At 45.8% G+C, this 72,089-nt stretch overlaps 1 protein-coding gene across 3 annotated transcripts; it reads right to left on the bottom strand.

Moving 5' to 3' along the window:
* Positions 1 to 28,994: 28,994 nt before the first annotated feature.
* On the bottom strand, positions 28,995 to 39,347 carry LOC134929408 (uncharacterized). Of its 3 annotated transcripts, none has more exons than XM_063925050.1 (5): positions 39,281 to 39,347; positions 32,305 to 32,837; positions 31,509 to 31,649; positions 30,273 to 30,930; positions 28,995 to 29,368 (listed from the first exon to the last, which is right to left on the bottom strand). In XM_063925050.1, exons 2-4 carry the CDS (start codon positions 32,822 to 32,824, stop codon positions 30,284 to 30,286), a joined length of 1,308 nt encoding a protein of 435 aa, XP_063781120.1. In that variant the 5' UTR covers positions 32,825 to 32,837; positions 39,281 to 39,347; the 3' UTR covers positions 28,995 to 29,368; positions 30,273 to 30,283. The 3 variants fall into 3 exon arrangements, with proteins under 3 accessions (XP_063781120.1, XP_063781118.1, XP_063781119.1); XM_063925048.1 differs by lacking the exon at positions 39,281 to 39,347 and adding an exon at positions 38,901 to 39,271; XM_063925049.1 differs by lacking the exon at positions 39,281 to 39,347 and adding an exon at positions 38,961 to 39,271.
* Between the last annotated feature and the right edge of the window lie 32,742 nt (positions 39,348 to 72,089).

Here is a 72,089-nt window from a genome sequence, read left to right as displayed (position 1 = left end):
TGGATTTATACGGCAGTACCACTGGACATATACGCCAGTATCACTGGAATTATATGGCAGTACAACTACACATATACGGCAGTATCATTGGATTTATACGACAGTACCACTGGACTTATACGGCAATACCACTGGACTGGTTTTTTTACGGCAGTACCTCTGCACATATACGGCAGTATCACTGGACTTATACGGCAATATCACTGGACTGGATTTATACGGCAGTACCACTGGATTTATACGGCAGTACCACTGGACATATATGGCAGTATCACTGGAATTATATGGCAGTTCCACTGTACATATACGGCAGTATCACTGGATTTATAGGGCAGTACCACTGGACATATAGGGCAGTTCCATTGGACTTTAACGGCAGTACCACTGGACATATATGGCAGCACCACTGGATTTATACAGCAGTATCACCTGACTGGATTTATACAGCAGTACCACTCTATTTATATGGCAGTACCACTGGACATATATGGCAGTACCACTGGAATTATATGGCAGTGCAACTGGACATATACGGCAGTATCACTGGACTTATATGGCAATATCACTGGACTGGATTTATACGGCAGTACCACTAGACTTATACGGCAGTACCACTGGACATATATGGCAGTATCACTGGAATCATATGGCAGTACCACTGGACATATACGGCAGTATCACTGGATTTATACAGCAGTACCACTGGACATATATGGCAGTACCACTGGACTTATACGGCAGTACCACGGGACTGGATTTATACGGCAGTATCACTGGAATTATATGGCAGTATCACTGGACATATACGGCAGTATCACTGGAATTATATGGCAGTACAACTACACATATACGGCAGTATCATTGGATTTATACAACAGTACCACTGGACTTATACGGCAGTACCACTGGACTGGTTTTTTGTACGGCAGTACCACTGCACATATACGGCAGTATCACTGGACTTATACGGCAATATCACTGGACTGGATTTATACGGTAGTACCACTGGATTTATACGGCAGTACCACTGGACATATATGGCAGCCAGTATCACTGGAATTATAAGGCAGTTCCACTGTACATATACGGCAGTATCACTGGATTTATAGGGCAGTACCACTGGACATATAGGGCAGTACCATTGGACTTTAACGGCAGTACCACTGGACATATATGGCAGCACCACTGGATTTATACGGCAGTATCACTGGACTGGATTTATACGGCAGTACCACTAGACTTATACGGCAGTACCACTGGACATATATGGCAGTATCACTGGAATCATATGGCAGTACCACTGGACATATACGGCAGTATCACTGGATTTATACAGCAGTACCACTGGACATATATGGTAGTACCACTGGACTTATACGGCAGTACCACTAGACTGGATTTATACGGCAGTATCACTGGAATTATATGGCAGTATCACTGGATTTATACGGCAGAACCACTGGATTTATACGGCAGTACTACTGGAAATATATGGCAGTATCACTGGAATTATATGGCAGTACCACTGGACATATATGGCAGTATCACTGGACTGGATTTATACAGCAGTATCACTGGACATATACAGCAGTATCACTGGATTTATATGGCAGTAATACTGGACATATACAGCAGTAATCACTGGACTTATGCGGCAGTATCACTGGACTGGATTTATACGGCAGTACCATTGGATTCATACGGCAGTACCACTGGACATATACAGCAGTATCACTGGAATTATATGGCAGTACCACTGGACATATACAGCAGTATCACTGGACTAATGTATACGGCATAACCACTGGACATATACGGCAGTATCACTGGAATTATACAGCAGTACCACTGGACATATATGGCAGTATGACTGGACTAATACGGCAGTATAACTTTACTGGATTTATACGGCAGTACCACTGGATTTATACAGCAGTGCCACTGGACATATACGGCAGTATCACTGGAATTATGTGTCAGTACCTCTGGACATATATGGCAGTATCAATGGATTTATACGGCAGTATCACTGGACTGGATTTATATGGCTGTACCACTGGACATATAGGGCAGTATGACTGGACTTATACGGCAGTATCACTGGACTGGATTTATACGGCAGTACCACTGGAATTATGTGTCAGTACCTCTGGACATATATGGCAGTATCAATGGATTTATACGGCAGTATCACTGGACTGGATTTATATGGCTGTACCACTGGACATATAGGGCAGTACCACTGGATTTATACGGCAGTGCCACTGGACATATACGGCAGTATCACTGGAATTATGTGTCAGTACCTCTGGACATATATGGCAGTATCAATGGATTTATACGGCAGTATCACTGGACTGGATTTATATGGCTGTACCACTGGACATATAGGGCAGTATCACTGGAATTATGTGGCAGTACAACTGGACATATACAGCAGTATCACTGGATTTAAATGGCAGTACCACTGGACATACACGGCAGTATCACTGGACTTATACTGCAGTATCACTGGACTGGATTTATACGGCAGTACCACTGGATTTATACGGCAGTACCACTGGACATATACGCCAGTATCACTGGAATTATATGGCAGTACAACTACACATATACGGCAGTATCATTGGATTTATACGACAGTACCACTGGACTTATACGGCAATACCACTGGACTGGTTTTTTTACGGCAGTACCTCTGCACATATACGGCAGTATCACTGGACTTATACGGCAATATCACTGGACTGGATTTATACGGCAGTACCACTGGATTTATACGGCAGTACCACTGGACATATATGGCAGTATCACTGGAATTATATGGCAGTTCCACTGTACATATACGGCAGTATCACTGGATTTATAGGGCAGTACCACTGGACATATAGGGCAGTTCCATTGGACTTTAACGGCAGTACCACTGGACATATATGGCAGCACCACTGGATTTATACAGCAGTATCACCTGACTGGATTTATACAGCAGTACCACTCTATTTATATGGCAGTACCACTGGACATATATGGCAGTACCACTGGAATTATATGGCAGTGCAACTGGACATATACGGCAGTATCACTGGACTTATATGGCAATATCACTGGACTGGATTTATACGGCAGTACCACTAGACTTATACGGCAGTACCACTGGACATATATGGCAGTATCACTGGAATCATATGGCAGTACCACTGGACATATACGGCAGTATCACTGGATTTATACAGCAGTACCACTGGACATATATGGCAGTACCACTGGACTTATACGGCAGTACCACGGGACTGGATTTATACGGCAGTATCACTGGAATTATATGGCAGTATCACTGGACATATACGGCAGTATCACTGGAATTATATGGCAGTACAACTACACATATACGGCAGTATCATTGGATTTATACAACAGTACCACTGGACTTATACGGCAGTACCACTGGACTGGTTTTTTGTACGGCAGTACCACTGCACATATACGGCAGTATCACTGGACTTATACGGCAATATCACTGGACTGGATTTATACGGTAGTACCACTGGATTTATACGGCAGTACCACTGGACATATATGGCAGCCAGTATCACTGGAATTATAAGGCAGTTCCACTGTACATATACGGCAGTATCACTGGATTTATAGGGCAGTACCACTGGACATATAGGGCAGTACCATTGGACTTTAACGGCAGTACCACTGGACATATATGGCAGCACCACTGGATTTATACGGCAGTATCACTGGACTGGATTTATACGGCAGTACCACTAGACTTATACGGCAGTACCACTGGACATATATGGCAGTATCACTGGAATCATATGGCAGTACCACTGGACATATACGGCAGTATCACTGGATTTATACAGCAGTACCACTGGACATATATGGTAGTACCACTGGACTTATACGGCAGTACCACTAGACTGGATTTATACGGCAGTATCACTGGAATTATATGGCAGTATCACTGGATTTATACGGCAGAACCACTGGATTTATACGGCAGTACTACTGGAAATATATGGCAGTATCACTGGAATTATATGGCAGTACCACTGGACATATATGGCAGTATCACTGGACTGGATTTATACAGCAGTATCACTGGACATATACAGCAGTATCACTGGATTTATATGGCAGTAATACTGGACATATACAGCAGTAATCACTGGACTTATGCGGCAGTATCACTGGACTGGATTTATACGGCAGTACCATTGGATTCATACGGCAGTACCACTGGACATATACAGCAGTATCACTGGAATTATATGGCAGTACCACTGGACATATACAGCAGTATCACTGGACTAATGTATACGGCATAACCACTGGACATATACGGCAGTATCACTGGAATTATACAGCAGTACCACTGGACATATATGGCAGTATGACTGGACTAATACGGCAGTATAACTTTACTGGATTTATACGGCAGTACCACTGGATTTATACAGCAGTGCCACTGGACATATACGGCAGTATCACTGGAATTATGTGTCAGTACCTCTGGACATATATGGCAGTATCAATGGATTTATACGGCAGTATCACTGGACTGGATTTATATGGCTGTACCACTGGACATATAGGGCAGTATGACTGGAATTATGTGGCAGTACAACTGGACATATACAGCAGTATCACTGGATTTAAATGGCAGTACCAGTGGACATATACGGCAGTGTCACTGGACTTATATGGCAGTATCACTGGACTGGATTTATACAGCAGTACCACTGGATTTATATGGCAGTACTACTGGACATATATACGGCAGTATCACTGGAATTATATGGCAGTACAACTAGACAGATACAGCAGTATCACTGGATTTATACGGCAGTATCACTGGACTTATACGGCAGTACCACTAGACATATATGGCAGTATCACTGGACTTATATGGCAATATCACTGGACTGGATTTATACGGCAGTACCACTGGATTTATACAGCAGTATCACTGGACATATACAGCAGTATCACTGGATTTATACGGCAGTAATACTGGACATATACAGCAGTATCACTGGACTTATGCAGCAGTATAACTGGACTGGATTTATACGGCAGTACCATTGGTTTTAAATGGCAGTACCACTGGACATATACAGCAGTATCACTGGAATTATATGGCAGTACAACTAGACATATACAGCAGTATCACTGGATTTATATGGCAGTATCACTGGACTTAAACGGCAGTACTACTGGACTGGATTTATACGGCAGTACCACTGGACATATATGGCAGTATCACTGGACTTATATGGCAATATCACTGGACTGGATTTATACGGCAGTACCACTGGAATTATACAGCAGTACCACTGGACATATATGGCAGTATGACTGGACTTATACGGCAGTATCACTGGACTGGATTTATACGGCAGTACCACTGGACATATATGGCAGTATCACTGGACTTATACGGCAATATCACTGGACTGGATTTATACGGCAGTACCACTGGATTTATACAGCAGTATCACTGGACATATACAGCAGTATCACTGGATTTATACGGCAGTAATACTGGACATATACAGCAGTATCACTGAACTTATGCAGCAGTATCACTGGACTGGATTTATACGGCAGTACCATTGGTTTTAAATGGCAGTACCACTGGACATATACAGCAGTATCACTGGACTTATATGGCAGTACCACTGGACATATACAGTGGTATCACTGGACTAATGTATACGGCATAACCACTGGACATATATGGCAGTATCACTGGTATTATACAGCAGTACCACTGGACATATATGGCAGTATGACTGGACTTATACGGCAGTATCACTGGACTGGATTTATACGGCAGTACCACTGGATTTATACGGCAGTATCACTGGAATTATGTGGCAGTACCTCTGGACATATATGGCAGTATCAATGGATTTATACGGCAGTATCACTGGACATATATGGTAGTACCACTGGACTTATACGGCAGTACCACTGGACTGGATTTATACGGCAGTATCACTGGAATTATATGGCAGTGTCACTGGATTTATACGGCAGAACCACTGGATTTATACGGCAGTACTACTGGAAATATATGGCAGTATCACTGGAATTATGTGGCAGGTCAACTGGACATATACAGCAGTATCACTGGATTTAAATGGCAGTACCAGTGGACATATACGGCAGTATCACTGGACTTATATGGCAGTATCACTGGACTGGATTTATACAGCAGTACCACTGGATTTATATGGCAGTACCACTGGACATATACGGCAGTATCACTGGAATTATATGGCAGTACAACTAGACATATACAGCAGTATCACTGGATTTATACGGCAGTACCACTGGCAGTGGACTTATACGGCAGTACTACTGGACTTGATTTATACGGCAGTACCACTGGACATATATGGCAGTATCACTGGATTTATAGGGTAGTACCACTGGACATTTATGACAGTACCACTGGACTTATACGGCAGTACCACTGGACATATACGGCAGTATCACTGGTCTTATACGACAACATCACTGGACTGGATTTATACGGCAGTACCACTGGATTTATACTGCAGTACCACTGGATATATATGGCAGTATCGCTGGAATTATATGGCAGTACCACTGGACATATGCGTCAGTATCACTGGATTTATAGGGCAGTACCACTGCACATATATGGCAGTACCACTGGACTTATACGGCAGTACCACTGGACATATATGACAGTAGCACTGGACTTATACGGCAGTATCACTGGACTGGATTTATACGGACATATCACTGGAATTATATGGCAGTTCCACTGGGCATATACGGCAGTATCACTAGATTTATACAGCAGTATCACTGGACTTATATGGCAGTATCACTGGACTTATACGGCAGTATCATTGGACATATATGGCAGTATCCCTGGACTTATACAACAGTATCACTGGACTGGATTTATACGGCAGTACCACTGGAATGGATTTATAAGGCAGTACCACTAGACATATATGGCAGTACCACTGGAATTATATGGCAGTACAACTGGACATATACGGCAGTGTCACTGGATTTATACGGCAGAACCACTGGACTGGATTTATACGGCAGTACCACTGGACATATACTGCAGTATCACTGGACTTATACGCCAATATCACTTGACTGGATTTATACGGCAGTACCACTAGATTTATACGGCAGTTCCAGTGGACATATACGGCAGTATCACTGGACTTATACGGCAATACCACTGGACTGGATTTATACGGCGGTATCACTGGACTTATTAGGCAATATCACTGGACTGGATTTATACGGCAGTACCACTAGACTTATACGGCAGTACCAGAGGACATATACAGCAGTATCACTGGATTTATACAGCAGTACCACTGGACATATACGGCAGTACCACTGGACTTATACGGTAGTACCACTGGACTGGATTTATACGGCAGTATCACTGGACATATACGATAGTATCACTGGATTTATACAGCAGTACCACTGGATTTATACGACAGTACCACTGGAAATATATTACAGTATCACTGGAATTATATGGAAGTACCATTGGACATAGATGGCAGTATCACTGGGTTGGATTTATACGACAGTACCACTGGACATATACGGCAGTATGACTGGACTTATACGGCAGTATTACTGTACTGGATTTATATGGCAGTATCACTGGATTTATATGGCAGTGCCACTGGACATATACGGCAGTATCACTGGAATTATATGGCAGTACCTCTGGACATATATGGCAGTAACACTGGATTTATACGGCAGTACCACTGGACATATACGGCAGTATCACTGGACTTATACTGCAGTATCACTGGACTGGATTTATACGGCAGTACCACTGGACATATACGGCAGTATCACTGGACTGGATTTATACGGCAGTACCACTGGATTTATACGGCACTACCACTGGACATATAGGGCAGTATCAATGGAATTATAAGGCAGTACAACTAGACATACACGGCAGTATCACTGGATTTATACGGCAGTACCACTGGACTGGATTTATATGGCAGTACCACTGGACATATATGGCAATATCACTGGACTGGATTTATACGTCATTACCACTGGACATATATGGCAGTATCACTGGAATTATATGGCAGTACCACTGCACATATACTGCATTATCACTGGATTTATAGGGCAGTACCACTGGACATATATGGCAGTACCACTGGACTTATACCGCACTACCACTGGACATATACGGCAGTATCAATGGATTTATACGGCAGTACCACTGGACATATATGGCAGTACCACTGGACTGGATTTATACGGCAGTATCACTGGAATTATATGGCAGTTCCACTGGGCATATATGGCAGTATCACTGGATTTATACAGCTGTTTAACTGGATATATATGGCAGTATCACTGGATTTATACGGCAGTATCACTGGACTGGATTTATACAGCAGTACCACTGGATTTATACAGCAGTACCACTGGAAATATACAGCAGTATCACTGGAATTATATGGCAGTACCACTGGACATAGACAGCAGTATCACTGGACTGGATTTATATGGCAGTTTCACTGGACATATACGGCAGTTTCACTGGATTTATATGGCAGTACTACCGGACATATACGGCAGTATCACTGGACTTATGCGGCAGTATCTCTGGACTGGATTTATACGGCAGTACCACTGGATTTATACGGCAGTACCACTGGACATATACGGCAGTATCACTGGAATTATATGGCAGTACCACTGGACATATACAGCAGTATCACTGGACTAATGTATACGGCATTACCACTGTACATATATGGCAGTATCACTGGATTTATACGGCAGTACCACTGGACATACAGTATACGGCAGTATGACTGGACTTATACGGCAGTATCACTGGACTGGATTTATACGGCAGTACCACTTGATTTATACAACAGTTCCACTGGACATATACGGCAGCGCAGCATCACTGGAATTATATGGCAGTACCTCTGGACATTTATGGCAGTATCACTGGACTAATACTGCAGTATCACTGGACTGGATTTATACGGCAGTCCCACTGGACATATATGGCAGTATCACTGGAATTATATGGCAGTACCACTGGACACATACTATAGTATCACTGGACTGTATTAATATGGCAGTACCACTGAACATATACGGCAGTATCACCGGACTTATACTGCAGTACCACTCGACATATACGGCAGTTTCACTGGAATTATATGGCAGTACCACTGGACATATATGGCAGTATCACTGGATTTATATGGCAGTACCACTGGACTTATACGGTAGTATCACTGGACTGGATTTATACAGCAGTACCACCGGATTCATACAGCAGTACCACTGGACATATACGGCAGTATCACTGGATTGGATTTATACGCAAGTACTCAGAGAATTGAACCCGCTCATCTCCAGTGCTGGCAAATACCCATCTGAGATTGGAGCACTGCAACTGGAGACTAGCGCCGCCAGACCTTATAAGTAAGCACTGTACTCTGGTGGGCTGTGACATATAGATAGGATCCTGTCTATAGCTCAGTAATGGACATATACGGCAATATCACTGGACTGGATTTATATGGCAGTACCACTGGACATATACGGCAGTATCACTGGACTTATACGGCAATAACACTGGACTGGATTTATACGGCAGTACCACTGGACATATACGGCAGTATCTGTGGACTTATACGGCAATATCAGTGGACTGGATTTATACGGCAGTACCACTGGACATATATGGCAGTATCACTGGAATTATATGGCAGTACCACTGCACATATACGGCAGTATCACTGGATTTATAGGGCAGTACCACTGGACATATATGGCAGTACCACTGGACTTATACGGCAGTACCACTGGACTTATACGGCAGTACCACTGGACATATACGGCAGTATCACTGGATTTATATGGCAGTACCACTGGACATATATGTCAGTACCACTGGACTTATATGGCAGTACCACTGGACTGGATTTATACGGCAGTATCACTGGAATTATATGGCAGTTCCACTGGGCATATATGGCAGTATCACTGGATTTATACAGCAGTATCACTGGATATATATGGCAGTATCACTGGACTTATACGGCAGTATCACTGGACTGAATTTATACGGCAGTACCACCGGAAATATACGGCAGTATCACTGGAATTATATGGCAGTACCACTGGACATATATGGCAGGTTCACTGGACTGGATTTATATGGCGGTATCACTGGACATATACGGCAGTATCACTGGATTTATATGGCAGTACTACTGGACATATACGGCAGTATCACTCGACTTATGCGGCAGTATCTCTGGACATATACGGCTGTATCACTGGAATTATATGGCAGTACCACTGGACATATACAGCAGTATCACTGGACTAATGTATACGGCATTACCACTGTACATATATGGCAGTATCACTGGATTTATATGGCAGTACCACTGGACATACAGTATACGGAAGCATGGCTGGACTTATACGGCAGTATCACTGGACTGGATTTATACGGCAGTACCACTGGACATATACGGCAGTATCACTGGAATTATATGGCAGTACCACTGGACATATACAGCAGTATCACTGGACTAATGTATACGGCATTACCACTGTACATATATGGGAGTATCACTGGATTTATACGGCAGTACCACTGGACATACAGTATACGGCAGTATGACTGGACTTATACGGCAGTATCACTGGACTGGATTTATACGGCAGTACCACTTGATTTATACAACAGTTCCACTGGACATATACGGCAGCGCAGCATCACTGGAATTATATGGCAGTACCTCTGGGCATTTATGGCAGTATCACTGGACTAATACTGCAGTATCACTGGACTGGATTTATACGGCAGTCCCACTGGACATATATGGCAGTATCACTGGAATTATATGGCAGTACCACTGGACACATACTATAGTATCACTGGACTGTATTAATATGGCAGTACCACTGAACATATACGGCAGTATCACCGGACTTATACTGCAGTACCACTCGACATATACGGCAGTTTCACTGGAATTATATGGCAGTACCACTGGACATATATGGCAGTATCACTGGATTTATATGGCAGTACCACTGGACTTATACGGTAGTATCACTGGACTGGATTTATACAGCAGTACCACCGGATTCATACAGCAGTACCACTGGACATATACGGCAGTATCACTGGATTGGATTTATACGCAAGTACTCAGAGAATTGAACCCGCTCATCTCCAGTGCTGGCAAATACCCATCTGAGATTGGAGCACTGCAACTGGAGACTAGCGCCGCCAGACCTTATAAGTAAGCACTGTACTCTGGTGGGCTGTGACATATAGATAGGATCCTGTCTATAGCTCAGTAATGGACATATACGGCAATATCACTGGACTGGATTTATATGGCAGTACCACTGGACATATACGGCAGTATCACTGGACTTATACGGCAATAACACTGGACTGGATTTATACGGCAGTACCACTAGACATATACGGCAGTATCTGTGGACTTATACGGCAATATCAGTGGACTGGATTTATACGGCAGTACCACTGGACATATATGGCAGTATCACTGGAATTATATGTCAGTACCACTGCACATATACGGCAGTATCACTGGATTTATAGGGCAGTACCACTGGACATATATGGCAGTACCACTGGACTTATACGGCAGTACCACTGGACTTATACGGCAGTACCACTGGACATATACGGCAGTATCACTGGATTTATATGGCAGTACCACTGGACATATATGTCAGTACCACTGGACTTATATGGCAGTACCACTGGACTGGATTTATACGGCAGTATCACTGGAATTATATGGCAGTTCCACTGGGCATATATGGCAGTATCACTGGATTTATACAGCAGTATCACTGGATATATATGGCAGTATCACTGGACTTATACGGCAGTATCACTGGACTGAATTTATACGGCAGTACCACCGGAAATATATGGCAGTATCACTGGAATTATATGGCAGTACCACTGAACATATATGGCAGGTTCACTGGACTGGATTTATATGGCGGTATCACTGGACATATACGGCAGTATCACTGGATTTATATGGCAGTACTACTGGACATATACGGCAGTATCACTCGACTTATGCGGCAGTATCTCTGGACATATACGGCTGTATCACTGGAATTATATGGCAGTACCACTGGACATATACAGCAGTATCACTGGACTAATGTATACGGCATTACCACTGTACATATATGGCAGTATCACTGGATTTATATGGCAGTACCACTGGACATACAGTATACGGAAGCATGGCTGGACTTATACGGCAGTATCACTGGACTGGATTTATACGGCAGTACCGCTTGATTTATACAACAGTGCCACTGGACATATACGGCAGTTTCACTGGAATTATATGGCAGTACCTCTGGACATATATTGCAGTATCACTGGACTTATACTGCAGTATCACTGGACTGGATTTATACGGCAGTCCCACTGGACATATATGGCAGTATCACTGGTATTATATGACAGTACCACTGGACACATACTGCAGTATCACTGGACTGTATTAATATGGCAGTACCACTGGACATATACGGCAGTTTCACTGGACTTATACTGCAGTACCACTCGACATATACGGCAGTTTCACTGGAATTATATGGCAGTACCACTGGACATATACGGCAGTATCACTGGATTTATATGGCTGTATCACTGGACTTATACGTCAGTATCACTGGACTGGATTTATACAGCAGTACCACTGGACATATACGGCAGTATCACTGGATTGGATTTATACGCAAGATCTCTGAGAACTGAACCCGCTCATCTCCAGTGCTGGCAAATACCCATCTGAGATTGGAGCAGTGCAACTGGAGACAAGTGCCGCCAGACCTTATAAGTAAGCACTGCACTCTGGGGGTCATTCCGAGTTGTTCGCTCGGTAAAAATCTTCGCATCGCAGCGATTTTCCGCTTAATGCGCACGCGCGATGTCCGCACTGCGACTGCGCCAAGTAAATTTGCTATGCACTTAGGAATTTTACTCACGGCATTTTCATCGTTCTGGCGATCGTAATGTGATTGACAGGAAATGGGTGTTACTGGGCGGAAACAGGCCGTTTTATGGGCGTGTGGGAAAAACGCTACCGTTTCCGGAAAAAACGCAGGAGTGGCTGGAGAAACGGGGGAGTGTCTGGGCGAACGCTGGGTGTGTTTGTGACGTCAAACCAGGAACGACAAGCACTGAAATGATCGCAGATGCCGAGTAAGTCTGAAGCTACTCAGAAACTGCTACGAGGTGTGTAATCGCAATATTGCGAATACATCGTTCGCAATTTTAAGATGGTAAGATTCACTCCCAGTAGGCGGCGGCTTAGCATGAGCAAATCTGCTAAAATTCACTTGCGAGCGAACAACTCGGAATGACCCCCTCTGGTCGGCTGTGACATATAGATAGGATCCTGTCTATAGCTCAGTAATGGACTTCAGTATACGTCCATGCTATGAGGAGGTTGCAATGGTGATGCTGCAAAACCTTATGGCAGAGTATGATTTTCTAGTAGTGGCTTTGGAGTTATTTGCTGCCAAGCTATCAAAGGAGATTGTAGGTATGGGCCAAACTACTATAGTTTCATGACTGTGTACCTGTTGAGACCAACAGTGAGATTTTCATTATGTTGTCATTGGGCATGAAACCCAAAAAGCCCAAGTACAAGTGCTTCACATGACACAAAAGAGACATAAGGCCTCAAAATGTTAAGCAAGTGAACAAAGTATGATAGAGAGAAAGAATGAGTCAGCATTAAATGCAAGCAACAGTCACGGCAAAGATTGCTGGTACATGGACTAAGGAGCCACAAGACACTTCAGCTGTAATGAAAACTAGTTCGTCAGTAAGTGATATGATCCTCTAGATACAAAGCAGTCTATGGAGTTATGGTATAGAAGACTGGGTCTCCTATGGTTTGACAATGTAGAGAAGCTTCTAGAAGCCTTGGTGATGGGGATATTAGTGAACAACACAGAAAGATCAGAAAGACTGCGTAGGTCATGAATGTGGCCGAAAGCAGCATAAACTCGCCGTCTGCGCTTGCGGCACGCCTCTTAATGCAACACGCTGGCACGGAAGGGGTTACCTTTTTTATGGGAGGAACTGAAGAAAAGCTGCCTGGATTGTGATTGGCTGGATTCTGTATAGGGGCTGGTCTGACATACATATAGTCTTCAGACCTAGGACACCCTGTCTCTTCCTGGTTTTCCGTGAGACTGATAAGTACAGCTACTTTATTATTACTTCATTATTCTTATTATCCTTTTATTTCCTAACTATCTCTCTCTGGTCTTTCCCTATTCTTCCTTCTATTCTCTCCCTGCTTTCTCCTATATATTATAGTAACGTGGCTCGCCTTTCCTACTTGTGCCCCCTCCCCACTCTCCTTTTTACACGGCCCGTACCTTTGAGCAGTACGGCCTTCCTCCGCCCGGGTCACGGACTCTGCTGTGGTCCGCGAGGCCCGGGGTAGACCCGCTTCAGCTAATGTAGGGGACTCTGTGCGCACGCGGCCGGGCTCGGACGCCCGCCCGTGCTCCCCTGCATCCGCACTCTCCGTCTCTGTCCTCGCCGCCGGCCGCGGCGGAGGATGGAGCGGCGGGGTCCGGGAGCATCTTAGGCGGCCTGACAGGGACGGTGTTCTCCCGTCCCTGAACCCGCCGCACGTGGAGCTGGCGGCCGCGCTAATCGCGCGCGGGGGGGGGTGCGCTGGGCGCTCCCTCCATGGTGCAGGCACAGTGGCCTAGTGGAAAAGTTCCCTGCACAGTTATGGTGAGGTCACTGGTTTGAATCCCAGGACTGATGTTTTAAAAATGGCTCCCTCCCGCCAGGGGGGGCAGACTTCTTTTTATTTGTTGCGGGGCTCAATACCCCGTCCCTGAACTCGCCGCACGTAAAGCTGGCGGCCGCGCTGGCCGCGCGCGGGGGGGACGGGATAGCGCCCCCTCCATGCGGCTCCCTCCCGCCAGGGGGGGCAGCCTCTATTTATTTGTTACGTGGCTCAATAATCCCATCCCTGAACCCGCCGCGCGATTCACGCGCGGGAGGGGGACGTGACAGCGCTCCCTCCATGCGGCTCAGCGGCTCCCTCCCGCCAGGAGGGGCAGCCCCCATTTTTGCATGGCTCAGCACACTAATCCCCTGAGCCTCAGGTACTAAAAAGTGCACTGCTTCGAATTAAAGGGGGCTTTTGTCACGCACTCTCCAGCTTGCGGGAGGTCGCGCGGCCGCCGGACGTGAGGGGTCTGGCCGGCACGCGCGTGGCGGCACTCATTCAATCACCAGGGGGGCCCATATGAGGCCTACTCTCTCTGGTGCTGCTAACTACGTTCCCCTCCCGGTCAGCACCCTCCCGTGACAGGGCGGGGCGACACGCTCGCTCTGCGGCTGCGTATGGGCTGTTGCCGATGGTCAACATTGCTGGGACCGTCAGGTGGGGGCGTGCCGCGTCCGCCTGCGGTGGTACGGGCCACCTGGCATCTCCTGCCGTGGTTTGGGACCCGCGGCACCAGCCCCCTCTTTCCGGTTTGGCTCATGTGTCGCCTCTGCCGGTCTCAGGCTGGGGTCTCAGCTGCCGGTCACTCGCCCCATCCGGGGGCGGCATGCGCAGGCGGGTGGTGAGCGATCTGGACCCTCCCTGCATTCAGACGTCTCCTTCCGACACTGCAGTGGATGGCACTCAGTCCGACATTCCTGCACAACGGATGGTGTAATGGTTAGCATTACTGCCTCACAGCTGTGAGGTCATGGGTTCTCTACCACCATGGCTCTAAATGTGTGGAGTTTGTATATTCTCCCTGTACTTGCGTGGGTTTCCTCTGGGTACTCCGGTTTCCTCCCACAATCCGAAAATATAATGGTAGATTAATTGGCTCCCTACAAAATTAACCTCTCTCTAGCAGTTATGACTCGGACGTCACCGTCTTGTCCGCCATTTGTGCCGCTATCGTGTCGGCGGTGGCTCCATTGTTATCCCCCGCAACCGGGGGACGGGGGCGGCCCACTGCTTCTTTGGTGGATGGCATTGCGCGAACTCTTACCCCGCTCCTGTCCTCTGGTGCGATGGTCGCCCCGCCAGCACCGCTCCCGGCGGCTGTGGGATCAGTGGGGGAGCAGGGGCACAATGTCTTTTTGTCTCCCCAGCAGTCGTCGTCGGATCGGGAATGGCGTCGGTCGGTGAATCTACAAGTCGTCTGGAGGCTGCTGGATCGGATGGAGTTCCCTCTCGTGCAGGCGAGTCTCCATCGGACCCTGCCGGGTCCGAGGGGAGCGCGGTTACCCCCGTAGCGGCTTGGGATCAAGTACTCAGTCCTGCTCCTCTAGCGAGGGTAACAATGCGCGTAGGTTTTGCCAGCATGCACATTAGGCGCAGGCGTCGGGTCACGGACTCCTTCCTTGCCTACACGTCCTCGGTGGTTGTGTCCTCCGACCACGGTGGTTTGCACGGTCAGGTGTCGCAAACGGCGCGAGCGCCGGTGTTCAACCTCTTCAGCCTCGCAAGGTGGAGTCGGGCACCTTTCGCAGCGCTAACTCGGCAGTGCAACGTGGGCTCGGGCCCCGGGTACGGGACTGGGTCCGTAAGGGCCAATACGTCAATATTTTGCTCTTACTAAGCGATGCTCATAAAGCCTTGCTTTCAGCTACGTGAACGGCCAGGGTAGCGAGGACGCTTCGTGCTCCTACCCAAATTGGGTTATATGCATATTTAGCGACGCAGCATGTTACTTGGCTATGTGCCTGGACTAACACATACCTTCGTGCGCTATCAGTTCCTTATACACGTTCTGTACCATCAGTACATAGGGTCGGCTTGGCGACATGCCCAATAAAGTCTTCCAGCGCAAACAGCATGGGCGGCGGATCTTTACCTTCGGTAAGTAGGTGGAATTCTGCGCGGAGCTGACGCAGGGTTCTGCCGGCGCTTAGGTAGGCGGTATAGCGAGACGATGGGCTCAACGACCTGCCCCTCGTTCTGCCGGCTTTCTGCGCGCGGGGCATGGCATATGCTTCGTTTTCAATACTGCCCAATGCGACTTGGGGCGGCGGGGTCGTTTTTCATCACTCCTGCATTCAGCTGTGGCGGAGGCCACGGGATCGAGGACTGCCCCAGTACAGGGCACGGGGGTAATTCCGGCCCGCAGACCTGTCCCCAGGCGCTGGCCACGGCCCCCACCCCACTTAGACTCCGGGCGCTCATGCCCTGGCTGCGACAGTACCCACGGCTGGTGGATTCTTACGCTCGGGAGTTTCCGGACGTGCTCCGGCAGAAGGTTGAGGCTGAAGTGTCGTTGGCCAGGATGATAGGCCCTTTCCGGGAACCTCCCCCGTACCAGGTCTTGTCCCCCGTAGGCATTGGGCCCAAGAAGACCGCAGGAAAATTTTGGCTCATCCAACATCTTTCCTGTCCTCTCGGGTCATCGGTTCCTGATGCTATCCCTTATTATCCGTGTATGGTCGTTTACCTATCTTTTTACTCGGCCATAGACACCATTCGGTCATTTGGTCCGGGGGGCAGTGATGTGTCAATTGGACATTGAGTCAGGGTTTCGACTCCTCCCGCTACACCCTTTCGCCTTTCGATTTATGGGCTTCGAACTGGTCGATGGCTACTACATCGCTCTATGACTCCCTAGGGGTTGTTCTCTTTCTTGCGCATACTTCCGAAGAATCAGTTCTTTCCTCCACTGGTGTCTGGAGCTGGCTTTGGGCGAGTGGGAAATTTCTCACTACTGGGACGGTTTTCTTTTATCTGCCCACCGGCCTCCGATCGCTACGCCGGCATTTGCCCCCCCCCCCCCCTTTCGCACACTTCGGGGTTACGTTTGCTCCAGGGAAGGCAGAAGCTCATTTAGCCTCCTTGGTTTACCTCGGGATACAGATTGATACGGTCGGTGGTCTCTGTAGGCTCCCTGTGAACAAGGTGTTGCGTCTCCCCGGTGGTATCCTTCCATTGTCCCTCTGCGGGCAACCTTACTCTGCCCGAGGCTCCATCCTTATTGGGCCTGTTTAATTTTGCTGGAAAGGTTATCCTCATGATTATGTTTTACTGTAGACATTTGGGACAGGTGACGGTTGGGATTAGACGCCCGCCTCATTTTCTTAAATTGTCACTCGACATCCGCCGGGATTTACCTATTTGGGACGAATTTCTAGTTCGTTTCACAGGCGTCAGTATTTGCCAAGAGGCGGTCGTGTCCAGCGCCTCCCTGGATGCTTTTCACGTACGTCTCTGATGCCTTTGGTTTCGGGGCTTAATTTCATGGCTGCTGGTATGAGTCTCCTTGGCCGCATGCCTGGTTTAGCGAGCACCTCACGACAAACATGCTGTTGCTGGTATTTTTCCCATTCTGGTTGCATGCCCTGCGTAACTAACAGGTTATCTTGTGGTGCGACGGCTTGGGCGTTGTTTTTGCCATAATCCAACAGAAGCCACGCCCTTGCCTGTCCTGCGGCTCCTTGCGCAGATAGTCTTGCTGTGCTTGGTGACCAACATGATGTTGCGAGCCAAGCCTGTCGCGGGAGTGCGTAACGGAATTGCTGATGCCCTTTCTCGGGCGACGGCCAGCATTTTAGGCGCTTGGCACCTGCAGCTCTAATCCATGGGGACTCATGTCTGCCTTATGTGTGGCAGGTTATGATTGGAGGATTTAGCACACAGGTTGTTGGCCCCTGCAACCTTCGCGGCTTATCGGGCCGCCTGGCAGCGATCGAGTCGCTACCTTCTGGTGAGAGGCCATTGTGGTACGACCCCTCACGACTTCCTTTCAACTGACATCTGGGGGTTTTCGTACACCGACGGGATTTCGCAGGCGTATGTTGGGTAAGGTTCTTGCGAGCATACCTTCCTTTCTGCAGCTTTTGGGGGAGGAGGACTTTACTAAGTCCTTTTTCCTTCGGAGGCTGTTGAGGGAATGGGCTGGGCGATCTCGCCCCGGCCGGACACTCGCCGACCGCTCACTGAGTCTTTGCTGAGGCGAATTTTGGGATCCCTACGGAGTCTTTGCTCTTTGGGGGTACGAGGTTCGCCTCTTCATGACGGCCTTTCCGGTGACCTTTCACGGTGCGTTCAGGGTGGGTGAGCTGGTGTCCGTTTCTCGGACTTCTGCCTCGCCCATGCTGGCGGCCCGCGTCGTCATGCTCCCCGATGGTTTGTGGTGTAGGATTCAGCGCTCCAAGACTGACGTAGTCGGCGGGGGGCTGTGAGTTCGAATGGGTCGGGCTCGTGTGCGGGGCATTTGTCCAGTTATCGCGGCCCGGTCTTATTCGCTCGTACGGCCTCCGACACCTTTCCGGGTGGCTCGTCCTTTTGACGGTTCCCCGTTTACCGCATTTCAATTTCGGACGGTTTTGGGACGTTGTATTTTATACCTGGGTCTACCTCCGGACGACCATGGGGCTCACTCTTTCCGCATCGGCGCTGCTTCAGCTGCTGCTGCGGCGGGTGGGTCCGAAGTCAACGTCCGGGCACTGGGTAGGTGGAGGTCTGGTGCAGTCAGGCGCTATATCGGGCCTTTGTCCTCCCAGTGCACCCATTTGAGGATTAGCTGCTCGTCGCAGTTGCGTTTTGCGACTGCGGGGGCCTTGAGGTATTTTTGTTTTATCGTTGGTTTTAATTGCGGCTTTTGCCGGCTGACGAAGTTTTGTTTTTGCCTCAAGTCAAATTGGGCGACCCCCCCCCCCCCCCCTGTTAGGGACGCCGGTTAGGTTACCCATTTTCTCCATACTAGGTTTTGTTTATTACCCTCAGTCACACCCTTCTTTTGCAGGCAGGCGGCTAGATCCGCACTATATATGGCTTGTCGGCCGTGGGTGGCAATGATCTGGTACGCCGGGTCTTGAGGTCTTTTTAGCTTCATGTTCTGTTCTTTCTTCAAGTTGGAGTTTAGTTTCGTTTTCTTGGTTCAGGTGGCGGTGGCAGGTTGGTAACCTGGCAGTTGGCCGGTTTCTGAACGGTTATTTTAGCGTAACTGAAGGAGTTTATTGTTAGTAAGTTCGGGTGAACTTTTAGGTATTTTATAGTCTTAGTATTAATTGATGGGCACCACCGTACCTGGTGGGCCCATATGATAGACCATAAACATGTGTGGATATCGGGGCCGGAGGCCCAATTTTTGACCCTATAGGGGCGTACCTCCGTCCCTACAACTGTTGGTGGGCAGGGGTAGTGGCAGAAGGTCGACCCCTGGCCTTGGATTTCCGATGTCTGGGATGGAGGCAGGAGGCCGATCCCGGAACATCTGGGGCAGAAGGCCCCCTCACACATATGTTTTTTATTGCTCGGGATGGAGGCAGCAGGCCGATCCCGGAACATCTTGGGCAGAAGGCCCCCTCATACACATATGTTTATTGCTCTATTTTGTCATATAATGTGGATCACCCTTATTAAGTTGTTTATCATGCTTAACCGTTCTTCTCCCCGCCACCTTAGTTAGAGAGGGAAGTCAGCATTTTTAGTTTTAGTATTAATAGGCCTTCCTCTCGGTCAAAATAAAAAGCTGACCCCTTTCACGCCAATTACGGTTGTTGTGTCTTTATTTACTAAGATAAGTGTGCTTGAGTGGCGTGCGGATGCATCTGACGTGTGAAGTTTAAGACTGCGTAGGTCATGAATGTGGCCGAAAGCAGCATAAACTCGCCGTCTGCGCTTGCGGCACACCTCTTAATGCAACACGCTGGCACGGAAGGGGTTACCTTTTTTATGGGAGGAACTGAAGAAAAGCTGCCTGGATTGTGATTGGCTGGATTCTGTATAGGGGCTGGTCTGACATACATATAGTCTTCAGACCTAGGACACCCTGTCTCTTCCTGGTTTTCCGTGACCCACCCTCCCGCCCTGGGGAGTTGGTTTTTTGGTTGCTCCAATGGAGTTATTTGTGTCGGCTTTTGGTGGCCGGTTTCTGAACGGTTATTTTAGCGTAACTGAAGGAGTTTATTGTTAGTAAGTTCGGGTGAACTTTTAGGTATTTTATAGTCTTAGTATTAATTGATGGGCACCACCGTACCTGGTGGGCCCATATGATAGACCATAAACATGTGTGGATATCGGGGCCAGAGGCCCAATTTTTGACCCTATAGGGGCGGGGCGTACCTCCGTCCCTTCAACTGTTGGTGGGCAGGGGTAGTGGCAGAAGGTCGACCCCTGGCCTTGGATTTTGGATTTCCGATGTCTGGGATGGAGGCAGGAGGCCGATCCCTGAACATCTGGGGCAGAAGGCCCCCTCACACATGTTTTTTATTGCTCGGGATGGAGGCAGCAGGCCGATCCCGGAACATCTTGGGCAGAAGGCCCCCTCACACACATATGTTTATTGCTCTATTTTGTCATATAATGTGGATCACCCTTATTAAGTTGTTTATCATGCTTAACCGTTCTTCTCCCCGCCACCTTAGTTAGAGAGGGAAGTCTGCATTTTTAGTTTTAGTATTAATAGGCCTTCCTCTCGGTCAAAATAAAAAGCTGACCCCTTTCACGCCAATTACGGTTGTTGTGTCTTTATTTACTAAGATAAGTGTGCTTGAGTAGCGTGCGGATGCATCTGACGTGTGAAGTTTATGTGAAAATTGCTCCTTTCCAAAGTTGACATCCAGAGCTATAGCACCAATGGAACTAGTGCACACAGACAGGGCCAGAACTAGGGTTTCTGTCACCCGGGGCAAGGCAGTCATTTGGCGCCCCCCTCCCAATATACAGAAATACTTCCTACTGTATATCAATACACAGTACGGTACATATATACACACACTCTGTAAATGGATTTAAAAAAGGAATGGATACATTTCTGAATAAAAATTATATCCAAGGTTATAATATTTAAAATCTCAACATGGTTAATCCAGGGGTTATATGAGTTATAGTAGTTAACTAGTCATAAAACATTATTCAGCGGGTATGTAGATTCATCACAACGTAATATAGGTTGAACATGATGGGCAAATTGCCTCTTTTCAACCTCAATTAGGGCGGGATGTATCATTGCTTACCGTCCCGTTTTCATCCCGTTTTCGCATTTGTTCCGCATTCTCGGATGTATCAATAAAGTTTTATTTTTCAATTTTCGCGTCACTTCCGCATTGCGCCCTTATCGCGGGCGGGCCGCGCCGTAACCCCTCCCCATTGGCAGCAACAGAGCTTTCGCACTGGCCAATGTATCAACAGTTGGCTCGGTGCTTACCGATATATTTAGATTCGCCTCATTGGAGTGGCGGAGTGTAATACATTTTTATTAAAGGTACACTAATGTGTTTGTTTTGGGAGGGTAAGAGGCACAGCAGGAGGATAGGAAAGGTGGATGGAGGCTGGAGGTACAGCAGTGGACAAACATGCTGGAGGGAGGCAGGAGGCACAGCAAGGAGGGACACATCCTGGAGGGAGGCACAGCAAGGGGGAACAAATCCTGCAGGGAGGCATGAGGCACAGCAAGGGGCAGAACACAACCTGGAGGGAGTCAGGAGGCACAGCAAAGGGGAACACATCCTGGAAGGAGGCATGAGGCACAGCAAGGGGCACAACACATCCTGGATGGAGGCAGGAGGCACAGCAAGGGGGAACACATCCTGCAGGGAGGCATGAGGCACAGCAAAGGGGAACACATCTTGGAAGGAGGCATGAGGCACAGCAAGGGGCACAACACATCCTGGATGGAGGCAGGAGGCACAGCAAGGGGGAACACATCCTGCAGGGAGGCATGAGGCACAGCAAAGGGGAACACATCCTGGATGGAGGCAGGAGGCACAGCAAGGGGGAACACATCCTGCAGGGAGACATGAGGCACAGTAAGGGGCAGAACACATCCTGGATGGAGGCAGGAGGCACAGCAAAGGGGAACACATCCTGGAAGGAGGCAGGAGGCACAGCAAGGGGCACAACACATCCTGGATGGAGGCAGGAGGCACAGCAAGGGGCAGAACACATCCTGCAGGGAGGCATGAGGCACAGCAAAGGGGAACACATCCTGGATGGAGGCAGGGGCACAGCAAGGGGGAACACATCCTGCAGGGAGGCATGAGGCACAGTAAGGGGCAGAACACATCCTGGAGGGAGGCAGGAGGCACAGCAAAGGGGAACACATCCTGGAAGGAGGCAGGAGGCACAGCAAGGGGCACAACACATCCTGGATGGAGGCAGGAGGCACAGCAAGGGGCAGAACACAACCTGGAGGGAGGCAGGAGGCACAGCAAAGGGGAACACATCCTGGATGGAGGCAGGGGCACAGCAAGGGGGAACACATCCTGCAGGGAGGCATGAGGCACAGTAAGGGGCAGAACACATCCTGGAGGGAGGCAGGAGGCACAGCAAAGGGGAACACATCCTGGAAGGAGGCAGGAGGCACAGCAAGGGGCACAACACATCCTGGATGGAGGCAGGAGGCACAGCAAGGGGCAGAACACAAACTGGAGGGAGGCAGGAGGCACAGCAAAGGGGAACACATCCTGGAAGGAGGCAGGAGGCACAGTAAGGGGCACAACACATCCTGGAGGGAGGCAGGAGGCACAGCAAGGGGCAGAACACATCCTGGAGGGAGGCAGGAGGCACAGCAAAGGGGAACACATCCTGGAAGGAGGCAGGAGGCACAGCAAGGGGCACAACACATCCTGGAGGGAGGCAGGAGGCACAGCAAGGGGCAGAACACATCCTGGATGGAGGCAGGAGGCACAGCAAAGGGGAACACATTCTGGAAGGAGGCAGGAGGCACAGCAAGGGGCACAACACATCCTGGAGGGAGGCAGGAGGGACAGCAGGTGAAATATGTTTATGATAGACTTACCATAGTTAAATATGTGAGGTACACTGGGTTCCACAGGGAATAACAGATTGGAATGTAGCCCAGAGCTTATAACCTGATCAATATGATATAAGCAAATGATCCTCTGAACAAGTACGAGGATTTATCTCTGGACCATGGATGAGGTGAGTATATTTATCTTTTATTTTCAGGTATCCGTGGATTCTACTTGGAGAAGAGGACCGATGTCGGCGTGTGAACATAGGTAAGTATGTGTGTGTCGGCAGTGTGTAATAAAGTTGTACTTGTCACGGTGTGTGTCTCCTGTTTTTATTTGGGTATTTTTTCCCCAGTAGTACTACAGGTACCAGCAGGCCAGGTTTTCTCCCGCATGCTGGTACTTGTGGTTCTCCAAGTACCAGCTTGCGGGGGAGGCTTGCTGGGACTTGTAGTACTATTGGAAAAAACAATATTCTGTCATTTTACTCAAGGCTATCAGCCTCCCATCCGCAGCCAATGGATGGGGGGGACAGCCTCGGGCTTCACCCCTGGCCCTTGGGTGGCTGGGGGGGGGGGACCCCTTGATTGAAGGGGTCCCCACTCCCCCAGGGTACCCCGGCCAGGGGTGACTAGTTGGATATTTAATGCCACGTCCGCAGGGCACTGTATAAAAGTGACCCCCGGCTGTGGCATTATCTGTCCAGCTAGTGGAGCCCGATGCTGGTGTAAAAAATACGGGGGACCCCTACTCTTTTTGTCCCCCGTATTTTTTGCACCAGCACCAGGCGCAGAGCCCGGTGCTGGTTTTAAAAATACGGGGGATCCCCTGTCCATTTTTCCCCCGCATTTTTAGAACCAGGACCAGCTCGAAGAGCCCGAGGCTGGTTATGCTTTGGAAGGGGGACCCCACGCCATTTTTCCCCGGAAATTTACCATTCAATCTAAAAAAAAAAAAATTTATTTAAAAAAATATATAAATAATACTTGTGCCTCCAAAAAAGACTAACCAAGTACCTAATCCCATCTAATATAAATAGATATGCTTCAAGCTGCTGGGTTCCATCGTACGACTATCCAAATTATTAATAATGAATTAATTAATAATAAGAATTTACTTACCGATAATTCTATTTCTCGTAGTCCGTAGTGGATGCTGGGGACTCCGTAAGGACCATGGGGAATAGCGGCTCCGCAGGAGACTGGGCACAAAAGTAAAGCTTTAGGACTACCTGGTGTGCACTGGCTCCTCCCCCTATGACCCTCCTCCAAGCCTCAGTTAGGATACTGTGCCCGGACGAGCGTACACAATAAGGAAGGATTTTGAATCCCGGGTAAGACTCATACCAGCCACACCAATCACACCGTATAACTTGTGATCTAAACCCAGTTAACAGCATGATAACAGAGGAGCCTCTAGAAAAGATGGCTCACTACAGCAATAACCCGATTTTTGGTAACAATAACTATGTACAAGTATTGCAGACAATCCGCACTTGGGATGGGCGCCCAGCATCCACTACGGACTACGAGAAATAGAATTATCGGTAAGTAAATTCTTATTTTCTCTGACGTCCTAGTGGATGCTGGGGACTCCGTAAGGACCATGGGGATTATACCAAAGCTCCCAAACGGGCGGGAGAGTGCGGATGACTCTGCAGCACCGAATGAGAGAACTCCAGGTCCTCCTCAGCCAGGGTATCAAATTTGTAGAATTTTACAAACGTATTTGCTCCTGACCAAGTAGCTGCTCGGCAAAGTTGTAAAGCCGAGACCCCTCGGGCAGCCGCCCAAGATGAGCCCACCTTCCTTGTGGAGTGGGCATTTACAGATTTTTGGCTGTGTGCATTGATGCACTGAGACTTGGCTCGGTTTTAGGAGGTTCCTGACTAGCTCGGATAACTCCCTGGCTTTCTCCTCCGGGAGAAACACCTTTTTCTGGACTGTGTCCAGGATCATCCCTAGGAACAGAAGACGAGTCGTCGGAATCAACTGCGATTTTGGAATAATGAGAATCCAACCGTGCTGCTGCAACACTAGCTGAGATAGTGCTACACCGACCTCCAACTGTTCTCTGGATCTTACCCTTATCAGGAGATCGTCCAAGTAAGGGATAACTAAAACTCCCTTCCTTCGAAGGAGTATCATCATTTCGGCCATTACCTTGGTAAAGACCCGGGGTGCCATGGACCATCCAAACGGCAGCGTCTGAAACTGATAGTGACAGTTCTGTACCACAAACCTGAGGTACCCTTGGTGAGAAGGGTAAATTGGGACATGAAGGTAAGCATCCTTGATGTCCAGAGACACCATGTAGTCCCCTTCTTCCAGGCTCGCAATCACTGCTCTGAGTGACTCCATCTTGAATTTGAACTTCTGTATGTAAGTGTTCAAAGATTTTAGATTTAAAATCGGTCTCACCGAGCCGTCCGGCTTCGTTACCACAACAGTGTGGAATAATACCCCTTTCCCTGTTGCAGGAGGGGTACCTTGATTATCACCTGCTGGGAATACAGCTTGTGAATGGCTTCCAAAACTGCCTCCCTGTCGGAGGGAGACGTCGGTAAAGCCGACTTTAGGAAATGGCGAGTGTGCACCCTTCTCGTTCGGGCACAAAAATCTAACTGAGGCTTGGAGGAGGGTCATAGGGGGAGGAGCCAGTGCACACCAGGTAGTCCTAAAGCTTTACTTTTGTGCCCAGTCTCCTGCGGAGCCGCTATTCCCCATGGTCCTTACGGAGTCCCCAGCATCCACTAGGACGTCAGAGAAAATTATTAATAATGTGTGGGCCAGAAAAGTCCATTTATAATGACAACCACTGTTTTCTATGGGTGAAACGGGTTCAGTGTGAAAGGTACCAAAACGGTAATGAAATGGTAATTTACTGGTTACAACATGAGATGTGAAAGGGGTTTAACTGCTCAGACCCGTTTTAATAACCGTTTCAAATACCATTTCAAAAGCAGGTTTTGCGATGTTAAAGCAGCATAACTGAACAGCTAAACTTTAGCCAGTTAGTGCTTTGGATCAAGAACCATCTCTACACCCCTGATGTTCCCTGTGGAACCCCAGTGTACCCTGCAGCAGATTGTATTAATATTATTTTCACAATTTTTTTTAACATTTAATTTGCAGATGGATTTCAGCCTAAATTTCCTGAGGATAGTTCTGTCGATTGTAATGAGCAGGACAGGGACAGCAACTTCATCTACAAATGCAGGATGTAGATTCACTGATCGAAGGAGGAGGAGGAGGAGGAGGAGGAGGAGGAGATTGTTTAACCATAGGAAAAATTTGTTCAGAATTCCTGAAACCAAAGTACGAAAACGGTACAGATTATCTAGTGATGCAATACTTGAGCTATACAATAAAATCAAGGAAGACATCACACCACGCACAAAGAGAAGTAAGGCTATCAGTGGTCTCACTAAACTTTTGGTAACTTTACATTATCTTGCTTCTGGCACGTTTCAAAGTACAGTGTCATCAGTTGGCGGTGTGAGTCAATCCTCTTTTAGCCGATTTTTTGAGAAGGTGTTAGATGCCATCCTTAAGCACACCTCAGATTACATTCATTTCCCAAAAACAACTTCAGAGTGGATAAACCTAAAAAGAGGTTTTTTTGAAATGGCAAAGTTCCCAAATGTGGTTGGGGCCATCGATTGTACCCACATTCCAATTTCGCCCTCACACGAGTTAGATGAGGTTTGCAGGAACAGGAAAAACTTTCACTCGATGAACATTCAGGCCATCTGTGACCACAATTATAAATTTTTAAACATCTTTGCAGCTTTTCCTGGGAGTACACATGACGCCTACATTTTAAGGCATTCAAATGTGTACCAAAAGTTTGAAAACGGTGACTATCCAGACTGCTGGTTACTAGGTGAGTTTCAGCATAATTTACAAAATACATATTTTCAATAGGGTGTTGCAGAGATGGGAAATGAGAAGACGGTAGTGTTGGTAGAAGAAAGATTGCCAAGATAAAATGGGGTGCTAATTATCAATTAAATATTATTAAACAAAGTATTGAGTGTTAGCTAATTTAAATCAGATTTTTGACTTTGGGAAATTTGTTAGAACATACCCCAAACAAATGTTACTCTGTCTGCACATGTCACATCTGCCCCACCTGCATTGCACAGTTTTGCCTATTAGTTAACCAAATTTCATCTGCGACCAGTTATGAATTTTGTCATGTGTTGCTATCCTACCCACACAGCTACTCTTTCTCCTATGCCTTAATCCTTTGTGACCATTGAATACTTACTGTTGTTTCACCAAGTCATGGCATTAAATTTATTTCCTCAGCTAGCAGGCCTGCTGTAATTTGTAGTTTGAGATGCTAATGTTCTATGGTGTTCAATTCCTTTTTTTTTTATGAGATCCTCTGGATTTTGAAAAATGTCATCAAAATGTTTAGCTTAATTCCAAAATAAGTATCTAAACGTTTGAAAAATTCACTTATAGGTGTAGATGAGTTATTGAAAAATAAACTATAACAAAATTCATTTTATTCAAATGTTAATACAAATAATTTAGTTATATTTGTCTTCTTGTAGGGGATTCAGGATATGGCTGCAGGCCCTGGCTATTGACTCCTGTTCCAAGACCCAGGCATAGAAATGAAAAAAAATATAATAGAGCTCATATTACAACTCGTGGAATAATTGAGCGAGCTTTTGGCATCCTAAAAAGTCGCTTCCGGTGTATTTCCCATTCAGGTGGCACTTTACTATATTCTGCTGCAAAAGTCTGTAAAATCTTCACCGTATGCTGCATTCTTCACAACATGTGTATTGCCTATAGCATTGAATGGGAGCGAAAAGTAAGGGTCACTGAGGTAAATGCCTCAAATCGCTCTGATGAATATCATGGTAGTACCTTACATGGTGCTGGTGTTCGCTCCCAATTGATTCAAAGTTATTTTAGTTAATGTGGGCAATAAACCTCAACCTTTATGAATGTTTTTCTGATTTATGTGTTAATACAGTTGCTCAGAATAGGTTACCCATTGGTTCACTTGGCAGTGTTTATTATATTTCTGTTGTTTAAAAAAAAAAATTTTTTAAAATAAAAATAAAAAGAATATGGACTTAAAAAAAATACAGTGAAATGAGTAAATGATAATAAATGTATATAAAAAATATACCAAGGTCTTCTGGTTCTTTCAAATATGAGTTTTAATAAATGCAACATTTTAACACACACCACTGTTCTATTAGACCCTCCTTAGGTTTTTTTTTTTCACCAAGGTCACAGGTGACAGGCTTCATCACTAGGATGAGAGTAAGTTTTTATTTTTATTCAAATGAACATCTGAGTTGCTGAAACATATGTCAAACTAAAACAGAATATAAACTTCTCGAACAATAATTGAAAAAGATACATAAATTTGGGATTCTAAATTTGACACTTTAACAGTCGCTGTATTTTCCAAAAAATATGTATCCCAAGCGTAGACGATTCTAACTGAATATTTGAATGTTAAATGAAAAATAAATCTTCTTGCAATACAGATCTCAAAGATAACCGTCACCTGTAGGAATAAAAAATAAAATAATTCAACAATACAACAGCTTTTTAAATCATGGTTTTAGAGACAACTGTTACATGAATACAAAATACAATAAATGAACATACACAGGTTGGAGTAATCATTTTAAAAATAATAAAAATTTAAGAACAATAGTCTTTCTAGTGGCAACCAGTGGCATAAGTTTTTCACAACAGGTCAATCGGGTATTTTCTGCGAATGCATGACAGTCGCTTTGCGCAGGTGGCTGCAACACTGCTAATGAAGAAAGTGGTTACAGCAGCGGCCGCAAGCAGATTGACAGGACTTTGCATCTGCAGACCATTGCCATAGCCAAAGTTCCCTGCATGCTGATAACGACATGTAAGATTCTGCGCAGTCAGCATACTCAAGACCTTAATGGATTCCACCCTGATGGATTCCACCCTTGTGCCGCCACAACTCACCACCTTATCTTCTGGATCTGTCAGGGAGTGGCAGCATGCTGTGGGGCTTCTCGTACACTATCGGTTGATAAATTGTGAATAAAGTTGTACTACTGTGAGCCATAATTTGAACTGGGGGTGCTATTGTGTGGTCATGCCCCTTGACCGCAAAACACAAACCTTTTTGAGCTGTGCGACGAATGTGCACACTGTTCTTATTTTAATTACAGGTGGTGTTAAAAAAAAAAAGGACTGCTATGGGTGGGGGGTGATGGTGGTGGGAAAGGGGTGCAGGGTCAGAGGTAGAACTAGCGGTGGTGTTAAGGGGCAACAGCAAAATTTTATCCTAGGGCATAATATTGGTTAGGGCCATCTCTGTATGCATACACCTCAAAATATGTTGAAGTTTAATACGTAAAGATGTATTAAAATTTCCAAATATGCACAGTCATTGATACACATCCACTCTAACAGACACTTACCTCAAAAACTTTTAATCCTCGTTATCAAAAAAATTTCTTGGTCTTTTGAACAAGCGTTTTGGACGAACTATTTGTGCCATATCCCCAATCTCCTGCTGTTTCAAATGACCAGACTCTGGAATCTCTGAATTCAGATAATTGGAGTCCTCATCCTGTCCTGTCGGAAATTGATCATTCTCATCTTCATTCTCCATTTGTTCTTGATAGGATGGGACGTGTTCTACATCAGGATTTTTTGTTGCCTTTAATTTTTCTGAAATCGTTTCAAGATAATATATCATGGTTTCTTGATTTTTGCAGATTTCTTTGCCAAGCTCAGATATCACTCTTATTATTTCAGTTGAATCTTTGTGTAAAATTTCAAATTCTTGATTGACCACATTCTTATTTACGTTAAGGGCAGACTCTATTAGATTATTAATATTATCATTGATGGGAAATACTCCTGTTGCCTTTATCTGAGATTTACTCGTCATGTTTTTCAAACCTTCGTATCTTCTTCCTTTATTTATTGAAGTTGAACACTCAGGTTTGCCTTCTTGACTGTTTTCAGAATCACATGCCGAAGAGTCTCGAATCTCCAAAGTCTCCGTTAGTAGATTACTTGCATTTTCTGATTTATCCAAATCATACCTAATATTTGTGGAGGAGGTCTTCACTTTAAAATGAAAAAAATAAAAAATGATTAAAAATAAATTTAACTTAAAATTAAAAATAAACACCATTTAAAAAATTACATTTACAGTATAAAAGACATACAAAGTTAGCTTTAAAATTTTAACCATATGCATCTCAACATGGAGATTCCATGTGATATAACTTCAACCATCTTGCATTGCAAGAATATAGGAAAACAAATGAATGTTAGAATTTGTAGATGGGACAGGGCTTGAGAGCATACTCTTTAACTGGGATGAGTCTCTGCAGTATCATTTGAAAATCACTCTCTTGACAAAGGGCCCCACCACCCACTCCAGTGTCCACTGCTAGTCTGATGTCCGCTGCTTGAGAAAACGCTGGATGGCTGGGCCTTCATTAATGCTGTGACCCAAGGTGCAGTAAAATGAGCTGCCAATTTGCATCATCACTAAGCTGCACCATGATCATAGGGCAGAACAGGGGGGAGACAGTGCCCATCAGTGCTTAACCGGATCACCAGAGACTAACTGATGTGGCTAGTAAGGATAGTTATTGTGGTTTATCATTATCATTTCATACATTAGGAAAATATTTTACCTTTGGAGGAGTGGCTGACATCCATATTTTGATTCTTGTGGACAATTTTCTTGGCTTTTAACAGAGATTTTGCAGAATAAGATTTCATAGATTCGGTAGTTTTAACAAATTTCTTGCTTTGTTTCTGTGTTTTTTTTTTACCTGTATACATAAACAGAGGATTTAAAAAAATAAAACCAATACAATGTTAAATTCATATGCATTTAAACTAAAATGATAAACACAACTAATACAAAAACAAACCTAAAATTGCACAAGTTTATAATACTTACCTCTCCTGAGTCAATCGGCGGTGAAATCCTTTCTCCACAACGACAATAGAGTCTCAGCACATACTCTATTGCACATACACATACCTCTGTGAAAACGGCACAGTGGCCATATTCCTAAAAAAAATTCTTATGTGCATGTAGGAAAATCCTGAGAAATGTCCACTGTGCCATGTTTTCAGAGTTTACTGTAGGCACAATAGGCATTTGTTTCCCATACTGTTCAGAATATATTGCACTGGCAAAAAGTGATGTATCCGACGAGGGACTACATAAAGTTAAGTATTAAAAAAATGGTTGCATTGTGTGCAGTGGGCCCCCCTGAACCCTGGGGCCTATGTGCATCACACACACTGCACCTATTATAGATATGCCAATGGTCATATCTTTTTCCGCTCTACGTTGAAATTTAATTACTTCCAACTGGGCATTATATATTACATGTTTTTTTTGAGTGCCTGCCTTTTTTTTCCTTGAACAAATTATTCTATCTATCTATCTATTCATATTTATGTAAAATCAATTACCGAATGCTTTTGGTGGAGATACTGGCGCTTCCGTATCAATAGATTCTTCAATCCCCCTTACAGCGTTTAAAGACAACTTTTCAGATAACCTTTGCTCCCATGGGCACATGTCGATTTTTAAGCACGAACCTCCTCCAGTTTTCTTGGCATGAAGATGCATCATTGACATTTTTTTTTTCACCGCAATTTTGCAATCAGAATAACGTTTCTTGCAAACATATGCAGAACGAGGAACCTTTCCAACAGAGGAAACTAATTGGGCAATTTTTTTCCAAATTTTTTCTTTCCTTTCAAAACAATATTGCTGGCCACCGAGTTTCCCAAAAAGAGTTTTATAATTTGTCAGAACGCCATCAATAAGTGCCTCGTTTTCGATATATGTGAAACGTGGAGCCCTTTTTGGAGTTGCTTTCTTTTTATCCAATTCAGACTCCTCATCCTCCTGTGTAGATGGGTCATATTCAGTGGATTCATTGGAAATTTCTTCATCATTACTCGGAGTATCTGTCATTTTTAACATAAAGTTAAATTTTCTAAAAATTAGAAAATATAAAATAAAATCACTGCAACAACACAATAACAATGTTTGTAATAAAGACACAGAAAACAAAATACACATAAAAAAAAACTAATAAAAAAACATTATAACATATTAAAATATGTCACAGCAGCACTTGTTGGGCTTTTCAGATGCAGGAGATTGGAGTGCAGAACCATATTCTAACTTAACAGCTGATACCGGATTCCTAAGAAACTTTTTAACATTGGTTTGCACTACAGAGGTAAATATATATAAAGATATATATAAAGATATATATATATATATATATATATATATATATATATACACAAGTGGATGATGGCACGGCACTCCAAGGCGACTTGTTAAATCATGACACAAACGGCAGAAGTTCAGCAACGTTTCAAGTCTGAGGACAATGTATATTACATTGAAACGTTGCTGAACTTCTGCCGTTTGTGTCATGATTTAACAAGTCGCCTTGGAGTGCCGTGCCATCATCCACTTGTGTATACGTTCATTTGCACAGGCACCCGGCGCACAATTGCAGTTGGCTTATGGGAGAGCCGGTACCCTCTACTTGTATATATATATATATATATATATATATAAAGATGAGTCATGAATAATTGGGTGCAAACAAATTTCTAAATATTTAAATTTATTAATATGTAGAAAGTCCACATGAACCAACACAGTATTACTATGTATGTATTACTATGCTCATGATTTTAGATGATATAAAACAGGGCCGGCTCTAGGCATGTTCGAATAGAGCCGCCGCGCGGGGCGCCGCGTGCTGGCGCCGCCATATTTGAAGCTGGAGCCAGCCCTGCTCTGCAGCATTGATAGGCCCTGCCGCCCGGCCGTGTGTGCGCTATGCGCGCTGCGCCGGAGTCTGACGTCAGACGCCGGCACCACGCAGCGCGCACAAGTGGCCGACCGGCCGCCCGCACAGGCTCAGCAGTACTCCTCACACACTCAGCGCCGCAGGTATTGGGTGGGAGGGGCCCACATTTATGGATGGCACTGTGGGGGCATTTTTGGCACACTGGGGGCATTTATGGCACTGTGGGGGCTTTTCTGTCTCTGTACCTGTATAAAAAAAACAAAAAAAAACCATACACATACTTGAGAAATAAAAAACACACACACCACATACATATGGCAAAAATAAACAATAACTGTGGGGGCATTTTTGGCTCACTGGGGACATTTCTGGCACTGTGGGGGCATTTATCTGGCACACTGGGGGCATTTATCTGGCACACTGGGGGCATTTCTGGCTCTGTACCTGTATAAAAAATAAAAAATAAAAACATACACACATATTTAAGAAAAAAAACAACACACACGCCACACACATACATATGGCAAAAATAAACAATAAAATAGATAAACAATGTGGACTAGGCAGAAGGTACAACAACAAGCAGAAAGTCAGCTAATTTAGTAAATTTACCAGACCACCCGTCCCATAAGCTATAACAACTGGGGCGTCATTATGAAACGCTGAACCGTACTCCTGCATCCCATAACACACTGTCGGCATTACGATGCTATTGGCAGCCCTGAAAGAAAAATTTAGACCAGACTCACCTGTCCGCGCAGTACTCTCCATGGAATGGCGCCAAGACCCTCGGCGTCCAGGAAAAATGACTGCGCATGTCCGGAAAGCACTGCATCCCGGAAACACAACAGCGCATGTCAGAAAGCTCGTGCAGCCTTGCACATGCGCAGTACGCATTACCGGGACACCGCATCTGTATCGCAGGGAGGGTGAGTTTTCGCAATGACTGATTGCGATTCAAAAAAATTATACATGGGACGGAATTATCGGGATTTGTGCAGCGGAACAAACCCGAAAAAATATAGATAATTCACTACTTTGGCCACGAATATTAGTACATCCCGCCCTTACTATGTTACTATTTTACAGCCCCTGAATATACACATACCACCCAAATAAACCTATATACATGCCCCTATATATACACATACCCCAATATACTGTGATTAAATAAACCCCTCCTATACTGTACATTCAAATTAAGTACCCATCCCGGGTACTCCAGCATACACACACAACACCGGGTTACGCTGCACTGCTTCAGTACACACACACTGGGTTGCACTGCACTTCTCCAGCACACACACCGGGTTACACTGAACTGCTCCAACACAAACACACAGGGTTACACTGCAATGCTCAAGCACACACCCACCCACCCACAGGGTTACACTGCATTGCTCCAGCACACACATGCTGGGTTACACTGCACTGCTCTAGCACACACATGCTGGGTTACACTGCACTGCTCCAGCACACACGCACACATGGTTACTCTGCACTGCTCCAGCAGACACACAAAGTAGGTTACACTGCACTGCTCCAGTACACACACATGCGCCATGTTACACTGGACTGCTCCAGCACACACACATGGGTACACTGCACTGCTCCAGTACACACACATGGTTACACTGCTCTGCTCCAGCAGACACACACACTGGGATACACTAAACTGCTCCAGCACACAGCACACATACACGGTTACACTGCACTGCTCCAGTACAAACACAGGGTTACACTGCACTGCTCCAACAGACACACACTGGGTTACACTAAACTGCTCCAGCACGAACACACACACACACACACACACACACACACACACACACACACACACACAGTTACACTGCAATGCTCCAGCAGACACACACTAAGTAACACTGAACTGCTCCAGCACATGCACACACACAGGATTACACTTCCACTCCAACACACATACACACAGGGTTACACTGCACTGCTCCAACACACATACACACAGGGTTACACTGCACTGCTCTAACACACACAAACAGGGTTACACTGAGGCTCCAGCGCGCGTGCACACACACACACACACACGCACGCACGCACGCACGCACGCACACACACACACACACACAGGGTTACACTGCACTGCTCCAACACACATACACACAGGGTTACACTGCACTGCTCCAACATACACACAGCTGGGGGGACGCCCAGCACAGGGCTAGTCCGCCCCGCATGTCAGGGCCAACCCCCCACACAAGTACAAAAGAATTGCACAGCGGCGATACTTTTGTACTGTAGGAGTAGCTCCCAGCCAGCGCAGCTCCTGTGTGCTGGCAGGGAGCTACTCGTTGCAGCCCGGGTCGCAGTGGCTGCGTGTGACGTCACGCAGCTGCCGCGGCCCACCCCCCAACGGTCTGGGCACGCCTGCATTGCCCGGACCGCGCCCCCTAAACGGCGGCTAAATGCAGCCGGCCCGCCCCCTCCCGCCCAGCGACCGCCTCTGCCTGTCAATCAGTCAAAGGTGATCACTGGGCTACAACAGCTGTCGGCTGTCTGCCATGCGCTGGCGCACTGCAACACCGGCGCATGTGCAATTCAGGCTTTCTCGCTGCTGTGCGAACACGCACAGCACCGATCAGGTCTGAATCAGCCCCCTTGTTAGAAATTGAATTTGTATGTTCTAAAACTGACCACTACTTATACTACAAGTGAAACTAAAAAAGTGTATTCATCATAGCTGTGTACATAGATGATTTGTTGCTTGCTGGGCAAGAAAGCCAAATAGCTGAAATCCAATTGTTGTTAAGTACCAAGTTCAAACTAAAAGACCTTGGTCTGGCATACTAGGGCCTATATTTAATAATAATCCGAGTTTGACCGATTTGTGTTTTTTTTTCTAAGTCCCAACACGGGAATTCACTAAGCACAAATCTCGGCAGTGTTTGGGCTATTCGTAATGGTTTTACTGGCAAAGTTCAGAAATACGAATGAATAGACCATCAGTCAAACACGGCTGTTATTTCATACAACACGGCTATTCACTATTCATTCGTATTTGGGTGTTAGTCTCTGAGTGCTCAAGTGCGGGTGTTTTTTTTGCGATTCGTTAAAAAAAGCAGCAAAAAAATAGACCTGCTTTTTCCAGGCGAGTTTGGATAATCATGCACGGATCAATGAGATCTGTGCATGGTTATCTATGGGAAAGGGTCTGTTTACTGTAAAAACTGAAAAAAAAATTGCGCGGGGCCCCCCCTCCTAAGCATAACCAGCCTCGGGCTCTTTGAGCCGGTCCTGGTTGTAAATATACGGGGTAAAATTTGACAGGGGATCCCCCATATTTAAACAACCAGCACCGGGCTCTGCGCTAGGTTCTGGTGCCAAAAATACGGGGGACAAAAAGCGTAGGGGTCCCCCGTATTTTTAACACCAGCACCGGGCTCCACTAGTCAGAGAGATAATGCCACAGCCGGGGGACACTTTTATATAGGTCCCTGCAGCCCTGGCATTAAATCACTAACTAGTCACCCCTGGCCGGGGTACCCTGGAGGAGTGGGGAATCCTTAAATCAAGGGCCAGGGGTGAAGCCCGAGGCTGTCCCCCCCATCCAAGGGCGGCAGATGGGGGGCTGATAGCCAAGTGTAAAAATAAGAATATTGTTTTTTGTAGCAGTGTAACCCTACCCTCAATACCTTGAACGAGAGCTGTCTATGTATTCTATTAAGGGATGGTTACCTAATAGCTGTGCCTCCACTCAAGCTATGTGTAGTATTTAACTACCGTTAAGGCTTGCTTGAGTAAGCCTGATCTCTATCCTTAGGGGATGATTCCCTTATATCATAGATATATTATCTAATATACCTGTCTCTTTCTTCCTGGATCTTCAGATCAACTTCCAGACGGACCAGACACACATGGAAAGTATAACACTTTAATGACCAGTACCAAATGGATTAAGTATACAATAACATTTCATCAATTACACATTCCCCTTTAAGTCATTAATCCATGCTAACCCCCGGTCAATTAGGCCTATACACAGTACCTGCATGCAATACAACAAATCCTTTTTCTTTTCAAGACACCCTTAGGTGTTAGAGTGACCCGGGTACTCTTAATATGATAGTGCACTATAAGGGCCCATAAACTTCCTAAAAATAACAGCAGTTAATACAGAATGTCTGACACTATGTTTTAGTATCAACTATCAGTTCTCCCTTCAGTTAAAGAGAAAGATGTTTGGCTCAGTCTACTTATGGTAGCGATTACTTTCTCCTATAAGGTTACTTATAGTTCCTCCTTGGCAGATAACAGAAAGTATCTATTTAGCTCATAGATAGTAACATCAACAGTTGATTACCAAGGAATCTGTATCCTTTCCTCAGTAAAAATGTTACCGTAGTTGTCCAGTATTAAACTAAACTCCTAAGAAGCTGGTATGATAAACCTTTGTTATGCTGCGTCCTTGTGTCCATTTGAAGTAGCTGATGCTTTCTATATTTCAGAGCATATATAGCTTTTCGATTCCTGTATGCCTCAAATTATTGTTGTCTCTTAGGATGAGTCTATATTAAATATATCTGCAAGAGATGGTTTCTCTTATCATAGTCACAGCGAGCTCAAATCCTTTAACTTTAATACTAATAGTCTCTTACGTGTCAGTCCTTCTTACGGGTTCACGAATATACATATAACACAGTTGTATTAAAGTGCCACAAGCTAGTCCTTGAATCGGGATGATATTCTAATCCTTTGTGGCTAAGAGGCTTTAACATCCATCCAATGTCACTGTAGTATGGCTACCTTTAATGTCCTTGCCTCTAATTCTGCTAATTCAGGGGCATAAATACACACATTAGGTGGCAGCTTTAGGGTGTTACTTTCTATTTAGCGCTGCGGAACAATGTCTCTGGCTCTCCTTTGACTGATGTGATGCTGATATATGGGGGAGCTTTAAAACTATTTATGAAGCGTTAAACAGTTCAAGTTTCACTCCACTCCTCCTGTTACATATATATACCCAGTGCTTTCTACCTTCTCCTTAGCACTATGATTAAGCCATACATGGAACTGTAATTATAGGTCACTCTGACTACTGTGACCCATTACTATCCTCCTGCTTAATAGCCATTATTGCGGCCTAGCCCTGGAGTCCTTAGTCCCAATATGAAATTGACTATGTACAATAGTCACCTATGGCTTGCTGTGCTTAGTGTAGGGGTAATATAAATGGCTGGATTATGCACTCACACTTCTACGATCTAGTGATGCTGCTGCAGGCTGCTCCCCCGACTCCTCCCTTACACTTACAGCCACACAGAATGGAGCCTCTGCTGCTGGTCCTGGCTTCTTTGTTGTGGCTGTCAGAGTCTGTGCCGGTAATAGGTAGGAAGGAACCCTCTCTGTCTCCCTGTCATAGGTGCGCCCTTCCAATACTGCTGGGTGAGTTGACTAGCGCTGATGCCGGGTTCTATGAACAGTGCTGAGTCTCAATGCTGCTGTCACCACCTTTACAGTAAGGAAGCCCTGTTCTGGCTACACACACTAAGCCCCCTCCGGCCGCCGCAATGTATACCGCTCAGCTCTAATGCGAGCGACGGCCGGAGCAGCAAAAAACTATGTCCTCTCACCAAGGGATATGCAGTCTCTCCCTCAGCTACACTCACAGCACCTCTCCACCCCTCTCTAGTAGTCACATGACCCACTCTGAGGTGATGCCCCGCCCACTGGCAATCACCCCACTAGGTGATTGACAGTTAGGAGCACAAGGACATTAACCCTTTAGATACACTGTGAAACCATAAAATAAGCCTTCATTGTATTCACCACTACATTTACATCAATGTACATACAATTACATATATGTGAACTGTATTATTTACCTCAAAACATGCATACAGTATTACAACATCCATTAACTTTTATATGAATAATATATATGCTTATACTCCATTTTAGTCACCATATTATAACTACCTCAGTATAAGTGTTGTTTAAACCCTAAATCAGGGTTACATTTCTCCCCCTGGTGCATTGTCACTGTTTAACATCTTTAGGTGCCAATGCACCATCTACCTTACTCACTATGCTAAAATAGTATATATTCATTCACATCCATTAGCAAGCCACCTCATCTCAACCATTTTAACTGTTGGCCAAATAGGGAGGGATGGAACTACATAGCCTTCATGCCTCCCAGGGATAGTGTTCTCTGATCGTGCTGGTTTCCCTTGCTCTTCTACACCTGATTTATTGACTTCTTTTAGTACTGGACTTCGGATGGAAGATTTAAGAGATTGTGCTAGGGTAAAGTTATCATGTACCTCACTACGATTGTCACTGAGACTAGTTTCTTTCTCTGACGAAGCTTCTAAAGTTATCAAGTCTTTAGCATCTGAATTTTCCGTTTCTTGATCCTGGGACTGATTTACTCTACCATTGAATCTCGAGAGAGGTCGGTAATGTAAGGTTGTAGAAGGATGACATGGAGCTGGATCTCTCCCTTGCCTTTGTTCTGAATATGCACTTCCTTCATCAACCGCTTTTTCTCGTGGTTGATAACAATAACTGTATGATCCTTGTCGGTTTGGAGCAAATCGACTCCCTTTCACTGGTACTCCACCAATGCCAGTCACATTTGCTGCATGTACACCCTTTTCCCCTTCCAACACTTCAAATTCTACTTTCTCTCCATCTCCTACACTGTACAACAGTTTTAGGGGGTTATTCTTCGTTATGGATGTCCAATGTACAAATATGTCTTCTCCGGTGTCATGCCTTTTAATGAAGCCATAGCCTTTCTTCACATGGAACCATATTACTGTGCCAGTCATTTTAAGAGACATATACTGTGTCCCTTTACTATCAACTTTATTCATAGAAGATTGTCTCAGAAATATACCATCCACTACCTCAGTCTGTAATGCTATGTCCTTAGTATCCGGTCGCATAGAAAATTCATGGATACGGTCTTCAGGACAGTTGTTTAGGAAGTTGGCATCCTTGAGTATTTTATTCTCAGATTCTAGCTGAGACAGTCTTTCTTTCATTTCATTCAGACAAATATGATCCTCCTTTTCAGTTTCTTTACCCACTTCCAATAATTCAGACAACTCAGTTATTTTTGATTCCAGAGAATGAATATTGTCTTCCTGCTGCTGGTACATTATCAACTTTTGTTGCTCCTGATCCACTCTGGTTTGTCTTTCATCAGATGCCATGGTTTCCATCTCTCTCTGTATAAACCAAAGTTCTCTTTCAAGCTCTTTGTTCCTCTCATCAATTTTGGTGTTAAACATCTGTTCTTCTTTTAGCTTCCATCGGGTTTCATCTAGAACCTCCAACAACTGATAAATATGTTTAGACCTGTCCAGTGCTATATGTCTTATCACCTCTATCGGGGTCTGTAGATCCACTGGGCTATCTCTTCTTGTTGGTTCCTCAATGGAAGTTGGAAACAGGGAAAGCAGGTCCTTCTGTTGATCTTTTGGAAGAGCTAATACTAATTGTCCATGTTTCTTATAATCCTCAGCTATTTGCTTTAGCACAGTTTCTAATCTCTGTATACCTACATCTATCTTCACTTCCCCTGGAACTCTCTCTTTCAGTGGTAGAACATTCTTATCTCCTTTCATTCCATAATCCATGTTAGCGACCAAAGTATGAGCAAGGTTGTCACTAACACCTCCCTCACTATCCTTTAGGTGGGGATCAAGTCTGACTTTCTTGTCCTTTGATTTTTTCTTTCTCTTCTCCAACTCTACAGGGACATCTAATATTTTTTCATTTTTCACACCTAGGTTATTTACAAAAGTTCCCACAAACTTGCATGTCACCTCTTCCTTTAAGCCTGGTCCCTTATGGTACTCTTGTTTGTCCATACTTTTACATTCTCTATTGGCTTCAACTCTCCCAACTGATACAGCAATGGCTTTATGTCCAACCTTCTCCCTGTTCCTTTGCTTCTTTCCCATATTTGTATTTTATTTTTAGGGATGTGAGGACTTTATCAATAATAATTAATGGCAGCTGACACCTGTGGTGTAACAGGGCCTGAGTGTAACTTCTATCTCACGCGGTGCCTCCAAATGTAACCCTACCCTCAATACCTTGAACGAGAGCTGTCTATGTATTCTATTAAGGGATGGTTACAAATATAGAAAAGACAAGGACCTGTGGCGCTACTTGATATTGAGAAAAACACTAATGTATAGAGTAATTTTAAATGTTTTAATATGAAAAGAATAATACAGACAAATGTTTAAAACAAACACTGGATAGTGATAAAAATGGGAGAACAGCAAAAAATATCAGTACCAAGTTTGTGATTGGAAAAATATTCCAACAGAGAAAATATCTGTAATTTACTAGTCGCACATTTGTGTTATTAAGTGTTTAAAGTTAAAAACTGAATCTAGGTGGTACTGTTGATAAAAACAGAGGGGTGGTAATTTCTATAATCGCTGTCTCAGGTACATAATTGCATAGATATTTGTATAGAGTGAAAGCAATATGATTTTCTTAAACCAAATAAAATAAATAAATAAATAAATTGATCCCGTATGTGTAATAAATGTAAATACAAAAAATACGTTGAATATAAATAGAGATAAAGAACTTGGTGCGATTGGTAAACACTGTTCTGACCCTAAGTATTTTGTTAAAAAAGAAAAAGATGAAAAAAGTCCTATGTATTGAGTCCAGATGAGAGAGCGCGCTCCCTCTCCTTTCTCCGGTAAAGAAAAAAGTGGGGGGAGGGGATGCTTCTCCCTCTGTGGGTCCGGGTATTAGCAAGAAAGTTCCTTTATGTCCAAATTTAAAATTTTTCACTTACACATCTTCGTCCCGCTCGGGACTCCTGGTGGTGCTGTCTTTAAGTTGTATGTCCGGTTCTCCCCGCGGTCGCGATGTTGGCTGCAGGCGCCTGCAGTGCTTCTTCTCCGGCCCTGAGGAAGCCCGGCACCCCAAAGCCGAGTGAAACGCGTAGGACACACCCCCTCACATCGGCCATCAACCCGGAGTTCCCGATCCCCTGGCAAGCGCTGGCCGCAAGCACGAGGAGGACCGGACAATTGCAGTTGGCTTATGGGAGAGCCGGTACCCTCTACTTGTATATATATATATATATATATATATATAAAGATGAGTCATGAATAATTGGGTGCAAACAAATTTCTAAATATTTAAATTTATTAATATGTAGAAAGTCCACATGAACCAACACAGTATTACTATGTATGTATTACTATGCTCATGATTTTAGATGATATAAAACAGGGCCGGCTCTAGGCATGTTCGAATAGAGCCGCCGCGCGGGGCGCCGCGTGCTGGCGCCGCCATATTTGAAGCTGGAGCCAGCCCTGCTCTGCAGCATTGATAGGCCCTGCCGCCCGGCCGTGTGTGCGCTATGCGCGCTGCGCCGGAGTCTGACGTCAGACGCCGGCACCACGCAGCGCGCACAAGTGGCCGACCGGCCGCCCGCACAGGCTCAGCAGTACTCCTCACACACTCAGCGCCGCAGGTATTGGGTGGGAGGGGCCCACATTTATGGATGGCACTGTGGGGGCATTTTTGGCACACTGGGGGCATTTATGGCACTGTGGGGGCTTTTCTGTCTCTGTACCTGTATAAAAAAAACAAAAAAAAACCATACACATACTTGAGAAATAAAAAACACACACACCACATACATATGGCAAAAATAAACAATAACTGTGGGGGCATTTTTGGCTCACTGGGGACATTTCTGGCACTGTGGGGGCATTTATCTGGCACACTGGGGGCATTTATCTGGCACACTGGGGGCATTTCTGGCTCTGTACCTGTATAAAAAATAAAAAATAAAAACATACACACATATTTAAGAAAAAAAACAACACACACGCCACACACATACATATGGCAAAAATAAACAATAAAATAGATAAACAATGTGGACTAGGCAGAAGGTACAACAACAAGCAGAAAGTCAGCTAATTTAGTAAATTTACCAGACCACCCGTCCCATAAGCTATAACAACTGGGGCGTCATTATGAAACGCTGAACCGTACTCCTGCATCCCATAACACACTGTCGGCATTACGATGCTATTGGCAGCCCTGAAAGAAAAATTTAGACCAGACTCACCTGTCCGCGCAGTACTCTCCATGGAATGGCGCCAAGACCCTCGGCGTCCAGGAAAAATGACTGCGCATGTCCGGAAAGCACTGCATCCCGGAAACACAACAGCGCATGTCAGAAAGCTCGTGCAGCCTTGCACATGCGCAGTACGCATTACCGGGACACCGCATCTGTATCGCAGGGAGGGTGAGTTTTCGCAATGACTGATTGCGATTCAAAAAAATGATACATGGGACGGAATTATCGGGATTTGTGCAGCGGAACAAACCCGAAAAAATATAGATAATTCACTACTTTGGCCACGAATATTAGTACATCCCGCCCTTACTATGTTACTATTTTACAGCCCCTGAATATACACATACCACCCAAATAAACCTATATACATGCCCCTATATATACACATACCCCAATATACTGTGATTAAATAAACCCCTCCTATACTGTACATTCAAATTAAGTACCCATCCCGGGTACTCCAGCATACACACACAACACCGGGTTACGCTGCACTGCTTCAGTACACACACACTGGGTTGCACTGCACTTCTCCAGCACACACACCGGGTTACACTGAACTGCTCCAACACAAACACACAGGGTTACACTGCAATGCTCAAGCACACACCCACCCACCCACAGGGTTACACTGCATTGCTCCAGCACACACATGCTGGGTTACACTGCACTGCTCTAGCACACACATGCTGGGTTACACTGCACTGCTCCAGCACACACGCACACATGGTTACTCTGCACTGCTCCAGCAGACACACAAAGTAGGTTACACTGCACTGCTCCAGTACACACACATGCGCCATGTTACACTGGACTGCTCCAGCACACACACATGGGTACACTGCACTGCTCCAGTACACACACATGGTTACACTGCTCTGCTCCAGCAGACACACACACTGGGATACACTAAACTGCTCCAGCACACAGCACACATACACGGTTACACTGCACTGCTCCAGTACAAACACAGGGTTACACTGCACTGCTCCAACAGACACACACTGGGTTACACTAAACTGCTCCAGCACGAACACACACACACACACACACACACACACACACACACACACACACACACACACACAGTTACACTGCAATGCTCCAGCAGACACACACTAAGTAACACTGAACTGCTCCAGCACATGCACACACACAGGATTACACTTCCACTCCAACACACATACACACAGGGTTACACTGCACTGCTCCAACACACATACACACAGGGTTACACTGCACTGCTCTAACACACACAAACAGGGTTACACTGAGGCTCCAGCGCGCGTGCACACACACACACACACACGCACGCACGCACGCACGCACGCACACACACACACACACACAGGGTTACACTGCACTGCTCCAACACACATACACACAGGGTTACACTGCACTGCTCCAACATACACACAGCTGGGGGGACGCCCAGCACAGGGCTAGTCCGCCCCGCATGTCAGGGCCAACCCCCCACACAAGTACAAAAGAATTGCACAGCGGCGATACTTTTGTACTGTAGGAGTAGCTCCCAGCCAGCGCAGCTCCTGTGTGCTGGCAGGGAGCTACTCGTTGCAGCCCGGGTCGCAGTGGCTGCGTGTGACGTCACGCAGCTGCCGCGGCCCACCCCCCAACGGTCTGGGCACGCCTGCATTGCCCGGACCGCGCCCCCTAAACGGCGGCTAAATGCAGCCGGCCCGCCCCCTCCCGCCCAGCGACCGCCTCTGCCTGTCAATCAGTCAAAGGTGATCACTGGGCTACAACAGCTGTCGGCTGTCTGCCATGCGCTGGCGCACTGCAACACCGGCGCATGTGCAATTCAGGCTTTCTCGCTGCTGTGCGAACACGCACAGCACCGATCAGGTCTGAATCAGCCCCCTTGTTAGAAATTGAATTTGTATGTTCTAAAACTGACCACTACTTATACTACAAGTGAAACTAAAAAAGTGTATTCATCATAGCTGTGTACATAGATGATTTGTTGCTTGCTGGGCAAGAAAGCCAAATAGCTGAAATCCAATTGTTGTTAAGTACCAAGTTCAAACTAAAAGACCTTGGTCTGGCATACTAGGGCCTATATTTAATAATAATCCGAGTTTGACCGATTTGTGTTTTTTTTTCTAAGTCCCAACACGGGAATTCACTAAGCACAAATCTCGGCAGTGTTTGGGCTATTCGTAATGGTTTTACTGGCAAAGTTCAGAAATACGAATGAATAGACCATCAGTCAAACACGGCTGTTATTTCATACAACACGGCTATTCACTATTCATTCGTATTTGGGTGTTAGTCTCTGAGTGCTCAAGTGCGGGTGTTTTTTTTGCGATTCGTTAAAAAAAGCAGCAAAAAAATAGACCTGCTTTTTCCAGGCGAGTTTGGATAATCATGCACGGATCAATGAGATCTGTGCATGGTTATCTATGGGAAAGGGTCTGTTTACTGTAAAAACTGAAAAAAAAATTGCGCGGGGCCCCCCCTCCTAAGCATAACCAGCCTCGGGCTCTTTGAGCCGGTCCTGGTTGTAAATATACGGGGTAAAATTTGACAGGGGATCCCCCATATTTAAACAACCAGCACCGGGCTCTGCGCTAGGTTCTGGTGCCAAAAATACGGGGGACAAAAAGCGTAGGGGTCCCCCGTATTTTTAACACCAGCACCGGGCTCCACTAGTCAGAGAGATAATGCCACAGCCGGGGGACACTTTTATATAGGTCCCTGCAGCCCTGGCATTAAATCACTAACTAGTCACCCCTGGCCGGGGTACCCTGGAGGAGTGGGGAATCCTTAAATCAAGGGCCAGGGGTGAAGCCCGAGGCTGTCCCCCCCATCCAAGGGCGGCAGATGGGGGGCTGATAGCCAAGTGTAAAAATAAGAATATTGTTTTTTGTAGCAGTGTAACCCTACCCTCAATACCTTGAACGAGAGCTGTCTATGTATTCTATTAAGGGATGGTTACCTAATAGCTGTGCCTCCACTCAAGCTATGTGTAGTATTTAACTACCGTTAAGGCTTGCTTGAGTAAGCCTGATCTCTATCCTTAGGGGATGATTCCCTTATATCATAGATATATTATCTAATATACCTGTCTCTTTCTTCCTGGATCTTCAGATCAACTTCCAGACGGACCAGACACACATGGAAAGTATAACACTTTAATGACCAGTACCAAATGGATTAAGTATACAATAACATTTCATCAATTACACATTCCCCTTTAAGTCATTAATCCATGCTAACCCCCGGTCAATTAGGCCTATACACAGTACCTGCATGCAATACAACAAATCCTTTTTCTTTTCAAGACACCCTTAGGTGTTAGAGTGACCCGGGTACTCTTAATATGATAGTGCACTATAAGGGCCCATAAACTTCCTAAAAATAACAGCAGTTAATACAGAATGTCTGACACTATGTTTTAGTATCAACTATCAGTTCTCCCTTCAGTTAAAGAGAAAGATGTTTGGCTCAGTCTACTTATGGTAGCGATTACTTTCTCCTATAAGGTTACTTATAGTTCCTCCTTGGCAGATAACAGAAAGTATCTATTTAGCTCATAGATAGTAACATCAACAGTTGATTACCAAGGAATCTGTATCCTTTCCTCAGTAAAAATGTTACCGTAGTTGTCCAGTATTAAACTAAACTCCTAAGAAGCTGGTATGATAAACCTTTGTTATGCTGCGTCCTTGTGTCCATTTGAAGTAGCTGATGCTTTCTATATTTCAGAGCATATATAGCTTTTCGATTCCTGTATGCCTCAAATTATTGTTGTCTCTTAGGATGAGTCTATATTAAATATATCTGCAAGAGATGGTTTCTCTTATCATAGTCACAGCGAGCTCAAATCCTTTAACTTTAATACTAATAGTCTCTTACGTGTCAGTCCTTCTTACGGGTTCACGAATATACATATAACACAGTTGTATTAAAGTGCCACAAGCTAGTCCTTGAATCGGGATGATATTCTAATCCTTTGTGGCTAAGAGGCTTTAACATCCATCCAATGTCACTGTAGTATGGCTACCTTTAATGTCCTTGCCTCTAATTCTGCTAATTCAGGGGCATAAATACACACATTAGGTGGCAGCTTTAGGGTGTTACTTTCTATTTAGCGCTGCGGAACAATGTCTCTGGCTCTCCTTTGACTGATGTGATGCTGATATATGGGGGAGCTTTAAAACTATTTATGAAGCGTTAAACAGTTCAAGTTTCACTCCACTCCTCCTGTTACATATATATACCCAGTGCTTTCTACCTTCTCCTTAGCACTATGATTAAGCCATACATGGAACTGTAATTATAGGTCACTCTGACTACTGTGACCCATTACTATCCTCCTGCTTAATAGCCATTATTGCGGCCTAGCCCTGGAGTCCTTAGTCCCAATATGAAATTGACTATGTACAATAGTCACCTATGGCTTGCTGTGCTTAGTGTAGGGGTAATATAAATGGCTGGATTATGCACTCACACTTCTACGATCTAGTGATGCTGCTGCAGGCTGCTCCCCCGACTCCTCCCTTACACTTACAGCCACACAGAATGGAGCCTCTGCTGCTGGTCCTGGCTTCTTTGTTGTGGCTGTCAGAGTCTGTGCCGGTAATAGGTAGGAAGGAACCCTCTCTGTCTCCCTGTCATAGGTGCGCCCTTCCAATACTGCTGGGTGAGTTGACTAGCGCTGATGCCGGGTTCTATGAACAGTGCTGAGTCTCAATGCTGCTGTCACCACCTTTACAGTAAGGAAGCCCTGTTCTGGCTACACACACTAAGCCCCCTCCGGCCGCCGCAATGTATACCGCTCAGCTCTAATGCGAGCGACGGCCGGAGCAGCAAAAAACTATGTCCTCTCACCAAGGGATATGCAGTCTCTCCCTCAGCTACACTCACAGCACCTCTCCACCCCTCTCTAGTAGTCACATGACCCACTCTGAGGTGATGCCCCGCCCACTGGCAATCACCCCACTAGGTGATTGACAGTTAGGAGCACAAGGACATTAACCCTTTAGATACACTGTGAAACCATAAAATAAGCCTTCATTGTATTCACCACTACATTTACATCAATGTACATACAATTACATATATGTGAACTGTATTATTTACCTCAAAACATGCATACAGTATTACAACATCCATTAACTTTTATATGAATAATATATATGCTTATACTCCATTTTAGTCACCATATTATAACTACCTCAGTATAAGTGTTGTTTAAACCCTAAATCAGGGTTACATTTCTCCCCCTGGTGCATTGTCACTGTTTAACATCTTTAGGTGCCAATGCACCATCTACCTTACTCACTATGCTAAAATAGTATATATTCATTCACATCCATTAGCAAGCCACCTCATCTCAACCATTTTAACTGTTGGCCAAATAGGGAGGGATGGAACTACATAGCCTTCATGCCTCCCAGGGATAGTGTTCTCTGATCGTGCTGGTTTCCCTTGCTCTTCTACACCTGATTTATTGACTTCTTTTAGTACTGGACTTCGGATGGAAGATTTAAGAGATTGTGCTAGGGTAAAGTTATCATGTACCTCACTACGATTGTCACTGAGACTAGTTTCTTTCTCTGACGAAGCTTCTAAAGTTATCAAGTCTTTAGCATCTGAATTTTCCGTTTCTTGATCCTGGGACTGATTTACTCTACCATTGAATCTCGAGAGAGGTCGGTAATGTAAGGTTGTAGAAGGATGACATGGAGCTGGATCTCTCCCTTGCCTTTGTTCTGAATATGCACTTCCTTCATCAACCGCTTTTTCTCGTGGTTGATAACAATAACTGTATGATCCTTGTCGGTTTGGAGCAAATCGACTCCCTTTCACTGGTACTCCACCAATGCCAGTCACATTTGCTGCATGTACACCCTTTTCCCCTTCCAACACTTCAAATTCTACTTTCTCTCCATCTCCTACACTGTACAACAGTTTTAGGGGGTTATTCTTCGTTATGGATGTCCAATGTACAAATATGTCTTCTCCGGTGTCATGCCTTTTAATGAAGCCATAGCCTTTCTTCACATGGAACCATATTACTGTGCCAGTCATTTTAAGAGACATATACTGTGTCCCTTTACTATCAACTTTATTCATAGAAGATTGTCTCAGAAATATACCATCCACTACCTCAGTCTGTAATGCTATGTCCTTAGTATCCGGTCGCATAGAAAATTCATGGATACGGTCTTCAGGACAGTTGTTTAGGAAGTTGGCATCCTTGAGTATTTTATTCTCAGATTCTAGCTGAGACAGTCTTTCTTTCATTTCATTCAGACAAATATGATCCTCCTTTTCAGTTTCTTTACCCACTTCCAATAATTCAGACAACTCAGTTATTTTTGATTCCAGAGAATGAATATTGTCTTCCTGCTGCTGGTACATTATCAACTTTTGTTGCTCCTGATCCACTCTGGTTTGTCTTTCATCAGATGCCATGGTTTCCATCTCTCTCTGTATAAACCAAAGTTCTCTTTCAAGCTCTTTGTTCCTCTCATCAATTTTGGTGTTAAACATCTGTTCTTCTTTTAGCTTCCATCGGGTTTCATCTAGAACCTCCAACAACTGATAAATATGTTTAGACCTGTCCAGTGCTATATGTCTTATCACCTCTATCGGGGTCTGTAGATCCACTGGGCTATCTCTTCTTGTTGGTTCCTCAATGGAAGTTGGAAACAGGGAAAGCAGGTCCTTCTGTTGATCTTTTGGAAGAGCTAATACTAATTGTCCATGTTTCTTATAATCCTCAGCTATTTGCTTTAGCACAGTTTCTAATCTCTGTATACCTACATCTATCTTCACTTCCCCTGGAACTCTCTCTTTCAGTGGTAGAACATTCTTATCTCCTTTCATTCCATAATCCATGTTAGCGACCAAAGTATGAGCAAGGTTGTCACTAACACCTCCCTCACTATCCTTTAGGTGGGGATCAAGTCTGACTTTCTTGTCCTTTGATTTTTTCTTTCTCTTCTCCAACTCTACAGGGACATCTAATATTTTTTCATTTTTCACACCTAGGTTATTTACAAAAGTTCCCACAAACTTGCATGTCACCTCTTCCTTTAAGCCTGGTCCCTTATGGTACTCTTGTTTGTCCATACTTTTACATTCTCTATTGGCTTCAACTCTCCCAACTGATACAGCAATGGCTTTATGTCCAACCTTCTCCCTGTTCCTTTGCTTCTTTCCCATATTTGTATTTTATTTTTAGGGATGTGAGGACTTTATCAATAATAATTAATGGCAGCTGACACCTGTGGTGTAACAGGGCCTGAGTGTAACTTCTATCTCACGCGGTGCCTCCAAATGTAACCCTACCCTCAATACCTTGAACGAGAGCTGTCTATGTATTCTATTAAGGGATGGTTACAAATATAGAAAAGACAAGGACCTGTGGCGCTACTTGATATTGAGAAAAACACTAATGTATAGAGTAATTTTAAATGTTTTAATATGAAAAGAATAATACAGACAAATGTTTAAAACAAACACTGGATAGTGATAAAAATGGGAGAACAGCAAAAAATATCAGTACCAAGTTTGTGATTGGAAAAATATTCCAACAGAGAAAATATCTGTAATTTACTAGTCGCACATTTGTGTTATTAAGTGTTTAAAGTTAAAAACTGAATCTAGGTGGTACTGTTGATAAAAACAGAGGGGTGGTAATTTCTATAATCGCTGTCTCAGGTACATAATTGCATAGATATTTGTATAGAGTGAAAGCAATATGATTTTCTTAAACCAAATAAAATAAATAAATAAATAAATTGATCCCGTATGTGTAATAAATGTAAATACAAAAAATACGTTGAATATAAATAGAGATAAAGAACTTGGTGCGATTGGTAAACACTGTTCTGACCCTAAGTATTTTGTTAAAAAAGAAAAAGATGAAAAAAGTCCTATGTATTGAGTCCAGATGAGAGAGCGCGCTCCCTCTCCTTTCTCCGGTAAAGAAAAAAGTGGGGGGAGGGGATGCTTCTCCCTCTGTGGGTCCGGGTATTAGCAAGAAAGTTCCTTTATGTCCAAATTTAAAATTTTTCACTTACACATCTTCGTCCCGCTCGGGACTCCTGGTGGTGCTGTCTTTAAGTTGTATGTCCGGTTCTCCCCGCGGTCGCGATGTTGGCTGCAGGCGCCTGCAGTGCTTCTTCTCCGGCCCTGAGGAAGCCCGGCACCCCAAAGCCGAGTGAAACGCGTAGGACACACCCCCTCACATCGGCCATCAACCCGGAGTTCCCGATCCCCTGGCAAGCGCTGGCCACAAGCACGAGGAGGACCGGAGAAGAAGCACTGCAGGCGCCTGCAGCCAACATCGCGACCGCGGGGAGAACCGGACATACAACTTAAAGACAGCACCACCAGGAGTCCCGAGCGGGACGAAGATGTGTAAGTGAAAAATTTTAAATTTGGACATAAAGGAACTTTCTTGCTAATACCCGGACCCACAGAGGGAGAAGCATCCCCTCCCCCCACTTTTTTCTTTACCGGAGAAAGGAGAGGGAGCGCGCTCTCTCATCTGGACTCAATACATAGGACTTTTTTCATCTTTTTCTTTTTTAACAAAATACTTAGGGTCAGAACAGTGTTTACCAATCGCACCAAGTTCTTTATCTCTATTTATATTCAACGTATTTTTTGTATTTACATTTATTACACATACGGGATCAATTTATTTATTTATTTATTTTATTTGGTTTAAGAAAATCATATTGCTTTCACTCTATACAAATATCTATGCAATTATGTACCTGAGACAGCGATTATAGAAATTACCACCCCTCTGTTTTTATCAACAGTACCACCTAGATTCAGTTTTTAACTTTAAACACTTAATAACACAAATGTGCGACTAGTAAATTACAGATATTTTCTCTGTTGGAATATTTTTCCAATCACAAACTTGGTACTGATATTTTTTGCTGTTCTCCCATTTTTATCACTATCCAGTGTTTGTTTTAAACATTTGTCTGTATTATTCTTTTCATATTAAAACATTTAAAATTACTCTATACATTAGTGTTTTTCTCAATATCAAGTAGCGCCACAGGTCCTTGTCTTTTCTATATTTGTGATTGTCAGAACGAGGAAAACTTGAAAGGAATTCCTCTTAGGTACCTGGGCTGCACTGATACAATTCATTTTACACAAAAAACACCCAAATTGGAGGGAGCGCAGACCACACCACCCCCCTATTAAGGGATGGTTACCTAATAGCTGTGCCTCCACTCAAGCTATGTGTAGTATTTAACTACCGTTAAGGCTTGCTTGAGTAAGCCTGATCTCTATCCTTAGGGGATGATTCCCTTATATCATAGATATATTATCTAATATACCTGTCTCTTTCTTCCTGGATCTTCAGATCAACTTCCAGACGGACCAGACACACATGGAAAGTATAACACTTTAATGACCAGTACCAAATGGATTAAGTATACAATAACATTTCATCAATTACACATTCCCCTTTAAGTCATTAATCCATGCTAACCCCCGGTCAATTAGGCCTATACACAGTACCTGCATGCAATACAACAAATCCTTTTTCTTTTCAAGACACCCTTAGGTGTTAGAGTGACCCGGGTACTCTTAATATGATAGTGCACTATAAGGGCCCATAAACTTCCTAAAAATAACAGCAGTTAATACAGAATGTCTGACACTATGTTTTAGTATCAACTATCAGTTCTCCCTTCAGTTAAAGAGAAAGATGTTTGGCTCAGTCTACTTATGGTAGCGATTACTTTCTCCTATAAGGTTACTTATAGTTCCTCCTTGGCAGATAACAGAAAGTATCTATTTAGCTCATAGATAGTAACATCAACAGTTGATTACCAAGGAATCTGTATCCTTTCCTCAGTAAAAATGTTACCGTAGTTGTCCAGTATTAAACTAAACTCCTAAGAAGCTGGTATGATAAACCTTTGTTATGCTGCGTCCTTGTGTCCATTTGAAGTAGCTGATGCTTTCTATATTTCAGAGCATATATAGCTTTTCGATTCCTGTATGCCTCAAATTATTGTTGTCTCTTAGGATGAGTCTATATTAAATATATCTGCAAGAGATGGTTTCTCTTATCATAGTCACAGCGAGCTCAAATCCTTTAACTTTAAAACTAATAGTCTCTTACGTGTCAGTCCTTCTTACGGGTTCACGAATATACATATAACACAGTTGTATTAAAGTGCCACAAGCTAGTCCTTGAATCGGGATGATATTCTAATCCTTTGTGGCTAAGAGGCTTTAACATCCATCCAATGTCACTGTAGTATGGCTACCTTTAATGTCCTTGCCTCTAATTCTGCTAATTCAGGGGCATAAATACACACATTAGGTGGCAGCTTTAGGGTGTTACTTTCTATTTAGCGCTGCGGAACAATGTCTCTGGCTCTCCTTTGACTGATGTGATACTGATATATGGGGGAGCTTTAAAACTATTTATGAAGCGTTAAACAGTTCAAGTTTCACTCCACTCCTCCTGTTACATATATATACCCAGTGCTTTCTACCTTCTCCTTAGCACTATGATTAAGCCATACATGGAACTGTAATTATAGGTCACTCTGACTACTGTGACCCATTACTATCCTCCTGCTTAATAGCCATTATTGCGGCCTAGCCCTGGAGTCCTTAGTCCCAATATGAAATTGACTATGTACAATAGTCACCTATGGCTTGCTGTGCTTAGTGTAGGGGTAATATAAATGGCTGGATTATGCACTCACACTTCTACGATCTAGTGATGCTGCTGCAGGCTGCTCCCCCGACTCCTCCCTTACACTTACAGCCACACAGAATGGAGCCTCTGCTGCTGGTCCTGGCTTCTTTGTTGTGGCTGTCAGAGTCTGTGCCGGTAATAGGTAGGAAGGAACCCTCTCTGTCTCCCTGTCATAGGTGCGCCCTTCCAATACTGCTGGGTGAGTTGACTAGCGCTGATGCCGGGTTCTATGAACAGTGCTGAGTCTCAATGCTGCTGTCACCACCTTTACAGTAAGGAAGCCCTGTTCTGGCTACACACACTAAGCCCCCTCCGGCCGCCGCAATGTATACCGCTCAGCTCTAATGCGAGCGACGGCCGGAGCAGCAAAAAACTATGTCCTCTCACCAAGGGATATGCAGTCTCTCCCTCAGCTACACTCACAGCACCTCTCCACCCCTCTCTAGTAGTCACATGACCCACTCTGAGGTGATGCCCCGCCCACTGGCAATCACCCCACTAGGTGATTGACAGTTAGGAGCACAAGGACATTAACCCTTTAGATACACTGTGAAACCATAAAATAAGCCTTCATTGTATTCACCACTACATTTACATCAATGTACATACAATTACATATATGTGAACTGTATTATTTACCTCAAAACATGCATACAGTATTACAACATCCATTAACTTTTATATGAATAATATATATGCTTATACTCCATTTTAGTCACCATATTATAACTACCTCAGTATAAGTGTTGTTTAAACCCTAAATCAGGGTTACAGCAGTACTACAAGTCCCAGCAAGCCTCCCCACAAGCTGGTACTTGGAGAACCACAAGTACCAGCATGCGGGGGGAAAACGGGCTCGCTGGTACCTGCAGTACTACTACAAAAAAAAAAAAAAAAAAAACAGAACACACACACCGTGACAGTAAAACTTTATTACATACATGCACACCTACATACACACATACTTACCTATGTTCACACGAGGTTCGGTCCACTTCTCCATGTAGAATCCACGGGGTACCTGTGAATAAAATTATACTCACACAATCCAGTGTAGCTCTGTCCTCTTTGTAATCCACGAAAATCCTAGTTTCGGCCCTGGTTTGGGAATATAGACTGTAAGCTCTACTGGGGCAGGGACTCATGTGAATGGCCAAATATTCTCTGTAAAGCGCTGTGGAATATGTGTGCGCTATATAAATAACTGGTAATAAATAATAATAACTCTCTCTGCACATGTTATATATGTGCCCCCTGCAGTGCACAGAGGGTTTCATTCCGACCCGTTTGCACACTGCTGTTTGTCGCAGCAGTGCGAACAGGTCTGCGTCTGTGCGGCGGCCGCAATGTGCATGCATTTCGTTGCCCAGCGACGATGGTCGCCGGGCAACAACCAGAAGAACAAACAAAGTGATCGCTGGAGCGATCGCAAGAAGATTGTCAGCAGGAAGGCGTTCCAGGGCGGCAACTCACCGTGGTAGTGGTGAGTTCAACGCAGGCGTGTCCAGGCATTTGGAGGGCGGATGTCTGACGTCAATTCCGGGACCTGCATCGCTGGATCGATCACACAGGATAAGTAACTCTTACCCTGGTCTTCTTTTACAGGAAACTTTTTTTGCATAGGCGGCATCCAGTTGATCGCACGGGCAGAAAAAAGTTGCTACGTGTGATCAACTCAGAATGACCCCCATAGTTTTGCCCATAAGCTAACAAATTTGCTGCTGCGATCATGTCTGAATTAGGCCCATACAGCTTTTCTTTTTGCTCCCTCACACGTTTCCCACCTCTTCCTTCTTGTTTCTTGTTTGTTCCTGTTGCCTCTTGATTGTTGATCACTTGTCTGTGTCTCCCTGTCTCTTCTTTGTCAGTCTTGTCTCTAGACTGTTGAGCTGTCATGTCTTCCCACATTTATTTCTTATTTTTACTCCCTTCACTAATCTGCACCGGTTGGAACACTCTCATTCTTGTAGTCCTCAATGATGTGATCCCGCTTCCTTGCAAGAAGAATGTACAGTAGATTTAGAAGGGCTTCCTCGTCTCCTGAATGTGCTACACCAGTGGTTTCCAAACTTTTTTGAATCACAGCGCCCTAGAATATCAGAATTTTCTTCACGGCACCCCTAGGCCAAAAATTTCTTATTGAGAAATTTAGAAAGAAATATTACATTAAGTAGATCGCGTTTATATGTCATCCTTAGGATCAGTTGTGTGGTGAGGGACAAGATTTGCTTCTGTTTGGCCACATATTTTATGACTGGCAGCCACCAGCACTGGTTTTGCCTATTATATTGACCATGAATAATTTGAATGGGTCCTGGACCACCAACCCGGGGCACCCCTGCAAGTGTCCCGAGGCACCCCAGGGAGCCACGGCACACAGTTTGGGAACCTCTGTGCTACACTGATGCTCTACTTAAGAGGCAGCTTCATAATTTTGACATGGTAGAAATGTATAAGATACATCACAACTTCTATGGAAGCGGAACTGCATGAATTAAGGGGGTCATTCCGAGTTGTTCGCTCGCAAGCCGTTTTTAGCAGCTTTGCACACGCTAAGCCTACGCCTACTGGGAGTGAATCTTAGCATAGTAAAATTGCGAACGAAAGATTCGCAATATTGCGAAAAGACATCTCTGTGCACTTTCTGAGTAGCTCCAGACTTACTCGGCATCTGCGATCAGTTCAGAGCTTGTCGTTCCTGGTTTGACGTCACAAACACACCCAGCGTTCGCCCAGCCACTCCTCCGTTTCTCCAGCCACTCCTGCGTTTTTCCCAGAAACGGTAGCGTTTTTTTCCCACACGCCCATAAAACGGCCTGTTTCCGCTTAGAAACACCCACTTCCTGTCAATCACATTACGATCGCCTGAACGAAGAAAAAGCCGTGAGTAAAATACCTAACTTCATAGCAAATTTACTTGGCGCAGTCGCAGTGCGAACATTGCGCATGCGCACTAAGCGGAAAATCGCTGCGATGCGATGAAATTTACCGAGCGAACAACTCGGAATGACCCCCATAGTTCATTCTATCTGAACTGGAAAAAATGAAGATAGGAGGAATGTTATTACTAACAGGGGCTACTGTCAGGGACAAAATGAATGCATCATTCTGCTTCTCAGCTTATTTGTTTTATAGAAGGATGGCTTTAGAGTACAGTATGTGTGTCATCGTGTCCAGACCAGATATTGCCTTCAGGATTGGAATTGCGGCTGTGGCTCATTCTCTGCTGTGCAAAATCAAATCTGTCCCTAAATAGCCTTGTTAGTAAACTGTTTAAAGGGTACAAGTGGCTGGGTTACCCATTGCAAAAAATCAGATTCTAGCTATCATTTCATATAGTGTACTGAATTTATAAAAGTAAGAATCTGATTGTATATTGTGGGGCATATTCAATTGTGTACTCATTTTTTAAAAAAACCTGCGCCGGGTTTTTCCCACAGTCACAGGGTTTTTCCTATTCAATTGAAAGTGAAATTACTGCTTTTTTTTCTCGCAGCCCCAGAGCAAATCAGATTTTTCCTAAAATCTTTATTTTAGGAAAAATCATTCAGATTTGCTCTGGAATCCCTGCGGCACCTCCCCCAATGACTAATTAAACAATTGGAAGTTTCCAATTAACTTATTTAGTCCTTAATCACCTTCTGAAGTAGGGTCAACTTCCTCCGGATCCCGATGGGCCAGGGTGATCTTCTGCACAGCGGTGTGTGTAAGTATGACCCCATGTCAGGTGTGGACTCCCGGTATGTGTGATCCTCGGTGTGTGTGTAACCCGTCTGTTCAGAGCAGGGTTTGACTGGCCCACAGGAGTACATGGGAAAAGTGGAGGTGTGGCCCAGAGCAACCAATCACATTAAGTTAACATTTGTTTATTGCACTCTACATAATAATAGAATCTGATTGGTTGCTATGGGCAACACCACCACCATCTGTTTTGGAAGCTTTAGTAAATCAACCCAATTGCTTAGATAAGCTGAAGGCTGCATAAGCCTGAGGCCATATAAGAGCCCAATTTTTTTGTGTTGCTAGGTAGATTAGTGTTTTCTCGGGTATTTTTCCTATAGGATTATAGGGCTGTCCGTCAAGGGTTTAGGGGTTGGTCTTGGAATTTATTTATTACCAGTTATTTATATAGCGCACACATATTCCGCAGCGCTTTACAGAGAATATTTGCCCATTCACATCAGTCCCTGCTCCAGTGGAGCTTACAATCTATAATACCTACCACATGTACACACAGACACATTCAATCTAGGGTTAATTTTGTTGGGAGCCAGTTAGCCTGCCAGTATATTTTTGGGATTGTGGGAGGAAACCGGAGTACCCGGAGGAAACCCACGCAAGTACGGGGAGAATATACAAACTCCACACAGTTAGGGCCATGGTGGGAATCGAACCCATGACCTTAGTGCTGTGAGGCAGTAATGCTAACCATTACACCATCCGTACTGCCCGTAATATATAAGCCATGGTCATGTGCCTCAGACTTCCTCTTGCCAGTTTGGAATGGCCCAGGAAGGCTGAGTAGCGTGCCTGTGTTCTGTACTGTTATGATTATTTATGTGGATTATGTCCTCCCTGCGCTGTGCTGCCCCCCCTCCCCCCTCTTACACTGGTTTTATCCTCTATCCATTATATATTTATACATTAGCCTCTAGCCATAGCCATTGCACTGCTTGTGCCTGTTCCCTCCACTGCTGTGCCGCGTCCAGGTAGGGTCTGCTCCCCCCCCCCCCCCCGTCGTTTAGCTGCGGCCGCGAACATCCGGCGCTCGTTCCCGGAGCGCAGCCTCCCCCTGACCCCGTCTCGGCGCCTGAAAGAGCGCGGCGGGGCCGGACCGCTGCGGCCCGTGCTTCTCCCCCTGCTGTTGTCCGGCCGGGGGACGCGGTGCCCCTGCCGCAGCGGTCCCTGGTTGTGTGCAGCCGCGGTCGCGGGAGTCACCCCCGGCGGCCGTGGGGCTGCGGGCGACCCTGTCGTCGGCCCGGCTTTCTCCTGCCTCTCCCCCTGCCTCCTACCCGTTGCGTCCCGGCTCCGGCGCCCGCATGGTGCCTGACGGCCCGGGGCTGGCCGTGGGAGGGGGGGGAGAGGGGGTCCTGGGTGCCGGGTTTTTGGAGCTGGGGCTGCAGCTGTTACAGCGTGCCCCCAGCTTCTCCTGCTTTGGGGGCTGGCAGCATGTTTCCCCCATGTGTGGGGGCTGTTTTTTTTTGGGGGGGTCCCTCACTGGGTGTGGGGGGGGGCTAATGGCCTACGCGCCCAGTGTTTCAGGCGGGTATCTGCTGGTGCCGCAGGTGCGGCGGGCGGCCCCCTTTGCGGGGGCCCCCGACCTAGGTGCTCGGGGGGTGTCCCTGCTGTGGTTGACCCCCCACTTCTCATCCAGGCGATTCAGTCCTCCACCCTCCCCGTTTCCCGGCTTGCAGGCGCCCCGGATGTACGGGTTGTACGGTGCAGGGGTGGCGGCGCAGTCTTCCCCGGTGGCATCTTTCCACCTGCCTGCGGGTTATTCCCCCCCCCCCGCGCGTCTTCCAGCCAGCATCATTGGGTACGCCCCGTGGGGCATGTCTGCCCTTCTGCCGCTATTTCATCCCTGCCATGCGGGGTCCCCCGTCGCTTCGACCCGCTTGTTTTCCCCTCTGTTTTGTCTGCGCAGGTGTCTGCGGGTACGGGGGAGTCAGGCATTCGTCGTGGAGAGACCGGAGGGCGAGGAGGGGTGCGGCTGCAGCGGCAGCGGAAGACGCATCGCCGAGGTCGGTGGCGGTGGAGGCGGCTGATGGTGTTCCAGGTCCTTCAGGCACCAGTGAGCATGCTGTTGTTTTCCTTATTGTTACAGTACTTCTTTAACCTTCTGTAGTGTTCCTCCGGTTCTCCTTGGCGCCCGCGTTTAGTTGGCTAGGCTCCTTGCGCGGCGCGTGGCGTTAGGCATCTCGGAAAGGCATGGCGCCGGCGGCTGCTGTTCCCTCCGCCTCCTGCGGTTCGCGGAGAAGGCAGACGGGGGGGGGGGGGACATGGGGGTGACGACTTTGCGTCCAGTCCTCTGTGGTTTCCGGTTTTTGTATTTTACGGCTTCTTGCACCGGGTCGCGACCTGCCGAATATACCCACATGGCGCAGTATTTGTTTCAGCGCGCACAATTTAAATACGAGGTTTACGCTTGGGGAGATTACGACGTGACGTCCATCGTGTTCGGGGTGGTTACGTCGATTTTTCCCGTGGTTGGGGGTCACCCGGCGGGCCGGTCCGCACAGTGGGGTCCCAGGCCGCAGGCCCCTCGCAGTTGGCTCTTCTTTTTTGCTCTCCTTGATCTTCCCCATGGGGTTGGTGCTCCGGAACCCTGGGCTAGTTCCGCCTTATCCTACATTGGTATTATCTTCATGAGGTTTTCTTTTCATGCTCCATTTCCGAGGCCGTGCGCAGGGTGAGTCTCGGTCTTTTATGGACGCTGCGTTTTTGTTTCGGGAATTTGGGCCGGGTACCTCCTTTTTGGCTGACTTATACGTCGGGTCGTATTTTCCCCTCTTCTCCTACGCCCCTATTCCCGGCGAGTTGTCGGGCCTCGATTAGGTGCCAGTTTTATGCTGACAGGTGGGTGCCCCTGGGTTTTCTGTCACATGTGCCTCTTTTGCGGTATTGGGAGGCAAGTCGGTTTGCAGCTATCCTTCTGTAGGTTGCCAGGTCTTTGTTCAGGGTCCTGGGTGTTCCCGTTGCCCCGGTACGCTGCTTGGGCCCTACCGGTTGCCTGGGTTTTTCAGGGGTGGGCGCTGGGCACAATTACGGGTTGCTGTCGCCTCCCCGCTGACAAGGTACCGTCACTTTTGGGTTTAGTAACGCCTGCTTGGGGTAACGCGACGTTCGGCTTAAGCGGGTGCAGTCGTTGTGAGCTCCTCACCTTTTTGCGAGCAGGTTTATCCCCATGGGTGGCATAGTTTGCAGGACTCCTACGGGCCGCTGCGGGGTCGTCCGGGTAGCGTCCCGCAGTTTCCCTTCCCACGAGATCAGAGATGTTTTGGTGGATTTGGTCTTCTTTCCTATAGTCTTTTTATGGGGAGGTTTTTGGGCCTCCTCCTCCTTGTTCCCTCCGGTCCCCACAGGTTTTGCGACTGTTGCGACATCTGCTTGTCTGCTGGCGGCGCGGTTTTCCCATCGTGCTCCCAGAGTCGGACTGGGTTTGCGGATGCTTTGTCTCATTTTCAGTTTGATAAGTGCCGTGTGTGGGTTCAAGGGGTGGCGACATAGGGTTTCTCCTGCCCGTCTTTTGTCGGGCGGATTGTACAGGCGGGTTGGCTACTCAGACTAGGCATGCGTTGGCTTCTTCCTCGTTTGGGGCGTCTGCTGCGTCCTGGTGTTTTTTCAGTGGGTTGGATACAGCGGGTGTGTCCCTGGTAGACGGTTCGATGGTTTTCGTGTTCGAGCGTTATCTGGGAGGTAGGTCCTAGGCGGCCATGTATCCTGCCCTTGCGGGCATTTCCTACCGTTCTAGGCCGCGCGGGCTGGTGGACCCCGCCTGGTCTTTCGTCCCTTTCGTGAGCACGTTAGGGTTGGGCTAGGGTGCGCCCCGCGCCTGCGGATACCCGTAGGCCTGCTCCGTGGCAACTTTTGGCGGAGTTGCTGGGGGTGCTGCCTCCTGTCGCCGACTCGGTGTTGGAGGTGGCCCCTGTTTGGATTAACCTTTGCTCTGGCTTTCTTCTGGGTTTTGCGGGTAAACGAGGGGTGGTGAGCAGCAGGCAGTTCGGGATCCCGAGGCCTTCTCTGTAACGCGGGTTGCAGGATGGTCGGTTGCTCTGCAGGATGGTGTGATCCACATCGGATCAAGTGGCTGGGGGTCGCTGGGTGTCCCTGGAGGCCCAGGAGGTGACGGGTGGCTGCCCGCGGCGCCTGGCGCATGAGTATAGCTGGGCCTCCGGGGGGGGGCGACCAGTTGCTGATACAGGCGCTCGCCGGTCCTCTCACTAATTTACAGTTTGCTACGGTGTTTGGGGTTGGTACCCATTCCTTGCGGAATGGGGTGGCTGAGCATGCGGCAGCCACGGGGTCCTCCACGGCAGCTGTTCGGGAGCGGGGCCGTTGGTGGTATACTTCTTAGGTCCTATTCCTTGCGGATTGGGGTGGCTACCATGCGGCGGCCACGGGGTCCTCCACGGCTGCTGTTCAGGAGCTGGGCCGTTGGCGGTATTCTTCTTAGGTCCTATTCCTTGCGGTTTGGGGAGGCTGCCATGCGGCGGACACAGGGTCCGCCACAGCAGCTATTCAGGAGCTGGGCCATTGGAGATGTACGTCTTTGGGTCTTTTCCTTGCGGATGGGTGTGGCTACCGTGCGGCAGCCACAGGGTCCTCCACGGCAGTTGTTCAGGAGCGGGGCCGTTGGGGGTATGCTTCTTATAGGTCCTATTCCTTGCGGATTGGGGCGGCTGTCCATGCGACAGCCGCCGGTTCCTCCACGGCAGCTGTTCAGGAGCGGGGCCGTTGGGGGTATGCTTCTTATAGGTCCTATTCCTTGCGGATTGGGGTGGCTACCATGCGGCAGTCACAGGGTCCTCCGCGGCAGCTATTCAAGAGGTGGTCCGTTGGAGGTATACTTTTTAGGTCCTATTCCTTGCACATGGGGGTGGCTGCCATGCGGCAGCCATAGGGTCCTCCTCGGCAGCTATTCAAGGGGTGGTCCATTGGAGGTATACTTCTTAGATCCTATTCCTTGCGGATGGGGGTGGCTACCATGCGGCAGCCACAGGGTCCTCCACGGCGGCTAGTCAGGAGGTGGTCCGTTGGAGATATACTTCTTAGGGCCTATTCCTTGCGGATTGGGGTGGCTACCTTGCGGCAGCCACGAGGTCCTCCTCGGCAGCTGTTCAGGTGCAGGGACGTTGGGGGTATGCTTCTTATAGGTCCTATTCCTTGCGGACTGGGGCGGCTGACCATGCAGCAGCCACAGGGTCCTCCACGGCAGCGGTTCAGGAGCGGGGCCGTTGGGGGTATGCTTCTTGCGGGTCCTATTCCTTGCGGATTGGGGAGGCTACCATGCGGCAGCCACAGGGTCCCCCTCGGCAGCTGTTACGGTGCTGGGCCGTTGGAGGTATACTTCTTAGGTCCTGTTCCTTGTGGATTGGGGTGGCTGCCGTGCGGCAGTCACAGGGTCCTCCACGGCAGCGGTTCAGGAGCTGGGGCATTGGGGGTATACTTCTTAGGTCCTATTCCTTGCGGATGGGGGTGGCTACCATGCGGCAGCCACAGGGTCCTCCGCGGCAGCTATTCAGGAGGTGGTCCGTTGGAGGTATACTTTGTAGGTCCTATTCCTTGCGGATGGGGGTGGTTGCCGTGCGGCAGCCATAGGGTCCTCCTCGGCAGCTATTCAGGGGTGGTCCGTTGGAGGTATACTTCTTAGGTCCTATTCCATACGGATGAGGGTGGTTACCATGCGGAAGCCACAGGTTCCTCCACGGCGGCTATTCAGGAGGTGGGCCGTTGGAGGTATACTTTTAGGTCCTATTCCTTGCGGATGGGGTGGCTACCGTGCGGCAGCCACAGGGTCCTCCACGGCAGCTATTCAGGAGGTGCTCCGTGGAGGGATGCTTACTATAAGCCTTCTGCATGTGGATAATGTTTAGTTGCGCCTGTTGCGCTAACCCAAAAACTTGTTTACCCGTCGGTTTTTGAACGGGTAGCGTTCAGGAATCGAGGGTGTGAAGTGAATTTTTAAATTTTCCTCCGAGGGGGCCTAATTACAATTGGCTCATCAAAGGTCCACGGGAGGTTTTTTGAGTTTTCTCCTTCACTTGGGTTAATTCTGTTATCTGTCACTTGGTTTTCCTATGTGATGTATGTCAGTGTGATGATTTTAGGGTGTTTTTCTTTTGCAGCCGTCGATGGTTCGAACAGGAATGGCTGGTTTGACCACTCTTACATTTTTGGGCGGCAGGGCATTACTTGGCGCGTCGGATAGCTGATGTTCTTGGTTATGGCTTTTAGGTGGTCAGGCATCCTCTGCTTGTACTGCGTCAGCCGCAGTTTCGACAAGGAGGAAGGGGTTCGTCTTCTCCGGCTGGAGTGTTGCAGGTTTTTCTTCCCTGGGGTTTTGGTCCTTTCAGTTAGCTTTCTTGTTTTCCTGGTTTTTATTGGTTTGGATGACGAGGCGGTTTGTTAAACCTTTGTGGCGGGAAGTCGCTACCAACCAGCGGTCAGATGGGCATAAGTGGTCATTGTGGGGCACCCTCTTTAGAAGGACGGCAGGTGTGTCCTTACCTTGCGGTTGGACATTTAGACGTTCCCCTGCGGGAACCGAACGTTTGCCAGAGAAAAGAGTGGTGAGTCCTGCACAATGCGGGTTATGCAAGGAGGAGGCGGTGTTGTGGTTTAGTCCCCTCCTCAGTTTTTGTGTTTCAATCTAAATGACTGGAGCTGGTGTCTGGTAGCGACTTTTCCTTTGCCATCCTCCAATATAAGACCAATTCAATTACAATTATAGTTCAAAGAACAGGTCAGCGATCAATAAATATCGTCTGACCTTTAACTACAGCTAACCGTGTCCGTGTCGTTATTTTAGTGTGTCGTTATTTTAGTGGTAAGCTAGCTTAAAGAAGTGTTTATGTCAATCGCAATAAAATTATGGGCGCCTTAGATAAGCTGAAGGCTGCATAAGCCTGAGGCCATATAAGAGCCCAATTTTTTGTGATTGGTTGTTTATGACTAAGCAGTTGCTAGGCAGATTAGTGTTTTCTCTGGTATTTTTCCTATAGGATTATAGGGCTGTCCGTCAAGGGTTTAGGGGTTGGTCTTGGAATAATATATAAGCCATGGTCATGTGCCTCAGACTTCCTCTTGCCAGTTTAGAATGCCCTCCCGCCCGCCCTGACTATATTTTTTCCTGCATCTTGTCTTTCTCGGTGGGCTGTTGACAGCCAGATTGGCGGGAAGTCGCTACTAACCAGCGGTCAGATGGGCATAAGTGGTCATTGTGGGGCACCCTCTTTAGAAGGACGGCAGGTGTGTCCTTACCTTGCGGTTGGACATTTAGACGTTCCCCTGTGGGAACCGAACGTTTGCCAGAGAAAAGAGTGGTGAGTCCTGCACAATGCGGGTTATGCAGGGAGGAGGCGGTGTTGTGGTTTAGTCCCCTCCTCAGTTTTTGTGTTTCAATCTAAATGACTGGAGCTGGTGTCTGGTAGCGACTTTTCCTTTGCCATCCTCCAATATAAGACCAATTCAATTACAATTATAGTTCAAAGAACAGGTCAGCGATCAATAAATATCGTCTGACCTTTAACTACAGCTAACCGTGTCCGTGTCGTTATTTTAGTGTGTCGTTATTTTAGTGGTAAGCTAGCTTAAAGAAGTGTTTATGTCAATCGCAATAAAATTATGGGCGCCTTATATCTTTGCATTTTTTTTAATAATCTGTATTTCAGATCACATTTTAACATCTATCTATCTATCTATCTATCTATCTATTTTGAACTTATTTAATAAAAGAATGCGTTCAGAAGTGCATGAAATAATTCTCTTTGCAGAAAACTTGTGTTCCCTTGCCATCATGTGTTTGTAATTGAATAGTTTACCAATAGAAAGAGAATATGAGAAAGGATTACCGTTTCCTAGTAGCTGTAACTTTTCAGTCATGCAGAAAATACATCTCACCTCCCTTTGGGATGCATAATAGGACTACTTCCCTTCCTCTCTTGTTTTCTCCTTCTTTCACTATACCCACGGTCACTTACAAAGAGCCCTGTTTTGAATACCGCCAGTGATAATGTCCTGTTGATTTCTAGTGCACAGAATTATGTAATTTGAGCTGGTGGGGAACTGACCAATTGCTCTAATGGAGGCGCCTCCCTTTGGCGAAGTGTAGGATGTAATTTATTCTAGAATGGGAAGTAAAATACAGCAGCTCGTGATTGCTGGAAAGTTTATTCAACAAGATGCTATTTGTTGCTGAATATCTTTTAGTGCATTTAAAGAGAAAAAAAACACTTCTGAATAATAATTCTTGTGGCAATCTGCAAACATTTAGTTAAACAGAACTTCTCTTACTGGGGTGCATATAATTAAAAGTAAATGTAAAAGTTTTGTTCGATTTGTATAGAACTTTTTTCCACCCTGCAGGGGTCATTACTGAAACACGAATTATATGAGAACAAAATCTGTATGTACTGTATAAGTGTTCTTACTGAATACCCGAGGATTCACGTACTGTATGAGGGGTACCTGCTTAGTTTCGTAGAAGCTAAAATGCAGAAGTGTCCTCGGGAAACCAGGATACCTTGGAGGGCTATACAAAATAGAAAACATTTCTAAATCAATATATATATTTCTAGCCAGCGCTTTACACTTTATTTTTCCAGATTCTAGAGCGCATACACTAGCGCTGAAGTTCAGTGCAAATTTTGCTTTAAACCTAGCTGACATTGCTTTAATTGATGATTAGACAAGAGTAGTTTAAGCTTAAGGCTATATAAGAGTCCTTAGTTTTTTGTGATTAGTTGAAAAAATTACAGTAGTCACCGGTTACTATATAGATTGCTGTTAGTATGTTTTGTTATTGGTCATTCAGTGGCCTGTCAGAGAGCTTAGGGAGGTTTCAATTCACTAGGCTATATGGGGCAAGGTTTGAATCTGGTAGTCATCTTTGCCAGTTTGGATGTCCCTCCCTCTCTCCTGTCTTTGCTTCTTTCTGTGTTTGTCTCTACTAACTACTTTAAGGGGGACATGTACTAAGCAGTGAGAAAAGTGGAGAAGTGAGCCAGTGGAGAAGTTACCCATGGCAACCAATCAGCATTGACGTAACATTTATAATTTTTATACTATAAAAGTATACAGAGCAGCTGATTGGTTGCCATGGACAACTTCTCCACTGGCTCACTTCTCCACTTTTATCACTGCTTAGTACATGGCCACGTGTGGTATAAAAGGCTTTTGTGGGGCACTTACTCTTTTGAATGACAGCTGATATGGCTACCTCTGCGGGAGGACACTTATCTCTGCGGATGTGCTTATACTGTGCCATAGGAAATGGTGGTGAGTCCTTAACAATGCAACTTATACTTGAGACAGGAGGGAACTTATTATTAACCCCTTCCCCAGTTTAAATTAATTTATATTTGCCTGAAGGTAAGTGTTTTGCAAGTCTCTTCTCTGCCACACATATAAGGAATTAGATATGGTCGTGTATCAATAAAAGCTGTGATCTTTAATCCAACGCAGTTTTTGTCATGTGTTTATTTTAGTTTGATAAGTTTAAGTCTATAGGTTATTATTTAATTACCATAAAAATATGGACACCTTGGGATGTCATTCCGAGTTGATCGTAGCCCTGCAAAATTTTGCAGGGCTACGATCAGGAACTCAGACATGCGGGGGGACGCCCAGCACAGGGCTAGTCCGCCCCGCATGTCAGGCCCGACCCCCCCTTTCCCCCGCAGAAGTGCAAAAGCATCGCACTTCAGGAGTAGCTCCCGCCCAGCACAGCTTTTGCGTGCTGGCCGGGAGCTACTCATCGCTACCCGGCTCGCAGCGGCTACGTGTGATGTCACTCAGCCACTGTGCGCTGCCCCTCGCACAGTCCGTCCATGCCTGCGTTGGCTGGACCGCGCCCAAGAAACGGCGGCCAAGCGCCGCCGTTCCGCCCCCTCCTGCCCAGCGACCGCCTCTGCCTGTCAATCAGAGGCTATCGCTATGGAACAACAGCCTTTGGCTGTCTCGTATGCACCGGCGCACTGCGGCGCCGGTGCATGCGCACTTCTTGCCTGTTCGCTGCGCTGCGATGAACAGCAGCGAACGAACAGGTCAGAATCACCCCCCTTATTCATTTTTCTGGTGGATTTTCTTAATTTACTGATTATCTTACTTCCAGTTCTGTTTCAGTAACGTTGGCCATTGTTTGGCAAACATATCAATATCCTTAATTCATGCGTTGCTTCACATATGGATATGTATTGCCAAGACTGAATGGTTGGGATTGACTTGGGGTGGCGTGTAAGGCTGAAGCTGGGAGGCTTTTCCTCATGGATTGAGGTAAGAAAGAGGCTATGGCGCTATAGGTGATGTGAGACATAAGAGTCGTTGGAGTTCTAGTGGAAGCTAGCCCGAAGGCGGAGACAGTAAGATAACTTTATTAATACTGGAACTGTAGATTTGAGATGATGAACTGGACTGGAACCAGATGGGGACTGGATTGGAATCGGCAGGTGACCGTACTGGAACCCGCAGGTGACCGGATTGGAAGTGGCAGATGACCGACCTAGAACTGACAGGTGACTGGATTGGAACTGGCAGGTGACCGGACTGGAACAAGCAGGTGCCTACACTGGAACCAGCAGATAACCGGATTGGAACCGTCAAGTGACCGAACCGGAACCGTCAAGTGACCGGACTGAACCGGCAAATGACTAGAAGCAAGTCTGCTAACAGAACAGACAAGAGCACAGTGATAACTGGAGACTTGCATTAACCAGACTGGAACTGAATTTGAACGAACTGGGTCCGTACAGATAGAGTACCTGGGAGCTCAGCACAGAGCTGTAACTTCAGCAGAATCGCCGTTGTATTGGCGATTTGAGCTTGGCAGGAAGTTGAACTTAAAAGGGCTGAGTGCTAAATGACTGGCTGCTGCGGTCAGCTGATCTAGGAACTGCGCGGAAGAGAGTAATGGAGAAAAGTCAGGTGAATGAGTCCAACATGGCAGTATGCAGTGCAAACATACTGAGAGTAGAACGCTGTGGAGAACTGTTTCCATGTCCAGACGGTAACCGCTAAGCAGGCACAGTGCAGACAGACCTTATTGCCAGCCGGGAGTGTTGTTCGACCACAATGCAGACGGACCTTATGTACCTGTAAATGGAGCAAGGTACAGTTATCTATTTTCACCACAGGTGTAACTACATTTGCATACTGGTGGCAGCTACATAATATTATCCATCGCTTCATCATCATTGCAAAGTCTGGCCCAGCAAATTCAATATTTGCTCTGTGTATTTGGCTAATAGCCCAACTGATTAGAGCAATTATTCTTCAACAGTGAGGAACTCCCCTTTCTGTCAGTGTCAACCTTACCCTATTCATGATTTACTGAATCCCTAATGGACAACTTTTTGATGTGCAAGTCAATGTCTTGTAAAAATAGTTGCACGCAGGGCCGGATTAGGGGTCACATGGTCCTATTGACTTGATAACCTGTATTCTTATCATACAACATGGCTGCCTCCACTTGGTGTGGCTGACAATACACTTTACCTTTGCATCAGCCTTTGCAGGGTAGAGCATTTGTGTTGAAATCATACTCGTAACTAATTTAAAAAAAAAAAAAAAAGGTCAGGATTTATGGAAGTGGATATGTTGCTCCTAGCAACCAATAAGATTTTACTTATTTATCAAGCATATTCTAGAATCTGATTGGTTACAATAGGCAACATCTCAACTTCTATAAACCCCCGCTTAAGTAAATATACCCCATAGTGTCTATATGGAATGCTCATCAGACATATAATAATGCTATGGTTTCAACTACGGTATATAATTTTTTAAAATCTCAAATCAAAATTGTACTACAGTACAGTATGTTTAAAGTTCAGCACATACACTGATAATAGATAATATTTTTTTTTATTACTTCTTTAATTTGGATCTAGCGTTTAAAAAAAAATGCAGCCTGTTTATCTCTGCAGTACTGCGACATCAGCTACAAATCATCATCAAGGTCACATCAGTGACATGAAATAGGATGATAATAATCACTGAGTCCACATGGATACACTAGTCAAAATGGATAGTTCAGGGCTAGATGAGAAAATGCCGTTAGTGATGGAAATGTAACATTGAGGGTCAGTGAGATGGAACTATACAAAAAATAATGGGAGGAGTCGGGGCTGACCATATGGTGTATGCCATAAACAGGGCAGACCTGTCAGGCCTAGGCAAGCTGGGAAGGCAGGCGAGAGCAAATTATCATGAAAGAACAACATGCATCCCGCCATGAAGAAATGAGGACAGAGGGCTCTGGGCAACAGAGTGTCCGGTGACTGACATTTGCACTGATGAAAGACAGCACTGGAAGTTGAGCCGGGCTTATGCAAAGTTGATTTGGGTGGATTGGTCTCCTGTTCTGTCTGAATAATAAACAAACCGAGGAACACAATTCCTTTTTTATGTTTTGTTTTGTCTAACATGCATCAACTTTGTTAATTATATTCCTATGAAAATTGATTTACAGGCTTTGCCACACACTATGATTCACTAAATAGTTTATTAAATGCATGGTTGTTGTGGTTCATTCACTTTGTTAATTTACAAGAACACAGATCCATGTACTGTGTTCAGTCACTGTTAAAACGTTTTTTTTTTTAAACTCTTTCATCATCCGAAAGAGGCCAGTGGCACTTCCGGGTGTTGCCAATTAGGGTCAATATTTTTATTTTTTTCTGTGTAAATGGAAATTAATTTCTTTTAGGTTCTAGTAACTATTAAATCATTTTGGTGAGAAACTTTATATATATATATATATATATATACACACACAGCACTCCGGCACTCCTGGCCTCCCCAATTGGGTGTACCTTGCTCCGGTGCCCTCCTCAGGGAACGACCCTTGTATACTCACAAACAATAAATATGAGGCGGCACTCAGCAGACTTGTGAAGAAATCAATAAAGTGTATTCAGTACGGCCAACGTTTCGGGGACCACCTCCCCGTCTTCAGGACAAGTGTACAGTGATAAACAAACCTTTTTATAACACACAACTTACCCTCCCTGATCAGATTCCCCGCCAGCGTCTTCCACGGCCGCGTCTCCCGCGCTCCCAGCCCGGCGTCCACAGCGCACCACATGACCCACATCACGTGATGCGGAAGTGACGTCACGGCGCCCGGCTCGGCCGCGTTACCATGGGGACCCTGGAAACAAAAACATACAACATAGAACAGATTAGAAGGCTCGATCGTGCCATATTCATTAGTGCATCAGGTCCAAATAAGGACATAAGAGAATCAAAGAATACATATGATCACAGGCTAAGACCCGTGTGGTGCTACAGTGAATAATATATTTAATAAGATCCCAATATGGGAATTACATTCATACATAAAAATGCACGATCTAGCCCACCAACCTATATCTAATAGATTAAAATTAAACAATACATATTGACACACCATAGCATGCGTGTCATGTTACAGTGCAGCACAACAATGAAACTAAAAATCTAAAATATATATATATGTGTATACAAAATATATGTATATAAACAAATATACAATATATATACAGGCAGCCTGTATTATCCTCTCAGGCACTCATCGACTTCCACATACTTAGAATTTTTTAACACCCGCTAGCTAGATCTTATAATTTACCGAAAAAATTAGTTTCAACATGATTTTTTCAACGTAATTTTTGTAGTACGTATACGTAGCAAATAGCTCTCACTGAATCTCTATATCTATAATCATACAAAATTAATCAAGCCAAGGCTTTCATTTAAGCCCCCTGGCTTTAATGTATTTAATCTATGAATCCACATAGATTCCAACTGTAGGAGTTGTTTACCCCTATTCCCACCTCGTTGTGATGCTGGTACATGATCTATGATCCTATGTTTAAATGTG

Source organism: Pseudophryne corroboree, chromosome 5, assembly GCF_028390025.1.
Source record: "Pseudophryne corroboree isolate aPseCor3 chromosome 5, aPseCor3.hap2, whole genome shotgun sequence".
NCBI lineage: Eukaryota > Metazoa > Chordata > Amphibia > Anura > Myobatrachidae > Pseudophryne > Pseudophryne corroboree.
Note: the sequence above shows the minus strand (reverse complement) of the source record. Positions and strands in the feature narration are given on the sequence as shown.

Coding starts and splice junctions, on each gene's coding strand:
- LOC134929408 (XM_063925050.1), bottom strand. CDS start 32,824: ATGTTAAAAATGACAGATACTCCGAGTAATGATGAAGAAATTTCCAAT. Junction 31,650..32,304: donor ATCTCCACCAAAAGCATTCG/GTAATTGATTTT, acceptor TTATGTATACAG/GTAAAAAAAAAACACAGAAA. Junction 30,931..31,508: donor TGTCAGCCACTCCTCCAAAG/GTAAAATATTTT, acceptor TTCATTTTAAAG/TGAAGACCTCCTCCACAAAT.